This window comes from Hyla sarda, chromosome 7 (assembly GCF_029499605.1).
Source record: "Hyla sarda isolate aHylSar1 chromosome 7, aHylSar1.hap1, whole genome shotgun sequence".
Classification (NCBI taxonomy): domain Eukaryota; kingdom Metazoa; phylum Chordata; class Amphibia; order Anura; family Hylidae; genus Hyla; species Hyla sarda.
Window position 1 is genome coordinate 5775680 of NC_079195.1, and position 72089 is coordinate 5847768.

At 41.5% G+C, this 72089-nt stretch overlaps 2 protein-coding genes across 4 annotated transcripts; one reads left to right on the forward strand and one right to left on the reverse strand.

Annotated features, from left to right (window-relative positions):
* Positions 1-5144: 5144 nt before the first annotated feature.
* LOC130282519 (uncharacterized) lies at positions 5145-7652 on the reverse strand. 3 transcript variants are annotated; one of them, XM_056530816.1, is made up of 4 exons: positions 7114-7652; positions 6825-7030; positions 6123-6284; positions 5145-5733 (listed from the first exon to the last, which is right to left on the reverse strand). In XM_056530816.1, exons 1-4 carry the CDS (start codon positions 7260-7262, stop codon positions 5675-5677), a joined length of 576 nt encoding a protein of 191 aa, XP_056386791.1. In that variant the 5' UTR covers positions 7263-7652; the 3' UTR covers positions 5145-5674. The 3 variants fall into 3 exon arrangements, with proteins under 3 accessions (XP_056386791.1, XP_056386790.1, XP_056386789.1); XM_056530815.1 differs by having other exon boundaries at positions 6372-7030; XM_056530814.1 differs by having other exon boundaries at positions 6123-7030.
* Positions 7653-43679: 36027 nt separating this feature from the next.
* Positions 43680-48381, forward strand: LOC130282253 (uncharacterized). The gene is made up of 3 exons (XM_056530295.1): positions 43680-44387; positions 46728-46786; positions 47908-48381. Exons 1-2 carry the CDS (start codon positions 43680-43682, stop codon positions 46734-46736), a joined length of 717 nt encoding a protein of 238 aa, XP_056386270.1. The 3' UTR covers positions 46737-46786; positions 47908-48381.
* Positions 48382-72089: the final 23708 nt, after the last annotated feature.

Sequence of the window (72089 nt, forward strand, 5' to 3'; positions counted from 1 at the left end):
TATGTTTACTTTATATTTGCATCATAAAATTGACGAGTTTTTACTTTTGGAAGACATCAGAGGACTTCAAAGTTCAGCAGCAATTTTCCAATTTTTCACAAAATTTCCAAAATCACAATTTTTCAGGGACCAGTTCAGGTTTGAAGTGGATTTGAAGGGTCTTCATCTAAGAAATACCCCACAAATGACCCCATTATAAAAACTGCACCCCCCAAAATATTCAAAATGACATTCAGTCAGCATTTTAACCCTTTAGGTGTTTCACAGGAATAGCAGCAAAGTGAAGGAGAAAATTCACAATCTTCATTTTCTATACTCTCATGTTCTTGTAGACCCAATTTTTTAATTTTTACAAGGGGTAAAAGGAGAAAATGTATACTTATATTTGTAGCCCAATTTCTCTCGAGTAAGCACATACCTCATATGTCTATGTAAAGTGTTCGGCGGGCACAGTAGTGGGCTCAGAAGGGAAGGAGCGACAAGGGGATTTTGGAGCGTACGTTTTTCTGAAATGGTTTTTGGGGGGCATGTTGCATTTAGGAAGCCCCTATGGTGCCAGAACAGGAACGTAACAAGGAATAAAGTGAGCCTTAATACCCCACAGGTGTTTCACGACTTTTGCATATGTAAAAAGAAAATTCAATAAAATGTGTGTTTCCCCCCAAATTTCACATTTTTGCAAGGGTTAATAGCAGAAAATACCCCCCAAAATTTGTAACCCCATCTCTTCTGAGTATGGAGGTACCCCATAAGTTGACATGAAGTGCACTATGGGCGAACTACAATGCTCAGAAAAGAAGGAGTCATATTTGGCTTTTTGAGAGCAAATTTTGCTTGGGGGCATGTCGCATTTAGGAAGCCCCTATGGTGCCAGGACAGCAAAAAATACCCACATGCCATACCATTTTGGAAACTAGACCCATTGAGGAACGTAACAAGAAATAAAGTGAGCCTTAATACCCCACAGGGGTTTCACGACTTTTGCATACGTTAAAAAAAAAAATTTCACTAAAATGTGTGTTTCCCCCCCCAAATTTCACATTTTTGCAAGGGTTAATAGCAGAAAATACCCCCCAAAATTTGTAACCCCATCTCTTCCGAGTATGGAGGTACCCCATAAGTTGACCTGAAGCGCACTACGGGCGAACTACAATGCTCAGAAGAGAAGGAGTCATATTTGGCTTTTTGAGAGCAAATATTGCTCTGGGGGCTTGTCGCATTTAGGAAGCCCCAATGTGCCAGAACAGCAAAATAACCCCCACATGGCATACCATTTTGGAAACTAGACCCCTTGAGGAACGTTACAAGGGGTACAGTGAGCATTTACCCCCCACTGGTGTCTGTCAGATCTTTGGAACAGTGGGCTGTACAAAATTTTTTATTTGCGCAGCCCACTGTCCCAGACACCAGTGGGGGCGTAAGATCTGTCAGACACCAGTGGGGTGTAAATTCTCACTGCACACCTCATTAAATTCCGTGAGGGGTGTAGTTTCAGAAATGGGGTCACATGTGTTTTTTGTTTTTTTTTGCGTTTGTCAAAACCGCTGTAACAATCAGCCACCCCTGTGCAAATCACCTCAAATGTACAAGGTGCACTCTCCCTTCTGAGCCTTGTTGTGCGCCCCCAGAGCACTTTGCGCCCACATATGGGGTATTTCCGTAGTCGGGAGAAGTTGCATTACAAATTTTGGGGGGCTTTTTTCCCTTTTACCTCTTGTCAAAATGAAAAGTATAGGGCAACACCAGCATGTTAGTGTAAAAAATTTATTTGGTTGGTGTAGACCCCAACTTCACCTTTTCATAAGGGGTGAAAGGAGAAAAAGCCCCCCAAAATTTGTAAGGCAATTTCTCCCGAGTATGGCGATACCCCATATTTGACCCTAAACTGTTGCCTTGAAATACGACAGGGCTCTGAAGTGAGAGCGCCATGCGCATTTGAGGCCTGAATTAGGGATTTGCATAGGGGTGGACATAGGGGTATTCTACGCCAGTGATTCCCAAACAGGGTGCCTCCAGCTGTTGCAAAACTCCCAGCATGCTTGGACAGTCAACGGCTTTCCGGCAATACTGGGAGTTGTTATTTTGCAACAGCTGGAGGCTCCATTTTGAAAACAGTGGCGTACCACACGTTTTTCATTTTTATTGGGGAGGGGAGGGGGGCTGTGTAGGGGTATGTGTATATGTAGTGTTTTTTACTTTTTATTTTATTTTGTGTTAGTGTAGTGTAGTGTAATGTCTTTAGGGTACAGTCACACAGGCGGGGGTTACAGCGATTTTCCCGCTGCGAGTTTGAGCTGCCGTGCAAAATTTGCTGCATCGCAAACTTGCAGCCTGATACTCACTGTAAGCCCCCTGCCCATGTGAATGTACCCTGTACATTCACAAGGGGGGGACCTCCAGCTGTTGCAAAACTACAACTCCCAGCATGCACAGTCTATCAGTGCATGCTGGTAGTTATAGTTTTGCAACAGCTGGAGGCACACGGGTTGGGAAACACTGAGTTAGGAAACAGACAATGTTTCCCAACCAGTGTGCCTCCTGTTGTTGCAAAACCACAACTCCCAAACAATCTCAGGCATGCTGGGAGTAGTAGTTCGGCAACATCTTTAGAGCCAGATGTTGCCCAACTACAACTCCCAGCATGCTTGGAGTTTTAGTTTGCAACACCTGGAGGACTACAGTTTGCAGACCACTAATACATCACCAAAGGTACATATAACCCTACATATATAGTAGGTAAAGGTATGTGATTGTAATTATAACACCGAAAAGAGAACCATACCACAGAATAAACAGCAAGATAATAGAATATACAAGATCAATCTTTATTAATACAATTTAGTGATAAAAAATATATTAAAATTTGAAAAAAAGAGAATAAATAGGCACTGGTGGACATACAAAGATATAGGACAATGGTAGGACACAAATACATCAAAATATGCAAATATAAGGAATAAATGCCACAATAGCTGGTAGGATACAAGGGTGATGCCTGCCAAAAATATGCAATAAAGGGTGCCAAACCATACCTACACCTGAACCCCAACGATCGTTTCGCTGTTATGCCGCTTCTTCAGGGGGCGTGACTAACCTGAGAGAGTCTGTAACCTTTATATCCTGCCCTAACCAATGGGATCCTCAGTATTATGATCGGCATCTATATACTCCAATTGTAGCATAGCCCGTAGTTAACACACAGGTGCTACCACTAACCTCACTTCCTATTGTGCATGTGAGCACATATCTCCGTGGCGTGCTTTCCAGCGTGGAACGCAGGAATCCCTATAGTGCGCAGGCGCAACCGGAAGTCTCCAGTGCGTCCGTGATGGTGACATGTCACGTGACCGCATTCTGCGGTCACATGACCTGTCAGCACGAGATCTCTGGAAACACAAACCAGGTGGGCGTAGCCAGAAATCTCCAACACGGCTGCATTGACAGCATATCACGTGACCGCTAAGTGTAGTCACATGATAGGGTCTCAGCCGAAAAAAATTGTAACTTTATTGATAGCGAACAGTAGTCGCAAGCGCAGAAAACCTAACACCAACAATACAGCAAACCACCAGGTGAGTAATCAAATAAACTGGTGAATAAATAAAGGTGACAAGAAGTGACAAGTGATAGTGAATACATAGTAAAGCATACGAATATAATAAATAAAAGACCAACAACCAAAAATAAATTTAAAAGGGAAAAAAAATAATGATTATACCTAAAAATAATAAAGAAGAAAAATTGTTATTAAACATAATCAAATTGTTAAAAATTGTAAAAAATTAATAATAGATGAATTAAATGTGTGGTGGAAAAAAAAATATATATATATATAATAAAACAATCATGATATATATATATATATGTTATGTATATATATATATATATATATATATATATATAAAAAGAATGTAGTGAAAGAAAACAAAGAATTAATTCAATAGCAGATGGGGAACAGTAAAACCCCATAGTATGTGTAATTAATATCTTATAGTACAAATAAATGTATAGAATAAATAGATTAGTGACCAAATTCATGGGGTATATAAATTATAATAAAACAGATTGATTTATAAAGAAATTGATAAAAGGACAGTGAAATAAATAATTAGAGGATGTGTATTTAGTTGTATGAATAAGCAGCTAATAAGTGTGTGAAAATATAGGTATGTGTGGAAATAGTATACATGAGTAATGTGCACAAAGGCATATGTGAATGATACAAGTGGATCATGACATAGAGTATATCACTCGTGTGTATGTAAACATACGCGTACATGCGTATATAGTAGAGATGAATAAAGTGCAAAACGTGCAAATATATGCATATGTGGACAATATATGCAAAGAAAAACATACGTAATATTTTTAATACACAATGAATATAAGAATAAAAATTATTAAAAAGTTATATTTTTTAGAAGTAAGGTTATGGTCTGGCACCCTTCAGAGATATTATAAAACAATGTTCAAAAAGAGGGGGGGGGGGAAAGGGGGAGAAAAGGGGGGATGGAAGAACGGGAAGGGGGAAGGGGAAAAAATGGATGTATGCGATCATGATGGACAAAACATGAACAGGATTCTCAAAGAACGGTTATTCAAGACAGGCTTCCAACTCTCAAAACTAAACAAAAGAGGAAAGGAAAGAAAAATTAAAAACAGATAATATAAATTAAAAAGTGAACAACCTGACGGTTAGTCACAACACTGGAGGTATCCGATCAAGAGAAATATAAGAGTAATAAATTCAACAAGCGCATGAAGGAGGATGGAATCAGGTATTATAAAAATGGAGCAAAGGACAAATTCTCATTCAAACCAAGTGGATGTAAAGTTTTCAAGCGGTGGATCCACTGTGTTTCTCTTTGGGCTAGAAGTTTTTTCCAGTTTCCTCCACGAGGGCTTAGAAAAATCCTGTCTATGCCTCTTACCTGTAGATTTGTGGGATCACATGAATGCTGAAGTTTGAAATGGCGTGGAATTGTAGTAAGTCTAGATAGATCTTCTTCTTCTTTGGCTGATATAATCCCCAAGACATGCTCACGCACCCTTCTCTTCAATTCTCTTGATGTGAGGCCTATGTAAACCAAATTACAGGGACAGGTAGCATAATATATGACACCGACTGTACTGCATGTGATTGCATGTGTGATCTTATATTCTTTTATCCCACTAGAATCAAGGAAGCTATTGCTTAGGAGAATATTCGGGCATGCCACACAGGATCCACATGGTTTACATCCCCACTGTGGACCTTTGGATCCAAATAGTTTTGGTGGTTGTTTGCCCCCATAATGGCTATGGACGAGCATATCCCTGAGGTTCGGTGCCCTCTTATACGTAATGGAGGGATGTGGTTGCAGATACAGTGACAGTGTGGGGTCTAAGCATAGGATGTCCCAGTGCTTTGCCAAGATGTTGCGAACTTGGTCTGATTGTGAGTGATACATAGTAATGAACCTCACCTGGTTGTCCCGTCCTTTTGGGGGTTTGGTCTGGAGGAGAAGGTCACGATTCGTATATTTGGCCCGTTTGTATGCCTTCCTGATGCATCTTTCGTTGTAGCCTCGCTCTCTAAATCTCATACTTAATTCTTTGGCTCTACATTCAAATGTTTCCATGGTGGAGCAGATCCAGCGAATTCGTAGGAACTGCCCGGTCGGAATACTCTGTATTAGTTTGGTTGGATGGGAAGAGTTGGCATGAAGGAGGGCATTTGTAGAAGTTGGTTTTCTGTAGAGATCAGAATGGAGAACGCCTTGGTCATCAACATGGAATAAGATATCCAAAAATTCCATGTTTTGCCTGCCAAATTTGTATGTGAGTTTGATATTACGCTCATTAATATTTAGAGCATCAATGAATGTCTGAAGTTCATCAGCTGATCCCTTCCACACAAAAATGATGTCGTCAATGTACCTTGCCCACAGGTGGACCTTGTCCACCTGTGGGTAGGTTTGTGAGAGAAAAATGTCCCTTTCCCATGCCCCCAAAAACAGGTTGGCGTATGAGGGCGCACAAGCTGCCCCCATCGCAGTTCCCTGTGATTGGAGGTATATGGACTGCCGGAAAAAGAAATAATTGTGTCAATGAGAACCACAGAACATCCAAGTTAAACTCACCTATAGATTCCTCAAATTCTGACATCTGAAAGAACCTCTTCACTGCCTCCATTCCATCTGTGTGTCGAATCGACGTATATAGAGATTCTACGTCACAGGTCACCACCATCATGTCCGGATCCATGTGAATCCCCTCTAGTCTGCGAAGTGCGTCCGTCGTATCTTTGAGGTAAGAGGGCAAAGTTTCAACCATTTGTCTTAAAACATGGTCAACCAGTTTACAGATCTTCTCACAAATGTTATTACAACCTGAAACTATTGGCCGCCCAGGGGGGACACTGGGGTGCTTATGTATCTTCGGAAGTAGATAAAACGTTGCTACTGTGGGATCCTTCACCAATAAATAATCAACCTCCTTAGGGGAAATGATTCCTTTTTCTTGAGCATTGAGCAAAATATCCTTGAGTTCAGCCTGAAATTTCAGAGTAGGGTTAAATGTAAGTTTTTTATAGCAGTTTTGGTCCCTTAACTGCCTAAGTGCCTCTTTTTCATAAAGAGTGGAGGGCCAAACCACAACGTTTCCCCCTTTGTCAGAGGGCTTAAACAATACATCTTTCATTTGTTTCAGCTCCTGAATGGCTCTATTTTGGGCCACAGTACAATTTTTTACTTCAGTGGTGGGTTTTAACTTTTCAATATCTCTAGAGACTAGCTGGACAAATAGATCGATGTTTGAACAAAATGAAAGAGGGGGAAACTTACATGATCTTGGAGTCAGGGTGGATGGAAACCATTTCTTGTCATTAGAGATGTTACTTTCCGCAGCCAGCTCCTCCAGCATCTGTAAGGTATGAAGATCTTCTCTTGTAGAGCAAACAGCAGATGATGATTGGGAATGAAACATTTTCTTAAAAATAAGTTTTCTCGCAAAAAGATGTAGGTCCTTTATAGTATCAAATGTATTAATGCTGCAAGATGGAGAAAAGGACAAACCCAAACTCAGTACTTCACACTGTGTATTTGTAAGCGTTATATCCGACAGATTAATTACCTTAAGAACAGATTTAGATGTTTCTGCTTGACTTGTATTTTGAAACCGTCTACGTCTATCAGATCCTCCATGTTGGTCCTTCTTTCTTTTCTGCGATTGAGAGACAAATCTCTGGATACCAGAGGCTGATGAATCAGATTCACCTCCATATGAATTTGTAGAAGACATAGAGTAGGATCTATTACGTGTGGTTTTAGTTATGTATTTCCATCTATAAACCCTTTGATTTTCATAGTCAGTCTGATCCCTCAGAAATTTTTTACATTTCTGTACTTGGATTTGTTTTTCCCATGAATCCTGCATATCATCCATTTCCTTTTTATAGGTTTCTAGATCCGATGGAGTCAATACATCATAGATAGCTTTCGTGGTAGAGTCAATTTGTAATGAGATTTCAGAGAGACTTCTAGTATTCAACTCAATGATCAGTTGCATATACATCAGGGAACTTTTGGTACTAACCTCCTCCCATTTTGTACAAAATTCTTCGTCGTCACGACCATAGGAAGGAAACGTTTGAATCCGTAGGCCACGTGGGATAAAATTCTTTGTAAGGTATTGCTCCAAAGTAGAGCGATTCCACCAAATTTTCATGCGCTTGTGTAAAAGATTTTTTAAAATGATTTTGTTTGATCTCAGAGCATCTTGATCGGAAATTGATGTATGCCCAGTGCCAAACAGGTTAACCGCCTGTGCCTTCCAGGCAGTTTCTCGTACTGAGAAATCCATAGAGGAAAGAAGTATCTGTAAACACAGAAGAATATGTCACCAAAGGTACATATAACCCTACATATATAGTAGGTAAAGGTATGTGATTGTAATTATAACACCGAAAAGAGAACCATACCACAGAATAAACAGCAAGATAATAGAATATACAAGATCAATCTTTATCAATACAATTTAGTGATAAAAAATATATTAAAATTTGAAAAAAAGAGAATAAATAGGCACTGGTGGACATACAAAGATATAGGACAATGGTAGGACACAAATACATCAAAATATGCAAATATAAGGAATAAATGCCACAATAGCTGGTAGGATACAAGGGTGATGCCTGCCAAAAATATGCAATAAAGGGTGCCAAACCATACCTACATCTGAACCCCAACGATCGTTTCGCTGTTATGCCGCTTCTTCAGGGGGCGTGACTAACCTGAGAGAGTCTGTAACCTTTATATCCTGCCCTAACCAATGGGATCCTCAGTATTATGATCGGCATCTATATACTCCAATTGTAGCATAGCCCGTAGTTAACACACAGGTGCTACCACTAACCTCACTTCCTATTGTGCACGTGAGCACATATCTCCGTGACGTGCTTTCCAGCGTGGAACGCAGGAATCCCTATAGTGCGCAGGCGCAACCGGAAGTCTCCAGTGCGTCCGTGATGGTGACATGTCACATGACCGCATTCTGCGGTCACATGACCTGTCAGCACGAGATCTCTGGAAACACAAACCAGGTGGGCGTAGCCAGAAATCTCCAACACGGCTGCATTGACAGCATATCACGTGACCGCTAAGTGTAGTCACATGATAGGGTCTCAGCCGAAAAAAATTGTAACTTTATTGATAGCGAACAGTAGTCGCAAGCGCAGAAAACCTAACACCAACAATACAGCAAACCACCAGGTGAGTAATCAAATTAACTAGTGAATAAATAAAGGTGAAGAAGCGGCATAACAGCGAAACGATCGTTGGGGTTCAGGTGTAGGTATGGTTTGGCACCCTTTATTGCATATTTTTGGCAGGCATCACCCTTGTATCCTACCAGCTATTGTGGCATTTATTCCTTATATTTGCATATTTTGATGTATTTGTGTCCTACCATTGTCCTATATCTTTGTATGTCCACCAGTGCCTATTTATTCTCTTTTTTTCAAATTTTAATATATTTTTTATCACTAAATTGTATTAATAAAGATTGATCTTGTATATTCTATTATCTTGCTGTTTATTCTGTGGTATGGTTCTCTTTTCGGTGTTATAATATATCTATTATATTATATACCATGATGAGGAGATAAGTGTCATCAATAATCTGTATATTATATATCTATTATAATATATACCGTGATGAGGCGATAAGTGTCACCAATAATCTGTATATTATACATCTATGATATTATACTCCATGATGAGGAGATAAGTGTCACCAATAATCTGTATATTATACATCTATTATATTATACACCATGATGAGGAGATAAGTGTAATCAATAATCGGTATATTATACATCTATTATATTATACACCATGATGAGGAGATAAGTGTCACCAATAATCTGTATATTATACAGTTATTATATTATATACCATGATGAGGAGATAAGTGTCACCAATAATCTGTATATTATACAGTTATTATATTATACACCATGATGAGGAGATAAGTGTCATCAATAATCTGTATATTATACATCTATTATATTATATACCATGATGAGGAGATAAGTTTCATCAATAATCTGTATATTATACATCTATTATATCATACACCATGATGAGGAGATAAGTGTCATCAATAATCTGTATATTATACAGTTATTATATTATACACCATGATGAGGATAAGTGTCATCAATAATCGGTATATTATACATCTATTATATTATACACCATGATGAGGAGATGAGTGTCATCAATAATCTGTATATTATACATCTATTATATTATATACCATGATGAGGAGATAAGTGTCATCAATAATCTGTATATTATACATCTATTATATTAAACACTATGATGAGGAGATAAGTGTCACCAATAATCTGTATATTATACAGTTATTATATTATACACTGATAAAGGATATAGGGAAATGGATATATACCAAAGGGTATCCTAATGATAAAGGATATCGCCAATGATAAAGGGAATGTATACATATATTATACTATTCCTCCTTCCTTCCTTCCTTCCTTTTCCAAGTGTTAACAACTTACTATTGTTTCCCTTTGTAGATGTGCGGTTTAAGTAATTCCCAACACAGGGTTAATAATACAAAGGTTTATTCACTAACACACTATATAACTTTAGCTAACATATATACATATCCGTATAATATCAATGTATCTCAGTGTATACAACAATGGCAACTTCAATACATTAACATTATACTAGTCACATTACAATTTAACCCAATACAATATCTTACCCACCCACCTAATTACACACCAATACACTCACACAGGCGCTCAATCCAGAAAAGCTTTCTGTCCCTAAGGCTATAGGAGTTAGTGATAGTAATGAGAGGGTCAGTGCTTGAACAGGGAGAGAAGGGGTTTGTGAGTCTTGGGATAGGAAGGATAGGGTTAGACTGTGGAGTGGAGGTTACTAAGAGAGGGAAGTTGGGGCAAAGTTATAGGTTGCAGGGAGGAAAGAGGATGAGATTACTAAGAGAGGGAAGTTGGGGCAAAGGTAGAGGAGGAAAGAGGGTGCCCAGGATTATACTTAGCAGATTATCGGAGTGTTGGGAGATGAGGCAGGACAGCAGTCTATATTTCTTGGGCCTGGATCCTCAGTGCCTCATGGAGTTGTTCCCGTGTTGGTGGCTGCCTCTCAGGATAACTCCTTCCCTCCCATTCAGCTTGGTATATATATCTAGCGTTATACAATATCCTAAGACCCTCCTATCTGGCCAGATATCCCCAGGCACCAACACAGGTTTGGTGGGCCCATACCAGAAACAATGCCACCTGTGCTTTGGCCTCTCTATGAACTGGCCAGATATCCCAAGGCTACCATGATACATATAGGAGACAGGTTAGGCCAGAATGTTTTACAACACATCCCAAAATATGCCCCTGGTCTAATGACCATTATATTGCATTTCATGACATGCCCCAAGTCATGTAAGAAAGGTCATTTATAGGGCATAGGCTGATGTGCGATAGATTGATATAAATATGATGATATGACGCTTCCCTTCACAATCCCCCTGTTGTCGGGAACTCGACAATGCAATTTGGGAAGTGTCATATTGGGATGTATTTACCTTGTCAACCCTGTATGTTGTTGGTAATGGTCCAGGATGGAATGAAGTATAATTTTACATTAAGGTACTTAGACACCACCCATTTCCACAGGTGCACTTTTACTGCCAGTCACCATAACCCACCATCTCTATCCACAGAACACACAGTCTTTGCATTGATCTTCCTTCTTCTTTGTTGGGTCTAGATTGAAGTCCTTTTAATATGAGTCCTAACTTTGCCCGGACATTTTCTGTGTCTGTCAACAGCCTATCCTGATGTTGTCTCCATTTAAGTTTATCTGGTCAGACTCAGGAATGGCCTCATTAATTCAACAGCAGAGTCTTTGAGTCAATCTGGGCAGCTTTAACCTTGGCTTGTTACCCAGTCAACATGACAGTCCATAGTGCTGACACATGCGGCACCACCTTGGTCCTCAGGTGTCATTAGCGCAGAGTGGCATCTTTACGACTTGTTGCAGGCATGACTCTTTTTTTAAAGCTTCTCCTTGTCACTTTGATTGAAGTAGGGATTATCACCGGTTTGGTAGTCTCCATGGACAGATAAGCAGGTCTTTACCAAGGCAGATCAGAGCTCCTAAGTAGTGGGGAATGTCTCAGTACCTAAGGCCTAATTTTGGGGAGGAATACCACCTTCCATTCCCCTGTTGCTGACACTCAATCCATCCCTTATGAACCATACCATTCTGAGGGTTGAAGTGGCAATTACCTTGAATAGTGTGGGTACCTTACCTGTCCCTATGGGTCCAAACACACCTACAGTACACTCGGACATAATGGGGACTACCCACACACACACCCATATATCTTTAAAGAATATTTAAAAACAATACACCCAACCCAAGTCAAACAATGGTTATTTACTCCGGTACACATAGAGACTCATGCCAAATAGCATTTCTGGTCTACACATCCAAAAACACGTGGGTCACAAACCCTTGTGTAATTGGGCTGTAAATGTATGCACACCCATGTAGGTGGTCACCCATTTACACCTAGAGTGTCTATATGTACTCTTTAAAGTAAGAATGCAACATAGATAAAAATAATATAATTAACATTTACAATAGATTAATAGATATCTTAATATTTTGGGGCCGCAGGACTGTATCAGTATAATGTCCTTGACCCCTGTCTACGCAAAAGTTCATGATGCTGTGTCTGACCGTGCTGTAATTGGTCAGCCAGCCTCTTTGTTCTTCTGTAAATTAAGAAGAGTCCTATATACATGAGGGCAACCAGGATTAGGAGAATGATGATTGGATGAATAAACAAGTTAAAGAAAGATGTGGCTTTTGGGCTGTATCCAAAAAGGCTCTCCCACCAGGACACAGAAGAGTCTCTTTCTAAAGCATGCACAACCCCTGTAATCTTGGTTGTGTCATGTTGTAACTGGATAGTGGCTTGACTCTCCGTCTCTCTCAGCTTCTGCACAATCTTCTCTTCACTGCTAAAATCTAAAAGAAGACGCTTTAATTCTGTGCCGAAGCCGAGAGGAATCTTCTGAAGCCTCACTGGGGTGTCAGGGCGGATGTCGAGTCTCTTCTCTGGAGTTATTGGAGTTCTCCCTTTTTGATCAGCTACATCAATTCCTAGAACGGGATTAAGGGTACAATATGCTCCTGGGAGGAGTTCTCCTCTTTCGGTGCAGTTAGTGGCATAAACAGCATAAGATGCATTCCCTGTTTGGTACCAACACCAATATCCCTGACCCAGATATTTAAGGTTGGAAGAAGGGATTAAGTTTGCCTTCATCTCACAAGACCCCTCAGAATTCCAACATTGGTGTCTAAGCACCCGGTCATACCTATCTTGACAGAGGATAGCATCCACTCTCTTCCAACATCCTTCTGTATCAAACAGATAAGGATGGCCGGCCTCATAAGTTAGAATATCTGAGGAGAGTTGTGGATGAAGTACAGTTTGGTTGCTCACTACCACCCCCAGATTGATAGTATTAAACCCCATCCTGATACTACCAGAGGTGGGCACCAGGGATGATGCGGTACAAGTAAAATTATAACAACCGTGCCACTGAGTTACCCACCATTTAGTATGGTTTACAGCAAAAGAGGGGATGAGTGTGCTCACTTTTCGAAGGAGGTTAAATGGATAGTGGCCGTGGTACAAAGAAGATACAATATGTTTCAGGTTGCCTGAGAGTTCACTTTGGACCTGCGTACATGCCAGGCCGAGCTGAGCTTTGTCTTGCTCCTCTAGAAGACCCACAACTAACCTTCTAAACTTCTCTCGTAGAGCAGAAGACAGAGAGGTTGTAGCATCTATGTGCGAATGTTGTAAACCCTTCAAAATGTGGTTTACATCAAGCTGGGTCTTAAATCCTTCACTGGCATGTCCCGCCAGATCCCCAAGTTTGCTCCGCAGGACTTCCAAGTCTATTGTGTTTAAGGCCCCTATTCCCATAGCTCCTCCTCCTAGACCCATAGCAATCAAATCTCTTTTCCCCCGGTATGTCCTGTATCTGCGTACTTGCCCTGCCTCTACCCAACCTTTTAACATGTCAATTTGATTTCTAAGAAACTCCTCACAACGGTGATCCCACTGATCCACCCTAAAATCATTTACAGAAATCCTCCAGGTATACAATGTAAACTTGGCTTCTGTAAGTATCGTCCATGGTGACGATAACTGAGGAGTTATAGGATCTGCCAATCTATGGGTAGAGGCATTGCAAGGGTATGTATGTAATTCTACCGGTTGGAGATCCTCTGTGTCTGAAGGGACTCTGACTACCGTTACACATATCTGCCCCTTTCCTTTAAACCGATACCACTGATCATTGTCACCTGCCTGTAGAGCCACATCAGGAACAGGTGTGATTCCAGAGAGGTAGACCCACTGAGTGAAAGTCCAGCACCCTTCATCTGCCGCCTCACAATATGGCCATTCAAACATCCCATCTATGTTGATATTGAGGTTAATATCTTTACCGTGTGGATCCCTCCAATCTGAGGATACATATATGTTCCGGTATTCCTCAGTCATAGGGGTGCCATCCATCCATACATCGATTATAGGAGAATCTACACCATTACATACGATGTCCCACCTCCAAGGGTTGGCATCTGAAATTACCATTTGTGTATCAGGCCCCCAATGGGCATAGGTGATGAAATAATATCCTGTCACCTCTGGTACACAATTATCTCTCATAATGGTTATCATAAAAGATCGTATGGATGGTGATCCCTTCACCTGAGTATACCTGGGGCTTTTTGCATCGGTCCTGACTTTTAGGACCTTTGCACGATACAGGCCTTTGAGCTGTAAGGAGCCACCTTTATCGTTCCAAAGCACCTGTCCGGTCTTACTACAATTTAACTTCAACATCAACACACTGGTTTGCAGAAAGTCAGTGGGGACATGGCCTTGTGGATAACTTGATTCCCTAGTTATCAACATCTGAGAGTCTCTCAACATACAATATGCTTTCAGAGTACCCATGACCGGCACTGGTCTATCAAAATATGTCCTTTCCCTTAGATCCTCCCGTCTTTCCGAATGTGAAAAGACAACCTTTAGGATATACCAACCATTGTACTCTGCCCCCGTGGCATCCTCTGGACTCAGGATACCTTCCCTGGTGCATAGTACCTCAGTTGTATTCCTGACCGCATCCCCATAGGGGTGCAAATATGGGCTCTTAGAGACCCACCTAGTGGATCTAATGGGAGTTGGATCGGAGTCTATGTAGTACTTGTACTCTCTTAAGCACAGGTCATGCAAATCATATTGTAATGCTGAGGTGTTCTCTGCAGGGGAGTAATGCTGGACTACACCATCAGCAAACCCATCTCTCTGGAAACCATATACATACCAATGTCCTGGTGTAAATACAAAATTAGTGTATGGCTCTAATATTTTACCCTCTAGACATTGCACCATTAGTAAGGGGCTAGATATTGATGTATCAGTGTTCTTACCTCTGTCATCGTGTCTCTCACTGTGGGTGGTTTGGTCTGCTAGGGTCACTAATACCATAATTAGGAAAACCTTTAATGTCTGTTTCCATCTGGATCCTGTCATCTGGTAAGGGATAAGTTATTTAACATGCCTATCCTTACCACCTGAGTCTATATGTGTGTATGTAGAATTGAAAAGCTGGAACCACCTTGACTCATATATCTACTCCCCCCCTTCCCCAACTTATATTGTGTGGTATTAAGTTGGGGAGGCTTGGGTGGCTTTTGCCTGGTCGATGTGGATCCAAAAGGTTGCCTGCCTTCTATGTGATTTCTTTTTCGCAGTCATCGGTCTTTGCACTTTTAGCATTGTGTCGCCCATTGCCTCCAGGACCTGATATGGTCCCTCCCAGTTTGCATCCCAGGGTCCAGCCTTACGGAACACCTTGACCATAACCATATCACCTACAGAGGGCATGGGAGTCTCCCCCTGTAGATACGGTTTGTGCATTCTTATTGCTGCATGTGGCAGTAACTCCTTCAGGTTCTGTTGAACCTGTTGGAGAAACACATCTCTGGCAATGGCGTTTTTCATCGGTTCCGATATTTGTGGCTCATTAGGAAAGCAGAGCGGCATCTTGCGCCCTGTCATGAGCTCGAAGGGTGTTACACCGGTGGTGGATGATTCCGAGGCTCTGATTCCCATAAGCACAGCTGGGAGAGAGGCTACCCAAGAGGAACCCCTTTCCATCAATGCCTTGGATAGTCGCATTTTGATGGTACGGTTCATCCGTTCCACTATGCCTGCAGACTGGGGATGGTAAGGTACATGAAACCTCTGCTTTATGTCCAAAAGTCCACAAAGAGATTTCATTACCTTGCCTGTGAAATGGGTCCCCCGGTCAGATTCAATCACTCTGGGCATCCCCCATCGTGACAGAACCTGCTCCCAAAGGACTCGGGCAGTAGTGGTGGCTGTGTCATTCGTGGTTGGGATCACTTCTACCCATTTGGAGAAGACATCCACAACCACTAGTGCATAGCGACACTTACGACTGCCAGCTGGCAGTGGTCCTATGAAATCAATTTGTATTGACGACCACGGTCCATCAGCTGGAGGAACACGTTGCAACACTGGCTTAAGGGCTGGAGCTCTTGGATTTATCTGGGCACACACCAGGCATTGTTGGGTGACTTCCTCCACCGTTTTGGACATTCCTGACCAGTATAATTTGTCCTTTAGAAGGGACAGAAGCTTATCCCGGCCAAGGTGTCCCAACAATTGGTGGTTAAGTCTTGTCAGCTCTGCTTGCAGATGCTGTGGGACCACAGGCAGAGGGAGTTGATGGGTGCCAGTGTCATAACACAAGATTCCCTGACAGATCCTCCAGGGATCCTGTGGGTTGGTAAAATGTGCTGCCAGAAGAGGATCCTTTGACTGTTCCTCTTCAAATGACACTGGGCCCTCCTTGAGACCTTTCTTTCTCACAGCAACCTGGTATGAAGGATTGTCCTGGGCATCTGGTTCCCTCAGGACTCCTTGCACTGCAGCCAGTTTGGCCAATTCATCAGCCTGATTGTTACCCAGGACCAAGGGTCCATCCCCTCTCTGGTGTGCTGGGATTTTAATGAGTGCAGCCTCTCCAGGATGTGCCATTCCCCATTCCCACAATTCTTTCAGGACAGTCACATGAGCCAAGGGTTTGTTCTGGCTGTCGACAAACCCTCGTCTTTTCCATGTGTCCAGGTGCAGGGTGAGGGATCGAACTGCATATGAGCTGTCACTATATATAGTACGATTCCCTTGGGGCTGAAGGAGGAGGGCTTCTTTGATAGCCTCCAGCTCAGCCCGCTGCGCTGACAAGTGGCCTGGCAACCTGACAAGGCTCTGGTTACCTGTGGTCTCATCCAGCACAGCAAACCCTGTCACATAGGTGCCATCCAAACAAAAGCGAGAGCCATCAACAAAGATGATTCTGTCATCCGGATGTGATGTTGTCCTGAACAGTTGGGGAGCAGTGACGTGCATTGGTTGTCCACAGTCATGTTCAGTCCCTGTCATATTCAACAACTGGGACAAAACATACCTTGCCTTTTGTGTCACGGTCAGATTCCTTCCACTCAAGTCCATGATCCACTTCCCGAATCTCTGTTGTGAGACTCCAGGGAGGGTATCACGAAGCAAGAGGGCTAAAGGTGAATGTGGAGTCTGAACAGTGAGGGGCTTGAAGCCTACAATATGCTCAGTTGCTTTAACTGCATAATGCACGGCTGCAAGTTGCTTGGCACACTCATCAAACCCTCTTTCAACTGGTGAAAGAAGCCTGGAGAAGTATCCCAGTGGTCTATACTCTGATCCTATTTGTTGAAGCAGGACCGCCGAGATAGACTCTGCACCAGCATGGGCCTGAATTGCCATTTCTCCTTCAGGGTGAGGGGTTGCTAAGACTGGGGCCGAGGAGAGGTCTCTTTTCAGAGTTGAAAATGCCTCTTCCTGTGGTTCTGACCAGTCTTTCAAGGAAGGTTCTTCCCCTCTGAGAAGTTCATAAAGGGGCTTCGCTTTTGCAGCAAAATCCTCTATGAACTCTCTCATAAAGTTGGCTACTCCCAGGAACTTGCGCAGGTCCTGAAGAGTGCCTGGTCTGGGTAGTTTCACCATGGCTTCCACGCGGGCAGCCATGATGCCTTTGGCTCCATGGGAAATTTGGACGCCAAGGAAGGTTACTTCTGACCTAGCCAAGTTTGCCTTGTGAGGGTTCAGTTTGAGCCCTGCTTGGACCAGGAGTCCCAGCAGTTCCCTCAACAGAGCCAAGTGCTCTTCCATGGTCTCTGTGTGAAGGAGCAAATCATCTACATATTGCAGCAGACATTCTGGCCGTGAAAACACACTTAGTACGGCCGCCAATGCCTGGTGAAAATATGTAGGGCTGCTGTGAAACCCCTGAGGGAGTACACAAAACATGTACTGTTTGTCCCCCACAGTGAAAGCAAACTTGTACCTACAGCTCTCTGTCAGTTCAATGGAAAAGAACCCGTTGGCAACATCAATGGTCGAGAATACGCGACTTTTGCCACTTATTCTTGCCATTATGTCGGGAGTCTGTGCAACTACTGGGGCAGACATGGGGGTGTATTTGTTAAGGACTCTTAGGTCTACAGTCAACCTGAAAGAATTAGTGTCCTTCTTTTTCACCGGCCAGAGGGCATTGTTGCATTTAGAATTGCCCTCTATGACCATGCCCCTTTCTTTCAAATCCTGGACTGTGTCCAGTATTGACTCCATTGCCTCTGGTGGAAAACGGTATTGTCGTTGAGGCGGTGGGTCTGGCCCTTGGATGTCCACCTGAACACCTACCATTTTCCCACAGTCATTTTTACTTTGGGCCCACAAACCTGGATGCTCATACACAATGGGTTCAAGGTCTATGTTATGTGAGACCTCTGGCCATTTGTGTTCCAGCATGTTGGTAGAATTTTCAATTGCAGGCAGGGGTGGTCCCAGACACTGGCGTTGTATGACACACACCTTTGCTTGTCTGGGGCCCCTCCACACAATGCAGTTTGCCAAATCAATGATCCATCCGTTCTGTGTCATTACATCGGTACCAATGATGTTATCAGAACCTGGGTAATACCACATTGGGATCTTCAGTGTCATATGTCTGGCAATCTGGATGACAACTTCCTCTATTCTGTGGGCTCTCACCCCCCCTTGTTGGTGATCAAATCCGATCACCACACAGTGAGGGCTGTTGGGGTGTAGATCATGTTTCACATTAGTAATGGAAATTTCCGCACCAGTGTCAAGCATGATCTTAGTGTCCTGATTTTTTATTCTGGCTTCAATGTGGGGTCTCCCTGAAGAATCCAATATGATGTCACATATTGGAGCCAGATGTTTAGGGATCCCTGACCGTCAGTCAAGGTGCACCAAACTCCCAGTAGGTACTTTTGTGGTACATACTGCCACTTGAGAATGTTCAGCTGGAACATTCTCCATAGCTTCTAACCTTAACGAGTTTTCAGCTGGTTTGCTTGGGACATTTACAAGTGCAACATGTCTAGTTTGCCATTGTAAATTCTCCAAATTTTTTTCTGTCTGTACCCCATGTTGTTTGACATAATTGGGTTTCACTTTGAAACCGTTATTATTGCCAGTTTTATCGTGGGCAATTGTTTTGAAGGAACTTTGTGGACAGTTCCTTTTCATGTGCCCATATTGCAGACACAGGAAACAACGAATGTGTCCTGACTGCTTGTTTTCCAATGGTGGAGCTGTGGGGTAGACAGGTCTGTATGGCTTAGCATGGTGTCCACGTGCTTCCTGAGATCTAAAAGGGACATTCCCACGCTCCCTAATTTTTACAGACTTTCTATTTTGCAGCAGATCTCGTCTGTACTGGTCAATAATCATAGCTGCATCCGTGAGTGAAGATTCTTTCGCTGCACTTAACCGGATCGCAGTTTCCAGGTAAGGGAATCTTTCCACAAACATACGCACCATGCCCTGTGGAACTCCTCTACCTTGATCTTTTGTTACCTTCCTGTACATTGCTTCAAACCTTCCACACAGAGACAAGGGCTCATCATGTATGGTGGGTTTGAATTTAGTCAGGATATCCGGGGTAACATCCCAATGGCCAGTTGCTAATTTCATAAGTATTGAAAGGCGTTCTTCCTCATTATGAAATTTGCCATTTTTGGGGTCCATTTTCCCTGTTGCCTCATACCTCTGGATAAGGTGTGTAGGCAACCACAATTTAAACAACTCCATGCGATTTTGTGGGGCCACTGAAAACTTGTTGCAATGCCCCTCAAAAATATCGCATGAGGTAAATGGATCTACATTGGGATCATAACTAGGGATCTCTTTGCAGATCTTTAACAGGAAATTTATCCTTTCCATACTGTTGTGGTTAGGATAAAATTCCGGCACCCTTCTTGTTTGCCTTGGTAGGCTGGAAGCTGAGTTTACAGTTTCCCATCCGCTACCAAATAGCACACTTGTTCCCTCCCTATTACAGGGACTGTTATCCATATTCTCCATAGGTGTTGGAGGATATGATAACCCACGCTCCACCTGTCGCCTATCATCCAGACTTGGAGATTGAGGTAGTCGACCCCCATCAGGCACTGGAGCCATTTCTCCTGTCTCCCCCTCTGCCAACTCCGTAACACAGACGTGTTTCCTTGGCAAGGGCAACTTGCTATGTGCACTAGGCCGAGACAGATTAGTGATGATCTGCTGCAGGTTAGCAATCATCTGCGACTTTGCAGCCAGATCTTCCTTAAGTGTTGCTATCATTGTATCAGTAGATGTCATTCTATTTTTATACTGATTGATCTCAGTGTACAATTGAAGAAGTTCTTTGTCCATGTCAGAGCAATACCTCTCCTGGTCAGAGAGTTTTGATTCCAACATACAAATTTCCTTGCCTCTTTCAATTGTACACTGGGCTTCTTCTTCTAACTGGTATTCCAGTGTACACACTTGTTTAACCTTATCTAAGCAGCTATGGCAGTGATAATTATGTATATCAGCTACCGTGTCTGCCTTCCTGTTAGCAGCAATTGTTTCACTGTGTTCAGGCTTCCAAATGGTGTCCTCAAAGCAATACACTAGCTTTGCCAACATCTTAAGCCGTTTAGAAGTTTTGTTCAGAACACATCTTTTGCTAATATGCATTTTATCATATTTATATGCTTGATCTAATAAAGCGGACCATAACATTTCTGCTGATTTGTATGCGGTGGGGGGTATAGGGTCAAAACTACTATGTTGTGCTAAATCTTTTAGTGTGGAAAAGTCCATACTCACGTTTTCCTTTGCCATCTTGGTTAGTGTTGTCCTTCTCATCCCTTTCGTGCTGCTTGAAAAAGGTCCTTTTCTTCCGGAACGCCTTTTCCCGACCAGCTGGACGTCACCTTAGGAACACTACCGTCTATGGTTGAAAGTATGTGTATGGAATTCTTTTACTTAGTGAATCGTTCGCCGTTTTACCCGCAAAGGAAAAAAAAAATTGTTAACACCTTAGAAAAAAAATTAAACAAATAGGTTCGCTGTTCCTAAATATATTCCTGTGTCCTGTTTTAAATAAAACTATGCTATCTGTCCAAACTTCAAGGCCTAGACGCACAGTATAACATAACACTTCCCCGTGTACGTATGTTACCTGTCCACGCCTCTCCGCCTATCTTCGTTCACAATATAACACAATCCTACTAAAACAACAACACAAAGAAATAAATAAAAAACAGTCGGGCCGGACTCGCCAATGATAAAGGATATAGGGAAATGGATATATACCAAAGGGTATCCTAATGATAAAGGATATCGCCAATGATAAAGGGAATGTATACATATATTATACTATTCCTCCTTCCTTCCTTCCTTCCTTTTCCAAGTGTTAACAACTTACTATTGTTTCCCTTTGTAGATGTGCGGTTTAAGTAATTCCCAACACAGGGTTAATAATACAAAGGTTTATTCACTAACACACTATATAACTTTAGCTAACATATATACATATCCGTATAATATCAATGTATCTCAGTGTATACAACAATGGCAACTTCAATACATTAACATTATACTAGTCACATTACAATTTAACCCAATACAATATCTTACCCACCCACCTAATTACACACCAATACACTCACACAGGCGCTCAATCCAGAAAAGCTTTCTGTCCCTAAGGCTATAGGAGTTAGTGATAGTAATGAGAGGGTCAGTGCTTGAACAGGGAGAGAAGGGGTTTGTGAGTCTTGGGATAGGAAGGATAGGGTTAGACTGTGGAGTGGAGGTTACTAAGAGAGGGAAGTTGGGGCAAAGTTATAGGTTGCAGGGAGGAAAGAGGATGAGATTACTAAGAGAGGGAAGTTGGGGCAAAGGTAGAGGAGGAAAGAGGGTGCCCAGGATTATACTTAGCAGATTATCGGAGTGTTGGGAGATGAGGCAGGACAGCAGTCTATATTTCTTGGGCCTGGATCCTCAGTGCCTCATGGAGTTGTTCCCGTGTTGGTGGCTGCCTCTCAGGATAACTCCTTCCCTCCCATTCAGCTTGGTATATATATCTAGCGTTATACAATATCCTAAGACCCTCCTATCTGGCCAGATATCCCCAGGCACCAACACAGGTTTGGTGGGCCCATACCAGAAACAATGCCACCTGTGCTTTGGCCTCTCTATGAACTGGCCAGATATCCCAAGGCTACCATGATACATATAGGAGACAGGTTAGGCCAGAATGTTTTACAACACATCCCAAAATATGCCCCTGGTCTAATGACCATTATATTGCATTTTATGACATGCCCCAAGTCATGTAAGAAAGGTCATTTATAGGGCATAGGCTGATGTGCGATAGATTGATATAAATATGATGATATGACGCTTCCCTTCACATACACCATGATGAGGAGATAAGTGTCACCAATAATCTGTATATTATACATCTATTATATTATATACCATGATGAGGAGATAAGTTTCATCAATAATCTGTATATTATACATCTATTATATTATATACCATGATGAGGAGATAAGTGTAATCAATAATCTGTATATTATACATCTATTATATTATACACCACGATGAGGAGATAAGTGTCATCAATAATCTGTATATTATACATCTATTATATTATACACCATGATGAGGAGATAAGTGTCATCAATAATCGGTATATTATACATCTATTATATTATACACCATGATGAGGAGATGAGTGTCATCAATAATCTGTATATTATACATCTATTATATTATATACCATGATGAGGAGATAAGTGTCATCAATAATCTGTATATTATACATCTATTATATTAAACACTATGATGAGGAGATAAGTGTCACCAATAATCTGTATATTATACATCTATTATATTATACACCATGATGAGGAGATAAGTGTCATCAATAATCTGTATATTATATACATTATACACCATGATGAGGAGATAAGTGTCATCAATAATCTGTATATTATACATCTATTATATTATACACCATGATGAGGAGATAAGTGTCATCAATAATCTGTATATTATACATCTATTATATTATACACCATGATGAGGAGATAAGTGTCATCAATAATCTGTATATTATACATCTATTATATTATACACCATGATGAGGAGATAAGTGTAATCAATAATCTGTATATTATACATCTATTATATTATACACCATGATGAGGAGATAAGTGTCATCAATGATCTGTATATTATACATCTATTATATTATATACCATGATGAGGAGATAAGTGACACCAATAATCTGTATATTATACAGTTATTATATTATACACCATGATGAGGAGATAAGTGTCACCAATAATCTGTATATTATACAGTTATTATATTATATACCATGATGAGGAGATAAGTGTCATCAATAATCTGTATATTATACATCTATTATATTATACACCATGATGAGGAGATAAGTGTCATCAATAATCTGTATATTATACATCTATTATATTATATACCATGATGAGGAGATAAGTTTCATCAATAATCTGTATATTATACATCTATTATATTATATACCATGATGAGGAGATAAGTTTCATCAATAATCTGTATATTATACATCTATTATATTATATACCATGATGAGGAGATAAGTGTAATCAATAATCTGTATATTATACATCTATTATATTATATACCATGATGAGGAGATAAGTGTCATCAATAATCTGTATATTATACATCTATTATATTATACACCATGATGAGGAGATAAGTGTTATCAATATTCAGTATATTATACATCTATTATATTATATACCATGATGAGGAGATAAGTGTCATCAATAATCTGTATATTATACATCTATTATATTATACACCATGATGAGGAGATAAGTGTTATCAATATTCAGTATATTATACATCTATTATATTATACATCATGATGAGGAGATAAGTGTCATCAATAATCTGTATATTATATATCTATTATATTATACACCATGATGAGGAGATAAGTGTCATCAATAATCTGTATATTATACATCTATTATATTATACACCATGATGAGGAGATAAGTGTCATCAATAATCTGTATATTATACATCTATTATATTATATTCCATGATGAGGAGATATTATACACCATGATGAGGAGATAAGTGTCATCAATAATCTGTATATTATATATCTATTATATTATACACCATGATGAGGAGATAAGTGTCATCAATAATCTGTATATTATACATCTATTATATTATACACCATGATGAGGAGATAAGTGTTATCAATATTCAGTATATTATACATCTATTATATTATACACCATGATGAGGAGATAAGTGTCATCAATAATCTGTATATTATACATCTATTATATTATACACCATGATGAGGAGATAAGTGTCATCAATAATCTGTATATTATACATCTATTATATTATATTCCATGATGAGGAGATATTATACACCATGATGAGGAGATAAGTGTCATCAATAATCTGTATATTATATATCTATTATATTATACACCATGATGAGGAGATAAGTGTCATCAATAATCTGTATATTATACATCTATTATATTATACACCATGATGAGGAGATAAGTGTCATCAATAATCTGTATATTATACATCTATTATATTATATTCCATGATGAGGAGATAAGTGACACCAATAATCTGTATATTATACAGTTATTATATTATATACCATGATAAGGAGATAAGTGTCACCAATAATCTGTATATTATACAGTTATTATATTATACACCATGATGAGGAGATAAGTGTCATCAATAATCTGTATATTATACATCTATTATATTATATACCATGATGAGGAGATAAGTTTCATCAATAATCTGTATATTATACATCTATTATATTATATACCATGATGAGGAGATAAGTGTAATCAATAATCTGTATATTATACATCTATTATATTATATACCATGATGAGGAGATAAGTGTAATCAATAATCTGTATATTATACATGTATTGTATTATACACCATGATGAGGAGATAAGTGTCATCAATAATCTGTGTATTATACATCTATTATATTATACACCATGATGAGGAGATAAGTGTCACCAATAATCTGTATATTATACATCTATTATATTATACACCATGATGAGGAGATAAGTGTCATCAATAATCTGTATATTATACATCTATTATATTATACACCATGATGAGGAGATAAGTGTCATCAATAATCTGTATATTATACATCTATTATATTATACACCATGATGAGGAGATAAGTGTAATCAATAATCTGTATATTATACATCTATTATATTATACACCATGATGAGGAGATAAGTGTAATCAATAATCTGTATATTATACATCTATTATATTATACACCATGATGAGGAGATAAGTGTCATCAATAATCTGTATATTATACATCTATTATATTATACACCATGATGAGGAGATAAGTGTCACCAATAATCTGTATATTATACATCTATTATATTATACACCATGATGAGGAGATAAGTGTCATCAATAATCTGTATATTATACATCTATTATATTATACACCATGATGAGGAGATAAGTGTAATCAATAATCTGTATATTATACATCTATTATATTATACACCATGATGAGGAGATAAGTGTAATCAATAATCGGTATATTATACATCTATTATATTATATATCATGATGAGGAGATAAGTGTCATCAATAATCTGTATATTATACATCTATTATATTATACACTATGATGAGGAGATAAGTGACACCAATAATCTGTATATTATACAGTTATTATATTATACACCATGATGAGGAGATAAGTGTCACCAATAATCTGTATATTATACAGTTATTATATTATACACCATGATGAGGAGATAAATGTCATCAATAATCTGTATATTATACATCTATTATATTATACACCATGATGAGGAGATAAGTGTCATCAATAATCTGTATATTATACATCTATTATATTATATACCATGATGAGGAGATAAGTTTCATCAATAATCTGTATATTATACATCTATTATATTATATACCATGATGAGGAGATAAGTGTCACCAATAATCTGTGTATTATACATCTATTATATTATACACCATGATGAGGAGATAAGTGTCATCAATAATCTGTATATTATACATCTATTATATTATACACCATGATGAGGAGATGAGTTTTATCCATAATCTGTATATTATACATTTATTGTATTATACACCATGATGAGGAGATAAGTGTCATCAATAATCTGTATATTATACATCTATTATATTATATATCATGATGAGGAGATAAGTGTCATCAATAATCTGTATATTATACATCTATTATATTATACACCATGATGAGGAGATAAGTGTAATCAATAATCTGTGTATTATACATCTATTATATTATACACCATGATGAGGAGATAAGTGTAATCAATAATCTGTATATTATACATCTATTATATTATACATCATGATGAGGAGATAAGTGTCATCAATAATCTGTATATTATATATCTATTATATTATATACCATGATGAGGAGATAAGTGTCATCAATTATCTGTATATTATACATCTATTATATTATACACCATGATGAGGAGATAAGTGTCATCAATAATCTGTATATTATACATCTATTATATTATACACCATGATGAGGAGATAAGTGTAATCAATAATCTGTGTATTATACATCTATTATATTATACACCATGATGAGGAGATAAGTGTAATCAATAATCTGTATATTATACATCTATTATATTATACACCATGATGAGGAGATAAGTGTCATCAATAATCTGTATATTATACATCTATGATATTATACACCATGATGAGGAGATAAGTGTCATCAATAATCTGTATATTATACATCTATTATATTATATATCGGTATAATAATCTGTGTATTATACATCTATTATATTATATACCATGATGAGGAGATACGTGTCATCAATAATCTGTATATTATACATCTATTATATTATGTCACCAAAGGTACATATAACCCTACATATATAGTAGGTAAAGGTATGTGATTGTAATTATAACACCGAAAAGAGAACCATACCACAGAATAAACAGCAAGATAATAGAATATACAAGATCAATCTTTATTAATACAATTTAGTGATAAAAAATATATTAAAATTTGAAAAAAAGAGAATAAATAGGCACTGGTGGACATACAAAGATATAGGACAATGGTAGGACACAAATACATCAAAATATGCAAATATAAGGAATAAATGCCGCAATAGCTGGTAGGATACAAGGGTGATGCCTGCCAAAAATATGCAATAAAGGGTGCCAAACCATACCTACATCTGAACCCCAACGATCGTTTCGCTGTTATGCCGCTTCTTTAGGGGGCGTACTACAATTCCACGCCATTTCAAACTTCAGCATTCATGTGATCCCACAAATCTACAGGTAAGAGGCATAGACAGGATTTTTCTAAGCCCTCGTGGAGGAAACTGGAAAAAACTTCTAGCCCAAAGAGAAACACAGTGGATCCACCGCTTGAAAACTTTACATCCACTTGGTTTGAATGAGAATTTGTCCTTTGCTCCATTTTTATAATACCTGATTCCATCCTCCTTCATGCGCTTGTTGAATTTATTACTCTTATATTTCTCTTGATCGGATACCTCCAGTGTTGTGACTAACCGTCAGGTTGTTCACTTTTTAATTTATATTATCTGTTTTTAATTTTTCTTTCCTTTCCTCTTTTGTTTAGTTTTGAGAGTTGGAAGCCTGTCTTGAATAACCGTTCTTTGAGAATCCTGTTCATGTTTTGTCCATCATGATCGCATACATCCATTTTTTCCCCTTCCCCCTTCCCGTTCTTCCATCCCCCCTTTTCTCCCCCTTTCCCCCCCCCTCTTTTTGAACATTGTTTTATAATATCTCTGAAGGGTGCCAGACCATAACCTTACTTCTAAAAAATATAACTTTTTAATAATTTTTATTCTTATATTCATTGTGTATTAAAAATATTACGTATGTTTTTCTTTGCATATATTGTCCACATATGCATATATTTGCACGTTTTGCACTTTATTCATCTCTACTATATACGCATGTACGCGTATGTTTACATACACACGAGTGATATACTCTATGTCATGATCCACTTGTATCATTCACATATGCCTTTGTGCACATTACTCATGTATACTATTTCCACACATACCTATATTTTCACACACTTATTAGCTGCTTATTCATACAACTAAATATACATCCTCTAATTATTTATTTCACTGTCCTTTTATCAATTTCTTTATAAATCAATCTGTTTTATTATAATTTATATACCCCATGAATTTGGTCACTAATCTATTTATTCTATACATTTATTTGTACTATAAGATATTAATTACACATAATTACACATACTATGGGATGTTCCCCATCTGCTATTGAATTAATTCTTTGTTTTCTTTCACTACATTCTTTTTATATATATATATACATAACATATATATATATCATGATTGTTTTATTATATATATATTTTTTTTTTTCCACCACACATTTAATTCATCTATTATTAATTTTTTACAATTTTTAACAATTTGATTATGTTTAATAACAATTTTTCTTCTTTATTATTTTTAGGTATAATCATTATTTTTTTTCCCTTTTAAATTTATTTTTGGTTGTTGGTCTTTTATTTATTATATTCGTATGCTTTACTATGTATTCACTATCACTTGTCACTTCTTGTCACCTTTATTTATTCACTAGTTTATTTGATTACTCACCTGGTGGTTTGCTGTATTGTTGGTGTTAGGTTTTCTGCGCTTGCGACTACTGTTCGCTATCAATAAAGTTACAATTTTTTTCGGCTGAGACCCTATCATGTGACTACACTTAGCGGTCACGTGATATGCTGTCAATGCAGCCGTGTTGGAGATTTCTGGCTACGCCCACCTGGTTTGTGTTTCCAGAGATCTCGTGCTGACAGGTCATGTGACCGCAGAATGCGGTCATGTGACATGTCACCATCACGGACGCACTGGAGACTTCCGGTTGCGCCTGCGCACTATAGGGATTCCTGCGTTCCACGCTGGAAAGCACGTCACGGAGATATGTGCTCACATGCACAATAGGAAGTGAGGTTAGTGGTAGCACCTGTGTGTTAACTACGGGCTATGCTACAATTGGAGTATATAGATGCCGATCATAATACTGAGGATCCCATTGGTTAGGGCAGGATATAAAGGTTACAGACTCTCTCAGGTTAGTCACGCCCCCTGAAGAAGCGGCATAACAGCGAAACGATCGTTGGGGTTCAGGTATAGGTATGGTTTGGCACCCTTTATTGCATATTTTTGGCAGGCATCACCCTTGTATCCTACCAGCTATTGTGGCATTTATTCCTTATATTTGCATATTTTGATGTATTTGTGTCCTACCATTGTCCTATATCTTTGTATGTCCACCAGTACCTATTTATTCTCTTTTTTTCAAATTTTAATATATTTTTTATCACTAAATTGTATTAATAAAGATTGATCTTGTATATTCTATTATCTTGCTGTTTATTCTGTGGTATGGTTCTCTTTTCGGTGTTATAAGACCACTAATACAGTGGTTTCCAATCTGTGCCCTTCAAGATGTTGCAAAACTACAACTCCCAGTATGCCAAAACTGTCCAGGCATGCTGGGAGTTGTAGTTCTGCAACATCTGAAGGGCCAGATGTTACAGAACTCCCAGCATGCCTGGACAGTAAGGGCATGCTGAGGATGTGTAGTTTTGCAACATCTGGAAGGGCACAGTGGTCTCCAAACTGTGGACCTCCAGATGTTACAAAACTGCAACTCCCAGCATGCCCAGATGCCAAGGGCTGTCTGGGCATGCTGGAAGTTGTAGTATATAGGGTCCCAATACAGCAATGCATGTCGCTTTACGGCGACGTGCATTGCTGTTAAGGGCCCGACCGCGGCTGAAGATCTACTCACCTGTCGCCGCCGCCGCCATCTTCCTCGCCGGGATCCGGGTTTTCAGGGACGAGGTAAGTACCGGGGCCCGGCCCCAGCACTCCCCGTCCCCCGCCGCGTCCTCCGGTCTTCCTCCCGTCCTCTCCGGACTTCCAGGGGCCGGGCAGGATGGGAGGAAGTAACCGCCCCCCCCCCCCCCCCCGTGCGATTGGTCGGTTAACTAACCGAAGAATCGCAGGGGATCGGAGGAGGTGGCAGGCTTGCCACCTCGCTCCCATGCTTTAGCATGGTCCTGGCTGTCTGTGACAGCCGAGATCATGCAAAATTACCGGGCGGTCGGGTCCCAGAGACCCGATCAGCCCGGTATCGCCGCAGATCGCAAGGGCGATTTCCCTTGCGATTTGTGGCGATCGCCGACATGGGGGGCCTACATGGCCCCCCTCGGCTTTGCCCTGGATCCCTGCTGAAGGATTTCAGCAGGGATCCGCTTCCGATCTCCGCCGGGTGAGCGGCGGAGACCAGGAAAAGACATGACGCATGCGTACGTCATGGGTCCTTAAGACCCAGGGTGTGATGACGTATGCATACGTCATGGGTCCTGAAGAGGTTAAATTCTCGGCGCTCTGTAGTAGTAGAGACATGCGGTGTGTACAAAGGGCAGTGACTTAACCCCTTAAGGACCAGGCCATTTTACACCTTAGGACCAGAGCGTTTTTTGCACATCTGACCACTGTCACTTTAAACATTAATAACTCTGGAATGCTTTTAGTTATCATTCTGATTCCGAGATAGTTTTTTCGTGACATATTCTACTTTAACATAGTGGTAAAATTTTGTGGTAACTTGCATCCTTTCTTGGTGAAAAATCCCAAAATTTGATGAAAAATTTGAAAATTTTGCATTTTTCTAACTTTGAAGCTCTCTGCTTGTAAGGAAAATGGATATTCAAAATATTTTTTTATTTTATTCACATTTCCAATTGACGTGTTTTTACTTTTGGAAGACACCAGAGGGCTTCAAAGTTCAGCAGCAATTTTCCAATCTTTCACAAAATTTTGAACCTTGCTTCAGGTTTGAAGTGGATTTGAAGGGTCTTCCCATTAGAAATACCCCACAAATGACCCCATTATAAAAACTACACCCCCCAAAGTATTCAAAATGACAATCAGTAAGTGTTTTAACCCTTTAGGTGTTTCACAGGAATAGCAGCAAAGTGAAGGAGAAAATTCACAATCTTTATTTTTTACACTCGCATGTTCTTGTAAACCCAATTTTTGAATTTTTACAAGGGGTAAAAGGAGAAAATGTATACTTATATGTGTAGCCCAATTTCTCTCGAGTAAGCACATACCTCATATGTCTATGTAAAGTGTACGGCGGGCGCAGTAGAGGGCTCAGAAGGGAAGGAGCGACAAGGGGATTTTGGAGAGTACGTTTTTCAGAAATGGTTTTTGGGGGGCATGTTGCATTTAGGAAGCCCCTATGGTGCCAGAACAGCAAAAATAACCCACATGGCATACCATTTTGGAAACTAGACCCCTTTGGGAACGTAACAAGGAATAAAGTGAGCCTTAATACCCCACAGGTGTTTCACAACTTTTGCATATGTAAAAAAAAAAAAAATTTTTTCACTAAAATGTGTGTTTCCCCCCAAATTTCACATTTTTGCAAGGGTTAATAGCAGAAAATACCCCCCAAAATTTGTAACCCCATCTCTTCTGAGTATGGAGGTACCCCATAAGTTGGCATGAAGTGCATTACGGGCGAACTACAATGCTCCGAAGAGGAGTGATATTTGACTTTTTGAGAGCAAATTTTGCTCGGGGGGCATGTCGCATTTAGGAAGCCCCTATGGTGCCAGAACAGCAAAGAAAAACCACATGGCACACCATTTTGGAAACTAGACCCCTTGAGGAACGTAACAAGGAATAAAGTGAGCCTTAATACCCCACACGGGTTTCACGACTTTTGCATATGTAAAAAAATATATATTTTTTTTTCACTAAAATGTGTGTTTCCCCCCAAATTTCACATTTTTGCAAGGGTTAATAGCAGAAAATACCCCCAAAATTTGTAACCCCATCTCTTCTGAGTATGGAGGTACCCCATAAGTGGACCTGAAGTGCACTACGTGCGAACTACAATGCTCAGAAGAGGAGGCGCACCATTGAGCTTTTGGAAAGAGAATTAGTTTGGAATGGTAGTCAGGGGCCATGTGCATTTACAAAGCCCCCGTGGTGCCAGAACAGTGAACCCCCCCCCCCACATGTGACCCCATTTTGTAAACTACACCCCTCACAGAATTTAATAAGTGGTGCAGTGAGCATTTACACCCCACTGGCGTTTGACAGATCTTTGGGACAGTGGGCTGTGCAAATGGAAAATTACATTTTTCATTTTCACGGATCACTGTTCCAAAAATCTGTCAGACACCTGTGGGGCGTAAATGCTCACTGTGCCCCTTATTACATTACATGAGGGGTGTAGTTTCCAAAATCGGGTCACATATGGGGGGGGTCCATTGTTCTGGTACCATGGGGGCTTTGTAAACACAAGTGGCCTTCAATTCCGGACAAATTTTCTCTTCAAAATCCCAATGGCGCTCCTTCTCTTCTGAGCATTGTAGTGCACCCATAGAGCACTTTACATCCACATATGGGGTATGCTCTTACTCAAAAGAAATTGGGTTACAAATTTTGGGGGGCTTTTTTTTATTTTCCCTTGTGAAAATGAAAAATTTAGGGTGACACCAGCATTTTAGTGAAAAATTTTTTTTTTCACTTTCCCATCCAAATTTAATAAAAATTTGTCAAACACCTGTGGGGTGTTATGGCTCACTATACCCCTCCTTAAGTTCCGTGAGGGGTGTCGTTTCCAAAATGGGGTCACATGTCTGTATTTATTGTTTTGCGCTTATGTCAGAACCACTGTAAAATCAGCCACCCCTGTGCAAATCACCAATTTAGGCCTCAAATGTACATGGTGTGCTCTCACTCCTGAGCCTTGTTGTGCGTCCGCAGAGCATTTTACGCCCACATATGGGGTATCTCCGTACTCAGGAGAAATTGCGTTACAAATTTTGGGTGTCTTTTTTTTCCTTTTACCTCCCGTGAAAATAAAAAGTAAAGGACAACACCAGCATGTTAGTGTAAAAAAAATTTTTTTTTTACACTAACAGGCTGGTGTAGACCCCAACTTTTCTTTTTCATAAGGGGTAAAAGGAAAAAAAGCCCCCAAAATTAGTAACGCAATTTCTCCCGAGTTCGTAGATACCCCATATGTGGCACTAAACTGTTTCCTTGAAATACGACAGGGCTCCGAAGTGAGAGAGCGCCATGCGCATTTGAGGACTAAATTAGGGATTGCACAGGGGTGGACAAAGGGGTATTCTACGCCAGTGATTCCCAAACAGGGTGCCTCCAGCTGTTGCTAAACTCCCAGCATGCCTGGACAGTCAGTGGCTGTCCGTAAATGCTGGGAGTTGTTGTTTTGCAACAGCTGGAGGCTCTGTTTTGGAAACACTGCCGTACAATACGTTTTTTATTTTTTATTAGGGGGACAGTGTAAGGGGGTGTATATGTTGTGTTTTACTCTTTATTAGGTGTTAGTGTAGTGTTTTTAGGGTACATTCACACTGGCGGGTTTACAGTGAATTTACCGCTAGGAGTTTGCGCTGCGGTGAAAAATTTGCCACAGCCCAAACTTGAAGCAGAAAACTTACTGTAAACCCGCCAGTGTGAATGTACCCTGTACGTTCACATGGGGGGCAAACCTACAGCTGTTTCAAAACTACAACTCCCAGCATGTACTGACAGACCGTGCATGCTGGGAGTTGTACTTTTGCAACAGCTGGAGGCACACTGGTTGGAAAACCTTCAGTTAGGTTCTGTTACCTAACTCAGTATTTTCCAACCAGTGTGCCTCCAGCTGTTGCAAAACTTCAACTCCCAGCATGTACTGATCGCCGAAAGGCATGCTGGGAGATGTAGTTATGCAACAGCTGGAGGGATCGCAACTACAACTCCCAGCATGCAGAGACAGCTGTTTGCTGTTTAGGCTTGCTGGGAGTTGCAGTTTTGCAACATCTGTAGAGCTATAGTTTAGATCCCCCTTCTATTCCGGGTCACCGGGTCACCATAGACCCGCATGACCCGGAATCGGCGCAAATCGCAAGTGTGAATTCACTTGCGATTTGCGCCGATCGCCGATATGGGGGGTCTAATGACCCCCCTGGGCATTTGCGCGGGGTGCCTGCTGATAGATATCAGCAGTCACCCCGGCGCGATCCCCGCCCGGCGCGCGGCGGGGACCCAAATTCCCACGGCCGTACAGGTACGCCCTTGGTTCTTAAGTACCAGGGAGCAAAGGCGTACCTGTACGCCCTTGGTCCTTAAGGGGTTAATGAACCCGAGCTTATGACCGGCGCTTAGTTGTGATTCTTCTTTCCTGGCAAATTATTGCAATCCCTGATTCCTATCGCGAAGGGGGTTCAGCGGGTTACCCGCACCTGTCGGTGAAAGATAGACACACGCTGGTCCGTTCAGTGTAGCGCGCGTGCAGCCCCGGACATCTAAGGGCATCACAGACCTGTTATTGCTCGATCTCGCGAGTGATCGTGCAATGTAAGGGGTTATTAAAGCCTCTTGGGTACTGCTGATGCCTGCTCCTGACTGCTCCTGTGTCTTGACTCCATGATGCTTCTGGGCTTGGGCCTTTAATTTTAGGATTAGGGAAATACATACATGCATGCTTAATTTTAATTTCAACATTTATGGTGCTATGTATGGGGTTATTAAACACTCTTGGGTAGTGTTTTTTTCAAATTTTCTTATAATTATCACAGTAATAAACTTGAATTTTCCACAATAATAACCATTACACCATAGAACGATTGTTGCGTGTGATTTTTAAAGTAAAATTTAAAAAAAAAAATATGCAGAGGGATGAACTCTGCTTCTTTATTTCATAAAAAATTCTTTTATAGAAGAATGTCTTTTGGTGGTCCACCGTCCTGCATTATAGAGTCTTCTGGACTCTTGGATATGCGCTTGTTCTTAAACAAAGGTACAAAAACCAAAAATGGCAGAGCTATGGTCAGAGCTATGAAGACGTTGCGCCTACATCTTAGGCCACATGAGCCCTGTGGGTGCTTGTGAGATTAGGTCCTTTGTACCCACACGGCAGGGTCCGGGACACAAATTTTGATTTAAATTTCCAATAAAATAATCACACATTTCAATGGTCTCCTCATGCTGCAGCCAACTCCAGGCTGCGTCATTCTGGTAATATATAGAGAGCACTCGCTGTCCAAAATTTTTGTTAAAATTTTTCGTCAAAAATGTTTGTCTTTTTTATTAGGGATTGTGAAGCTTTGGTGCGTACTCATGCATCAGCCAACTCCAGGCTGTGTCATTCAGGCAATATATGGTTTACTGATGGCGCTGCTTGGCCTGGGTCTGGGAATTTCAAATTTTCTCATAAGTAGCACCCGCTATCCATAAGTCTTCTTCATAAATTTCTACAATTGTGTTTTTTTGGAGGGATTGTAAAGCCCTAGTGTGTACTCATGCATCAGCCGACTCCAGGGTGTGTCTTTCATGCAAAATATAGGTAGCACCCGCTGTCCTAAATATTCTTAAAATTATTTAAAAAATGATTGTTTTTTTCTTTGGGATTCTGAAGCCCTGGTGTGTACTCAATGCTGCTTCCTGCTACACTCTGTCAGTCCGTTGTTCCTGCGACAGTGTGCTACACCGCCTCCACATCCTCCACTGTGTCTTAAGTCCATAGGCGTGTGCAGCCTATTGCATTAGGGTGTGCACCCTAAAGCACAAACTCACGCCGTGCGCGTGCGTATATATATATATATATATATATGTATATATGGCAACAGAAGAATGCAGCAGCACACTGCCAGCACAAAGATATAGGTGCAACATGAATATGCAGTTAAAACATGGAGAGCTATACAGCTATGGTGTAATAGATGCAAATGTGAAACTATGAAATAGTGAGGCACTTAGCTCGCAAATTTGTCTCCGCCGGCGGTCAAATAGCTTGGACCGTCCCACCGCGATAAGGTGGCCTCCTTGGGACGGACCCTACACTGTGAATATGCCTTTGTGTGAACAGTTCAGTAAGCATGGCAGGGTCTGGAACAGTTCAGTAAGCATGGCAGGGTCTTGGATGTTCCAGACCCTGCCATGCTTACTGAACTGTTCACACAGAGGCATATTCACAATGTAGGGTCCGTCCCAAGGAGGCCACCTTATCGCGGTGGGACGGTCCAAGCTATTTGACCGCCGGCGGAGACAAATTTGCGAGCTAAGTGCCTCACTATTTCATAGTTTCACATTTGTATCTATTACACCATAGCTGTATAGCTCTCCATGTTTTATCTGCATATTCATGTTGCACCTATATCTTTGTGCTGGCAGTGTGCTGCTGCATTCTTCTGTTGCTGTATATCTAGCCTAGTAGCGTGCACCTGCAGGCCAGGTCCATATAATAGTTTGGTATCAACTAAAGTGCTGGCTGACTTATTCTTTGTATATATATATATATATATATATATATATATATACGCACACATACACACAGTTAGTATAGTTCCCCCACATTAGGTGCAGTATAGTTCCCCCACATTAGGTGCAGTATAGTTCCCCCACATTAGGTGCAGTATAAGTCCCCCCCACATTAAGTGCAGTATAGTTCCCCCACATTAGGTGCAGTATAGTTCCCCCACATTAGGTGCAATATACTCCCCCACATTAGGTGCAGTACAGTTCCCCCACATTAGGTTGGCAGTATAGTTCCCACATTAGGTGCAGTATAGTTCCCCCACATTAGGTGCAGTATAGTTTCTCCACATTAGGTGCAGTATAGTTCCCCACATTAGGTGCAGTATAGTTCCCACATTAGGTGCAGTATAGTTCCCCCACATTAGGTGTAGTACAGTTCCCCCACATTAGGTTGGCAGTATAGTTCCCACATTAGGTGCAGTATAGTTCCCCCACATTAGGTGCAGTATAGTTTCTCCACATTAGGTGCAGTATAGTTCCCCACATTAGGTGCAGTATAGTTCCCACATTAGGTGCAGTATAGTTCCCCCACATTAGGTGCACTATAATTCCCCACATTAGCTGTAGTACAGTTCCCTACAAAAGCAAAATAGACATGGAGGCCACCAGCATCTGGGGGTGCTACCTTCCTACTGGCAGGAAGAGGGGGTTAATTTGAGGGTACTACCTTCTTACTGGGGGGGGGGTTAATCTGGGGGTACTACCATCCTACTGGGGGGAGGGGGTTAATCTGGGGGTACTACCTGCCTACTCGGGGCCCCAGATTAACCCCCTCCCCCCCCGGTGGGCCAGTAGTACCCAAGATTAACCCCCTCCCCCCAGCAGGCAGGTAGTTCCCCCAGATTAACCCTCTCCCCTCAGCAGGCAGTATCCCCCAGATTAACCCCCTCCCTCCAGCAGGCAGGTAGTACCCCCAGATTAAAACCCACCCCCCAGTAGGATGGTAGTACCCCCAAGTTTAACCCCCTCTCCCCCCCCTGTAGGAATGCAGTACCCCCCAGATTAACCCTATCCCCCCACCCTGTTAGAATGTAGTACCCCCCTGATTAACCCCCTCCCCCCCCTGTAGGAAGACAGTACGTTGCCCCAGATTAACCCCCTCCCCCCAGACCCAGTAGGCAGGTAGAAATAACATTCACTCACTCAGCGCGGTAATCCTGCGAGCCGCGTACCGTCACGTGACACGTCACGTCACGCTCTGGGGCCGGCGTCCTTGAATACAGCATGACGTCCTGATGGTCATGTGACGGCAGTGACGCGCGGAAATACAAATCCCAGACCAACTGAAGGTGAGCCAGAGCGGAGCGGGGCGGGGCACAAAAAGGAGCAGGAGGCAGCGCTGTGCGGCGCGCCTGACGGACAGGCGCACCGCACAGTGTGAGGGGGGGGGGGAAAATGGGGGGGTCTGGGCTGGTGAAGGACGGTCGGGCACAGATGGGGGGTGCTGCGGAGCATCTTGGTGTCACCCCATTAGGTTGGTGTCACCCGGTGCGGGCCGCACCCACCGCACCCAGGTCGCAACGCCACTGGATTATGGTGTGCCTGGGCACACCCGGCACACCCCGTGCGCACGCCTATGCTTAAGCCTCCACTGCCCGGACAAGTCTCAGTGGCCCTTCAGCATACCATGTGTGCAGGTCACGGCGGTGTCACGCTGTTCTTCACATGGTTTGCCTTGGCAAGAAGTCTTGGAAACAATGGCCGGTCAGGGCAATGGAGACGTTTCACCTAAATCTCACGGCCACATGAGCCCTGTGGGGGCTTGTTGGATTTGGTCCTTCGTACCCACACGCTGGGGTCCAGGACACGCAAAGGTTGTTTTAAAATTCAATGATGGCGCTGCTGGGCCTGGGTCTGGTAATTTCAAATTTTCTCATAGGTAGCACCCGCTATCCAAAATCTTTTTAAAAAATGTCTAAAATTGTGTTTTTTTTGGGGTGGGATTGTGAAGCCTTGGTGTGTACTCGTGCATCAGCCAACTCCAGGCTGTGTCATTCAGGCAATATATGGGTTACTGATGGCGCTGCTGGGCCTGGGTCTGGTAATTTCAAATTTTCTCATAGGTAGCACCCGCTATCCAAAATCTTTTTTAAAAATTTCTAAAATTCTGGTGTTTTTTTCTTAGGGATTGTGAAGCCCTGGTGTGAACTCGTGCATCAGCCAACTCCAGGCTGTGTCATTCAGGCAATATATGGGTTACTGATGCAGCTGTGGGGCCTGGGTCTGGTAATTTCAAATTTTCTCATAGGTAGCACCCGCTTTCCAAAATCTTTTCCAAAGATTTCTAAAATTGTGTTTTTTTTGGGGGGGGGGATTGTGAAGCCCTGGTGTGTACTCGTGCATCAGCCAACTACAGGTTGTGTCATTCAGGCAATATATGGGTTACTGATGCCGCTGTTGGGCCTGGGTCTGGTAATTTCAAATTTTCTCATAGGTAGCACCCGCTATCCAAAATCTTTTTTAAAAATTTCTAAAATTCTGGTGTTTTTTTCTTAGGGATTGTGAAGCCCTGGTGTGAACTCGTGCATCAGCCAACTCCAGGCTGTGTCATTCAGTCAATATATGGGTTACTGATGCAGCTGTGGGGCCTGGGTCTGGTAATTTCAAATTTTCTCATAGGTAGCACCCGCTTTCCAAAATCTTTTCCAAAGATTTCTAAAATTGTGTTTTTTTTGGGGGGGGATTGTGAAGCCCTGGTGTGTACTCGTGCATCAGCCAACTACAGGTTGTGTCATTCAGGCAATATATGGGTTACTGATGCCGCTGTTGGGCCTGGGTCTGATAATTTCAAATTTTCTCATAGGTAGCACCCACTATCCAAAATCTTCGGTTTAAATTTCTTAATTCATCTTTTAATCTTAGGGATTGTGAAGGCCTAGTGCCTACTCATGCTGCAGGGAACTCTAGGCTGTGCCATTCATCCACTATATGGTCTCCTCATGCTGACAACACCTCCATGCTGTGTCATTCAGCCACTATATGGTGTCCTCATGCTGCCAACACCTCCATTCTGTGCCATTCAGCCACTATATGGTCTCCTCATGCATCAGCCTCGTCCAAGCTGTGTCATTCAGCCACTATATGATCTCCTCATGCTGCCAACACCTCCACGCTGTGTCATTCAGCCACTAAATGGTCTCCTCATGCTGCCAACACCTCCACGCTGTGTCATTCAGTCACTATATGGTCTCCTGACACTGATGCCACCACCAGGCTCTGTCATTGTGCTGCTGTGCGGCAGTGATTCTAAGAGCGATGCCGGTAATCTGCATGTTATTCTGAATAACAGTATTATTTCACTACCCCAGCACACTCATTATGCGTTTTAGAACACAGCAAAGTGTTCTATACCCCTATAGAGGCTATATGTAGGCTAGAAATAGCCTTTTTTAATATAGATTTGCGGCAAAAAAAATTGGATCGAAACAAACTTTTTCGGAAAATTCGGCGAATCGGCCGAATTGAATTTTTGAAAAGTTCGCTCATGTCTACTTGTAACTGTAGCCATCGGACATCAGGCGGTGGTGAGGTAGTGTTAGCTGTAGCCACCAGACGGCAGGCACTGGTCTACTAGGTATACTTCTATCCAGGATTTGTGATGCCTCTACATTTGCTGACATAGAGGCCTTATTCCTAAATTTAGACCCTGCCTGTTCCCTACTTTCTCTCTATATACGCAGTGTGCCTGCTTTCCTGCATCTGGTATCATAGTAAGGAATTTCCACACATCAGGATACTGTACGTAGCTTGGTATACCAACTTGGTATACCAACTAATACCAATCACCTGACTGTGCCCCTGTACATCACCACCCGACTGTGCCCCTGTATATCATGACTCGACTGTGGCCCTGTACATCACCACCTGACTGTGCCCCTGTACATCACCCCCCGACTGTGTTCCTGTACATCACCACCCGACTGTGCCCCTGTATATCATGACCCGACTGTGCCCCTATACATCACCACCTGACTGTGCCCCTTTACATCACCATCAAACTGTGCCCCTGTACATCACCAACAGACTGTGCCCCTGTACATCACCACCCAACTGTGTCCCTGCACATCACCACCTGGCTCTGCTCCTGTACATCACCATCCAACTGTGCCCCTGCAAATTACCACCAGACTGTACCCCTGTACATCACCACCCGACTGTATCCCTGTACATCACCACCAGACTGTGCCCATGTACATCACCACCTGACTGTGCCCCTGTACATCACCACACGACTGTGCCCCTGTGCATCACCACCTGACTGTGCCCCTTTACATCACCACCTGACTCCTGTACATTACCACATGACTGTGCCCCTGTACATCACCACCTGACTGTGCCCCTGTACATCACCTCCTGACTGTGACCCTGTACATCCCCACACGACTGTGCCCCTTTACATCACCACCTGACTGTGCCCCTTTACATCACCACACAACTGTGCCCCTTTACATCACCACCCGACTGTGCTCCTGTACATCACCACCTGACTGTGCCCCTGTACATCACAACCCGACTGTACCCCTGTACATCACCACCTGACTGTGCCCCTGTACATCACCACCTGACTGTGCCCCTGTACATCACCAACTGACTGTGCCCCTGTACATCATCACCCGACTGTGCCCCTGTACATCACCACCCGACTGTGCCCCTGTACATCACCACCTGACTGTGCCCCTGTACATCACCGCCCGACTGTGCCCCTGTACATCACTACCCGACTGTGCCCCTGTACATCACCACCCGACTGTGCCCCTGTACATCACCAACTGACTGTGCCCCTGTACATCATCACCCTACTGTGCCCCTGTACATCACCACCTGACTGTGCCCCTGTACATCACCACCTGACTGTGCCCCTGTACATCACCACCTGACTGTGCCTCTGTACATCACCACCCGACTTTGCCCCTGTACATCACCACCTGACTGTGCCCCTGTACATCACCACCAGACTGTGCCCCTGTACATCACCACCTGATTTTGCCCCTGTCCTAGAACGTTTTCTCAAGTTCTTAGCTCCAGCACCAGTGTCACTGTCACCTGCTTCTGAGCTGCTCAGACCAATAGGCCTGCAGACATCCTCCTCTCTAAACTCCTCTTCATCATCTCCACCACTCCTCTCAGTAAGAACTTCTGATGTGTGATCGTGGCCTCCTTGTTCCCCCTCAGCACATCCACCATGATGCCTAAAAGTAATCCCACCATGCCTACCACCAGTCCCACTAGTGCTATGCTCAGCCCCTGAATCCCCCTCCACCACCTCAGGAACACACTCCAAAGGCTATCTGTGACACAACTCTTCCTCGTTGCTCGTGCTATCCAGCTGCGTAGCAGTAGAGGGAGAAGCAAAGACAGAGATGAGGAAACAGAGCATCAAGGTGGAACAATTCTTTTACCAGTCCCATTTTTGGGAATTATTAAAGATTTTGTTTTATAAACCCAATAATATTCAAGAACAATCTCTTCACAGAGCAAATGAGTGTCACTTGCAGGCGATTTTTACTCCACTGCTATCACACAACTAGGAAGATATAATATGTGTTTGAAGAAACCAATAATATTCACAAAGTGTGGAGAATTTTAAGCCATTTACTCATCCACTAATAACTCTGGGAAGAGTATTATGCAAAGCAGCTGATTGATATGGCCAAATGATTTAAAATTCTCCACACTTCATGTTCTCTACAAGAAGAACACACACCCCCTCACAATGCCAAGCTAGATCAACCCTACTCTGTACTGATGAGGGGCAAAATCCCTGAAATAGGCTGTCTGCAGATTGGGTTAAATCTTTATTTTTGGAAAGGTCTAGCTTCGCAAAATCCCGGTCAGATAGTCAAACTCTGTAGTAAGTAAAAAGTCTGATTCTAAGAGAAATTCAATAGGACCGGTGGCATGTTAATGATCTGCTTTGCATATTCCTTTTCCCAGAGTGCTTAATGGAAGGCTAAATGATTAAAAATTCTCTACACTTTGTTCTCTCTGTAAGGAGAAAACACCGCCATTATTTAACAACTAGGGAGATATAATACGTGTTTCATTGAACCAGGAAAATAAACGTACAATGTATTTATCAGTCTGACGCATTTGAATTGCACCCGGTATTTAGCCCGCTGCTATGTTACAACCTGTAGGTATACCGTTTTCGTGATTAATCCCTGTAGATGTGAGTAAAGGTGCAATGATGCGTTTATGGCGCTCTCCATGTATTGCTGTCATACAGGTCTGCCACAGCTTTGCTCAGTTCAGTGCTTGTTCTGTTGTTTCTTTTGTATGAGCCGTTAAAAATGATTGATGGGCTTTGTGGTACACAATGAGGCTTGTGTAGGAATGGACAGGACATCCTCTTCTGATCAGCCCACACACAGAGGCTGGGAATTATCAATTCTTTGCTGTGGGTCCTTGTATAGTTTTTATCTGGCTTAGGGATTGTGGCTCCTGTTCACACACACTGTCCTAACTCTCCCGCTGTCTGCTGCTCAGACTAACTTGTTAGCTTTCACCTGTGTAAAACTCCCCCCCCCCCTTGCTGCCTCTTATTGGCCTTTGGGCTGACTGACACCTAAACCACTAAATAATTTGGTAACCTGGGTTATCATGTGATATCCTTATGTTGATAGAAGATACGGCACTCTCTGTCTAAGCGTGGGTGCACTGTTAGGGTCCCAACCCATGTAGATTCAAAGAAATAATAACATAGCACTCCACTTTGCGGTGAAAATAGTGGTAAATTTATTTTTGCAATCCAAAAATATATGTGACGTTTCGGTCAAACATGACCTTCCTCAGACCTATATGAAATAGTATAACAACAGTATATATAATATACATAAATAGAATCGTCCATCTGAATAGTTGGTTTAACAACAAAAGTTATTCACAGAGATCAGAACAGAACAAAATTGGGCTAATGCTACTCAGGGATGGGTGAAAGATATTGAGGCAAATCGTTTGCATACACATCATATTGCAACAAAGCGAATTCTTAGTAATCTATAGTAGCGGGTCTACAGAAATTTGCACCCACGCTTAGACAGAGAGTGCCGTATCTTCTATCAACATATGCGATACCCTACACGGGCACCTCTGAATTATGTCCAGTAATACATTCCATTACAACGCTGAAGACACACAGAGTATCATCGCCAGAACAAACTTCTCCAGCGAATTCCTACAAATACCAGCACACGATTTCAGATCCAGGGAATTTGAACGTGAGTCCAAGCACCTTGTGAATCTTGAATTACATTGCGCAACTCTAACAGAGTATCTCAAAGTACAATGGATTCCACGAGGATTAAGAGTCCGACTAAGGCCGACAGTATTCAGCGAGAAAAAAGAATTCTGTGAACTCTTTGAACAGATCCTTAATAAGTGTTCCAGTGACTTGATGACCCTGACGGTCGATTTCTTACAGAAAGAGATCACCTTGATCCAAGAGAAAATAGCCACCATAGAAACGCAGCTAAACTCCAGTTTGAGTCCAGAGGACCTCAGTAAACTCAAAGAAAAGGTTTCCACCACCCTTGAATCACATAAGAAAGAGTCTGAACGGAAGAAGCGAGACAAATTTGTCCGTGATACTGAAGACTACCTCCAGAATCGAGTGTATCGATGGCAAGAATTCTTTCCTCCCCCAAGGGGATACCATTCACGGCGAGGAATCTCCCAGGACACTTTTTCCTCCAGTTCCGAAGGCAACAACTTCTCACAGTCCCGGGGCCGTTTTTTAGCCAGACGTCGCCCAAGAAGACGAGGAGGGGAGGCCGCCGGCACAGATACCGCAGTGACCAGATCCCAGGTATGCCGACATTCATTGACCAGACACCATTGGTAGTGAACATCTCCTCCAAATCCTTGGATCCATCACAGATCCAAGTGCTACAAAAAGGTTTATCTTTTTGCCCCGCATACCAATTCAACTCTTTTCAACTGGACTTAGATCTCCAGTGTTTCTTTAGAAACATTAGACTTAAGGCACATTTTAGTAATATACCAATTAATACCGGTCCTACCTCCACACCCGCTCCAGTCAGCATTAGCACACTAGGGATAAGAACCCCCAGCAGATTCCAACCTCCTAGGGGTTCCCCTACTCTCGAAACCTTCATAGATTTGGTCAAAAAAGATGTTGTCAAAGTTAGGAGTGACATTGAGAGAGGCTTGCTCCACTACCATCAGAATTTCAGCCCTGATGAATTAGCCGCTTTACATAGTTTACAATCAGATGACAGTATTATCATCAAACCGGCAGATAAAGGGGGTGCCATAGTCATACAGAACAAGAGTGATTACTTGACAGAAATACATTCACAATTAGCGGACCATCAAGTATACAGACGTTTAGACTCTGACCCCCTTATTTCTATCACCTCCAAAATCCGGACTACTGTTGACCGTTATCTTCAGAGTGGTGTCATTGACGATAAAACACATACCTTTTTGTTAAAACAATTCCCCATCACCCCTGTACTATATACCCTCCCTAAGATTCACAAAAACCTTCATAAACCACCGGGAAGACCCATAGTAGCTTCCACAGACTCCATATTATCACCCCTTTCCATTCTCCTTGAAAAAATGCTAACTCCATTGATCTCTCCCACACCTTCATTTCTACTTGACACCTCTTCCTTTCTACAACTCATTCACGAAACCCATCATGTTACTCCAGGTACAATTCTAGTTACCTTTGACGTCAACAGTCTATATACCTCAATACAACATTCCAAGGGATTACACGCAGTTAAGAACCTTCTAATTACATCCAACTTTGACACATCCACCATTGACCTCTGCATTGATCTGTTGGAATTGGTGTTACACAACAATTACTTTCTCTTTCAGGACACGTTTTTTCTTCAGGTACAGGGTACCGCGATGGGATCCAATGTGGCGCCTCCATATGCAAATGCCTATATGTCTGACTTCGAATCTCGTTTCATCTATACGAATCCTCTGTTCCTATCACACGCGAAAGTGTGGAAACGCTATATTGATGACATATTTTGCATATGGAGCGGCACATTGGATTCTCTCTTACAATTCCACAATGACCTTAACAGTATCTGGCCAGAGTTACAGTTCACCATACACCATAGTACCAAATCAGTCAACTTCCTCGATACAACTGTACAGGTCCACAGCGATGGTCATTTATCAACAGACTTATACACCAAACCGACAGACAGGAACAACCTTTTGTTACACTCCAGTTATCACCCCAGAGCTACCATTAATTCACTACCCATCTCTCAGTTCCATCGTATCAACCGCATCGTCAGCGACCCTATAATCAAAGAGAGACGATTGGATGACATGTCAGCCAAATTCCGAGAACGCGGTTACCCCAACCATGTCCTTACCAAAGCCCGGACACCTAGGCCCCCCAGAAGTTCCAGATCCAACACCACCAATACTAGGGTCCCATTTGTCCACACTTTTCACCCATTCTCTTACAGGATCCACGGCATTATTAGAAAGCACTGGCCACTACTGCAACAAGCTTATCCCACAGTGGATGAATTTCAGAATCCATTTCTCCCTTGCTTTAGACGTCCGGTTAACCTTAGGGATAAGCTTGTGAGGGCTGACATTGGTACCACCCGTACCAATTACAGGCAGACAACCCTAAAGACCCAGAGAAAAGGGACATTTCCATGCCTACACTGCATTCACTGCAACAGTGTTATCAGGGGCGAATTTATACACCACCCCCTGTCAGGCCAATCCCTCCCCATCAAGGGTTACTACACCTGTGATTCCAATTTTGTTGTGTATTTACTTAAATGCCCCTGTGGATTAGTATATGTAGGAGAAACCACACAGCGTGTAAAAGACAGAATAGCTCAACACAATAGCACAATCAGGCGTCAGAACCTATTACTTCCGGTTCCATACCACTTCCACACACACAATCATTCCCCATCACAATTACGGTTCCAGATTCTGGAACATGTCCCAAGGAGTAGACGTGGAGGCGACCGCATCAAACAACTCAAGACACGTGAAGCTTATTGGATCCACAAACTACAGTCCTTGGAACCCAGAGGACTCAATAGATAATACGATATTACCCAATTATGATTGTTTTGCTATGATCACTTCACCATGTAACATGTTTTTCTCTCTATCTCCATAGGCCCGCTAAGGATGATGGATCCGGATCAATGCTGCGGTGGTTCTCATACACGGTGCACTGTATCCTTTTTTAACATTGAGTTTTCTTATTTTTTTGTGCTCTCTACATTCATTTCTCTATCATTCACATTACTCCTAGTTTCTCCGTACTCTGTTCATATTCGTTGCTTTGATCTGCCCCTTTCACTTGATTTCTCAGATACTTTATCAATCTTTATCACGCTTATCTTCCATTTATTCTCTGCTCCTCGATTTTTATCTACTTCCTTTTTTTTCTTTCCCTTTCTCTTCCTACCAGCATCTTCGATTATCTCAGAATTGTACCTATGATCATATTACAGACATATTACCTTTCCACCCTTTCCGAACACTCACATTTTCTCCTCCTTGTCTCTGTTCTTTCATGCTTTTTTCCTTATTTTCTATCTATCTCAGCTACTTCATTTCATACTCCATCCCGTTTCTCTATATATTGATTAACCTGTGTAACATCCTTATCTTTCCCTTTTTCTTCCCTTCCTTCCATTATATCATCCCTCCATCACTATTCCATTTTCATTCATATTCTCTCTTTTTTCCCCCCTCCCCCCCCCCCCTTTTTTTCCTCTTTTTTCCACCTCTATTTTTCTCATCTCTCCAGTTTATTCCCTTTTTCTTGTTCCACACACTCTCACTGACACATTAGCCTATTTCCATCATCCCCCATTTATTACATATTCATTTTGACTTCATTGGCCACTCTCACAGGCTCTTTTTCCCCTTCTCCTGCAGCTGATACCCACACTTCCGCCTTTGAGCGCAGTGGAACGCATAGTTGCGTTCCAAATGCCGAACTTCCGGTCATGTGACCGCAAGTATCGTCCGGAGCACAGGGAGCGGCCGCCTTTTTTCTTTTAGGTATGTACCGAATCGGCCCTTCTCTCCCATATAGCCGCTCCCTTCCTGATCCACAGATTTCATCAGCCAACATGCTCCCAGCCACACGTGATTTGGCTAATCTGATTTGACCCTAGTTACATCACTTCCGGTACTACGAACCGGAAGTGCACTACAGCTCCTCCATTTAAAGCCCACATTTAATTTCCTACTTCATCCACATGCGACTTCTGTCGCCATTTCCACTTACCTGCCACACGGTCACAGGATACCGTCTTCTCCTTAACTCCACCTCTCCTCCGCAGCAATCCGGTGAGTCACCCAGCCATCCACAGTGGTCATGCAAACTTCATCACCTAGATGTAATGTTATGTTCTTCCCCCCTTTTTTTGTACTAGGATTAGCCATCCATCTTTGATTTACGTATATTATTGACGCAATATTGATGTTATGTTATGAATTTTGATCACTTTGATACCTGCAAATTTCTGTAGACCCGCTACTATAGATTACTAAGAATTCGCTTTGTTGCAATATGATGTGTATGCAAACGATTTGCCTCAATATCTTTCACCCATCCCTGAGTAGCATTAGCCCAATTTTGTTCTGTTCTGATCTCTGTGAATAACTTTTGTTGTTAAACCAACTATTCAGATGGACGATTCTATTTATGTATATTATATATACTGTTGTTATACTATTTCATATAGGTCTGAGGAAGGTCATGTTTGACCGAAACGTCACATATATTTTTGGATTGCAAAAATAAATTTACCACTATTTTCACAGCAAAGTGGAGTGCTCTGTTATTATTTCTTTGAATCTACATGTGATATCCTTGTCACCCTCACTTCCTATCACTGCTCTCTGCTTCTCCCGCTTCCTCTGGGCACCAAAATGCTGTGCTTTCTGTTGTGTTTTCACACAGTAACCAGTAAAAGTTCTAAAGTTCCTCAAGCAAAACAAAATCTGAAATTTGGCTCATTCAACACTAATTCTCAAAGACCAAAATGTTTTAGCATAATAATAGTGTAGAATAGTGCCGAACAATTAAAGCAGATAAAAACACTTAACTTTTGGACTTTGTTGGGGCCATTCTGGGACACGTCTTACATTATGGAAGAGAATAGAAGACCAAGAAGCTGAATTCAGAATTGCATCAGATATTAAGAACATTTGCAGGATGCCAGGGAATGTTATATAATAATAACTTTATATTACAATGCAGGATGTTACTTTGTTTAATGTTTGATGAATGTTGATTCCAGCAGAAGAAGCTCCATACGTAAATACAGGAGGAACATTAAACAAAGGTTCGTGCGCTCGTCTTCTGATGTTGCAGGATGAAGATGACAAATATTGTCTTCAGGTAAATAAGCCGAAGGCATAAATTAAACTATCAGAGAAAAGAGATATATTTATTACTATAGTACATAGACATAGGATCGGATTAAAATACAACGGAATAGAATTATAAATCTAATTAAGTGCAATAAAATGACCCCAATTGTGTATATAGAGGCTTATAAACACATATATATTGATAATCACTGCCTATTAATAACAACTGCTCAGAAGGCTTCATAGTAGGGTCCAATATGTATAACAATAGAATCAGTTGTCCTGTTTTCTGTATTGAGAAATAATTTATACTCTAAGGGGAGATGAAATCCTTCTTTACAAGTTGTTATAGCTGATAAAATTCTTAGGGCATAGAATGTTGGTATTATCCAAACGTTCTGGGTCCTTAGAAAGTAGAGTGATAGGTATCTGTATATGTCAGGTTGGTTAGGATAAGTGATAGCAGATTATACAGACTGTCCTCTCATTTGTCCATAATATTCACTTGTGTCCGGACATAATGCAGTAAATATATATACAAAAAACTTTAGGAGGAGTTACCAGGTCAGCAGTTTTACCATATTTTACCGTATGCAGTTTAAGTCTACTGTACAGTATAACCGTGTTATTCTGAGATGCACTGTACATACACATCCCATCTTGGGCTGTTCAGTCTAACACTGTCAGTGTGCACCATTTTATTCCAACTTACTCCCATGTGATAACTGAATTCTCCTCTCACTTTTCTCTATCCACGTGGCATTGTGGTGTAAATTATTAGGCAGTATGAGGTATCAGCGTGCTCACTTATTCTTCCTTTAGAATAGACGTGTTTTTGTGAGGTGTCTCCCTCTTTCATCAGACCTGATAAATGATGAAGAAGATGGTTATCAGCTAGTGGAAGCGCAGGTGATGCGCGAAACAGTGCTGTCCCAATACTCCGACCCTCTTCACCCTGCCCGCTGATGTTCTACTAATGCACCGTATCCAGAAATAAAGTGACCCCTGAATGGTGAGTGCTGGCTTCTGTATTTTCTCTTTGCTCCTATTGATCAAGAAGGAAGACTCCTCAGAAAGCCTGTAATTACTCACCGTAAATTGTGTTTCCTTGAGCCATGACAGCACCAACTAAGAGAGGGACTCCTCTAAGAGAGGGACTGGTGGATAAAAGGTAGGTCCCTCCTCCCCAGCCTCAGTGAATTTCCGAGACTAGAAGGGACTGTCATTTGGTTAGGAGACATAATATAAATAACAATATAAAGAACAGAAGATAGAAAGTAACAAGGGTGAACCCCATACCAGTGCAGAAAACACTAAAATAATTCTTCCGAAGCATAGGGTGGTAATGCCCTAGTGCTGTCATGGCTTGGGATACACAGTTACCGGTAAGTAATTACCGGCTTTCCTTTTCACCATGACAGCAACAACTGAAAGAAATAAGAGAGATAAGTACTTTCCGGCCAAAGGAAACAGCAGAGGAAGAATTACCCAGGTCCACCCAATAGTGTGGCCACCGTGCAAATCTGGTCTATAGAATCTCCTCTTCTCTCGGCCCAAGAGGAGGCCACTGATCTAGTGGAATGAGGTCTAAGACCTTAAGGAGGGGGAACCCCTGAAACTACATATGCTAGAGATATAGCCTGTTTAATCCACCTGACAATAGAGCTTTTACTATCTCTCTTTCCTTTATTCGGGCCAGAAAAGTTTATAAATAAGGACGAGGACTTCCTAAAGGACTAGAGAGAGGACTTCTCTCTAGATATTCTAGAATACATCTCCTTTCATCTAAGTTATTAAAAAGCTTTTCTTTGCTATTTGAAGGATTAAAACAGAAGGATGGCAGAACAAGGTTTTGTGAGACATGGAATTTAGACCCTACTTTGGGTAGGTAAGCAGGGTCAGGATAGTAGATCATCCTATACTCTAGGATTTTTGTATAGGCTCTACACTCGAAAGGGCCGACAGGTCCCCCACTCTCCTGGCAGATGTTATTGCCACTAGTAAAACAGATTTAAGCACTAGATTTTTGAGAGGGACAGAATCTAGGGGTTTAAAGGGATCAAATATAACGACATTTAACACTAAGGAAAGATCCCAAGAAGATGGCCTAGGAAAAATCCTAGATAGTAAGTTTTCTAACCGCCCTAAAAAACCTAATGACCCAGGGGTGATCTGCTATCTTTTTATCAAACAGAGCTCCTAAGGCCGAGACCTGAACTTTAAGGGTGGCCAACTTAAGACCCTTATCTAACCCCTTCTGCAAGAAAATAAGAATACTGGCCATGTCTGGGGGAAAAGGAATCTCCCTTTTGATCATATCCTGCATGGATGACAAGAAGGAGGATCTCTCTGTTGCCCTGATATTAGCTATACAGGCTTAGCAAATAGACTTCTCATAGTGATGAGGCATCTTCCCTTTACAAGAATTACACTCCTTATACTTAGATTTTTTAAGAGACTTTTTAGGCATATCATGTCCCTAAAAATGCAGAGAACCAGACTACAATTAGGAACCCCAAAACAGAAAGAATAAACTCACTCAGGTATCCGAGATTCCTGCAGGTACCGTGGACGGGGTCTTTGCTGAGACCTCAGCTGAGTCCAGCTTGGGGACCTCCTTGGAGCACATGATGGATCTTCTCCAGGAAAACTCTGCTCACACCGGGGGAAAGGCTGGCTGACTCCTACTTTTGGAGGACAATGCAAGACCAGAGGGCCACCTAAATACTATTAGGCCACCCTTTGCACTAATCCCGGCATCTGACGTCATCTCCAGGTTCCTCACTGCAATGCCAGGCTTTCTGGACTGTGCGCGATGTCACTTCCGGCCTCCTCACTGCAGGGACGGAGCAACGTGCGGGGAGGGCTGAAAATGAAGCTAACTCCGGACCATACCGGGCAACCGCTGGTGGCCAGTAAAGACGGCACCAGGGCTCCAGCCATCCAGGTCAGTAGCGCCAGACAAGAAGGACTTCCCCAGAATAGTGGAGCCTACTAAGGACACGGAACCCTGAGACTACAGGGTCTAGCTCCGCTCCGTCAGCCTGCAGAATCCAACTGGGACAGGGACTCCTGCCCCACCAGGCTTCCCAAGGACAGAAAACCACTCAGGCTGGGGAGGAGGGACCTACCTTTTATCCTCCAGATTTCTTGTCCTTAGGTGCGGAGTCCCTCTCTCAGCTTGTGCTGTCATTCCAAAGGGAAATGTGTGATTATATATATCTCTGTGTTTATAAGCCACTACAGTATGTACATGATTGAGGTCATTTTATTGGACTTGATTATATGTATATCATATTACATTTTAATCTTATCCTATGACCTTGTTCTATTACTAATGTATAAGTTTTATCTGATTTGATTCCTGGGTTTTTAAAGATGTACCTTATGACCATTTTTTTTTTTTTTTTTTGTGTCTGGAGTGATTTATTTTATTTAGGGATTGTTTGGTTTTGAGAAATCTGTACTTATTAACCCCTTAAGGGCCCATTTTCCTTTTTGCATTCTCGTTTTTTTCCTCCTCTCCTTTTAAAATTAATAAACCCTTTTACTTTTCCACCTACAGACCCATATGAAGCTTGTTTTTTCTGACATATTGTATTTTGTAATGACATCTTTCATTTTATGATAAAATGTTCAGCTCCACTGAGCTAATGACAAGTTTCACCTTTATTTTAGATGCTGTGATCAGCATTGATTATGGTACCTAAAGGGTAAAATGATCATCAGCGGTAGGATCGCAGCTGCCTGTCATTAGCAGTGAGTGTCTGACTACTGATAGCAGCTGACACTCACTGCTCCTGCGCTCACTCCAAAGCCACTTAAAGGGGTACTCTGGTGAAAACCTTTTTTCTTTCAACTGGTGGCAGAAAGTTAAACATATTTGTAAATTACTTCTATTAAAAAATCTTAATCCTTCCAGTACTCATTAGCTGCTGAATGCTACAGAGGAAATTCCTTTCTTTTTGGAACACTGATGACATCACGAGCACAGTGCTCTCTGCTGACATCTCTGTCCATTTTTGCAACCGTGCATAGCAGATGTATGCTAAGGGCAGCATGGTTGCTCAAATCCCACTAAGGACAACAATAAATAAAGCGTTATTATTATTATAATAACGTCAGCAGAGAGAAATGTGCTCGTGATGTCATCAGAGAGCATTCCAAAAAGAAAATAATTTCCTCTGTAGTATTCAGCAGCTAATAAGTATAGGAAGGATTAAGATTTTTTTTAATAACAAATATGTTTAACTTTCTGCCACCAGTTAATTTAAAAGAAAAAAGGTTTTCACCGGAGTACCCCTGTAAGGCATCAGGGCCTATAGGTATTCCTATAGTCCTTAAGTACCAGGACACAAGGGTGGACTTTCATGCTCTATGTCCTTAACTGGTTAAAAGGATCTCACTGGATGCCATTGTACAGACATTCATGATACAAACATCTACCAAGCAATATCCTGAACTGTACCTAATAAATATACCTACAGCTTACTCCAGTTCTTTGGGCAAGGTAATCTGCACCCAGCCCAGTGAATATTAGCTGAGTAGTATGTACAGGAGCTGGGCCACCTATCTTTGACAGGAATCCCTGCTCCTGTACACCAGCATAGTGGTAAGTGGTTATGCTCTATGTATCACCTCCTAAACTCATGAGTACAGTCTGAGCTGGTTCTCTGCACATGGATCGGTACATGGCTAAATGCCAAGTGAGGGTCAAATCCAATCACTCGGTAACCAGCAAATCCTCCTTAAATTATTTAGGATCACTTATCTACAGACATGAACATTTCTGGGGACAATACTTGAGACTAGGGCGTTGATAAGGACCTAAAACTTCCAGGGCATGAACGTACACAAGTCAACATATTGTACTAAGACATCACTGTGTATTATCCCTGTACTGTGACATCACTGTGTATTATCCCTGTACTGTGACATCACTGTGTTTATTATCCCTGTACTGTGACATCACTGTGTATATTATCCCTGTACTGTGAAATCACTGTGTATTATCCCTGTACTGTAACATCACTGTGTGTATTATCCCTGTACTGTGACATCACTGTGTATTATCCCTGTACTGTGACATCACTGTGTATTATCCCTGTACTGTGACATCACTGTGTGTATTATCCCTGTACTGTGACTTCACTGTGTATTATCCCTGTACTGTGACATCACTGTGTGTATTATCCATGTACTGTGACATCACTGTGTATTATCCCTGTACTGTGACATCACTGTGTATATTATCTCTGTACTGTTACATCACTGTGTATATTATCCCTGTACTGTGACATCACTGTGTGTATTATCCCTGTACTGTGACATCACTGTGTATTATCCCTGTACTGTGACATCACTGTGTGTATTATCCCTGTACTGTGACATCACTGTGTATTATCCCTCTACTGTGACATCACTGTGTATATTATCCCTGTACTGTGACATCACTGGGTGTATTATCCCTGTACTGTGACATCACTGTGTATTATCCCTCTACTATGACATCACTGTGTATATTATCCCTGTACTGTGATACCACTGTGTATATTATCCCTGTACTGTGACATCACTGTGTATATTATCTCTGTACTGTGACATCACTGTTTGTATTATCCCTTGTCACGATCCGGACAGGTAGGCAGGTAGTGGATCCTCTGGTCAGTGAGGCGATGACGCGGGCCGTACCGGGGGACCGGTTCTAAGGAGTTACTGGTTTTCACCAGAGCCCACCACAAGGTGTGATGGTCTTGCTGCGGCGGTAACTCCCAGGTCGTATCCACCAATAGCAACTCGACCTCACTGACAGTTGAGATAGGTGTGGTACATAATGAATAGATAGAGGCGAGGTCAGACATAGCAGAAGGTCAGGGCAGGCGGCAATGGTTCATAGTCAGGGGCAACAGCAGGAGGTCTGGATACACAGGTTATGTCACACACCAAACACTTTCACAAGGCACTAGGCAACAAGATCCGGCAGGGACAGGATGGGGAAATGAGTTTATATAGTACTCACAGTAATTAGGACTGATTAGGAACAGATTGGGTCAGGCACCAATTAATGGTCCACTGGCCCTTTAAATCTGAGAGCCCCGGCGCGCACGCCCTAGAGAGCGGGACCGCGCGTGCTGGGGCTGAGATAGAGGACGGGGCAGGTAATCAGAATGGTATGCGATCCGCAAGCGGACTAATGCCGCCATGCGGATCGCATCCCCGTCGGCAGCACTGTAGCAGCGCTCCTGGTCAGAGTGAGAGACCGGGTCGCTGCAGGAGACCAGACGCCGCGAGCGCTCCAGGATGGATATGGGACTCAGAGGCATTACATCCCTGTACTGTGACATCACTGTGTATTATCCCTGTACTGTGACATCACTGTGTATTATCCCTGTACTGTGACATCACTGTGTATTATCCTTGTACTGTGACATCACCATGTGTATTATCCCTGTACTGTGACATCACTGTGTATATCTCTGTACTGTGACATCACCGTGTGTATTATCCCTGTACTGTGACATTACTGTGTGTATTATCCCTGTACTGTGACATGACTGTGTGTATTATCTCTGTTCTATGACATCACTGTGTATTATCCCTGTACTGTGACATCACTGTGTGTATTATCCCTGTACTGTGACATCACTGTGTATTATCTCTGTACTGTGACATTACTGTGTGTATTATCTCTGTTCTATGACATCACTGTGTATTATCCCTGTACTGTGACATCACTGTGTGTGTTATCCCTGTACTGTGACATCACTGTGTGTATTATCCCTGTACTGTGACATCTCTGTGTGTATTATCCCTGTACTGTGACATTACTGTGTATTATCTCTGTTCTATGACATCACTGTGTATTATCCTTGTACTGTGACAACACTTTGTATATCATCCCTGTACTGTGACATCACTGTGTATTATCCCTGTACCGTGACATCACTGTGTTTATTATCCCTATACTGTGACATCACTGTGTATTATCCCTGTACTGTGACATCACTGTGTATTATCCCTGTACTGTGACATCACTGTGTAGTATCCCTGTATTGTGACATCACTGTGTATTATCCCTATACTGTGACATCACTGTGTATTATCCCTGTACAGTGACATCACTGTGTATTATCCCTGTACTGTGACATCACTGTGTATTATCTCTGTACTGTGACATCACCATGTGTATTATCCCTGTACTGTGACATTACTGTGTGTATTATCCCTGTACTGTGACATCTATGTGTGTATTATCCCTGTACTGTGACATTACTGTGTATTATCTCTGTTCTATGACATCACTGTGTATTATCCTTGTACTGTGACAACACTGTGTATATTATCCCTGTACTGTGACATCACTGTCTATTATCCCTGTACTGTGACATCACTGTGTATTATCCCTGTACTGTGACATCACTGTGTATTATCCTTGTACTGTGACATCACTGTGTGTATTGTCTCTGTACTGTGATATCACTGTGTATTATCCTTGTATTGTGACATCACTGTGTGTACTGTCTCTGTACTGTGATATCACTGTGTATTATCCCTGTACTGTGACATCACTGTATATTATCTCAGTATTTTGACATCACTATGTGTATTATCCCTGTACTGTGACATCACTGTGTGTATTATGCCTGTACTGTGGCATCACTGTGTATTATCCCTGTACTGTGATATCACAGTATATTATCACTGTACTGTGACATCACCATGTGTATTATCTCTGTACTGTGACATCACTGTGTGTATTATTCCTGTACTGTGACATCACTGTGTGTATTATCCCTGTACTGTGACATCAATGTATATTATTTCTGTACTGTGACATCACCGTGTGTATTATCCCTGTACTGTGACATTACTGTGTGTATTATCCCTGTACTGTGACATTACTGTGTGTATTATCTCTGTTCTATGACATCACTGTGTATTATCCCTGTACTGTGACATCACTGTGTGTATTATCCCTGTACTGTGACATCACTGTGTATTATTTCTGTACTGTGACATTACTGTGTGTATTATCTCTGTTCTATGACATCACTGTGTATTATCCCTGTACTGTGACATCACTGTGTGTATTATCCCTGTACTGTGACATCACTGTGTGTGTTATCCTTGTAATGTGACATTACTGTGTATTATCTCTGTTCTATGACATCACTGTGTATTATCCTTGTACTGTGACATCACTGTGTATATTATCCCTGTACTGTGACATCACTGTGTATTATCCCTGTACTGTGACATCACTGTGTGTATTATCCCTGTACTGTGACATCACTGTGTATTATCCCTGTACTGTGACATCACTGTGTGTATTATCCCTGTACTGTGACATCACTGTGTATTATCCCTGTACTGTGACATCACTGTGTATTATCCCTGTACTGTGACATCACTGTGTGTATTATCCCTGTACTGTGACATCACTGTGTATTATGCTTGTACTGTGACATCAATGTGTGTATTGTCTCTGTACTGTGACATCACTGTGTATTATCCTTGTACTGTGACATCACTGTGTGTACTGTCTCTGTACTGTGATATCACTGTGTATTATCTCAGTATTTTGACATCACTGTGTGTATTATCCCTGTACTGTGACATCACTGTGTGTATTATCCCTGTACTGTGGCATCACTGTGTATTATCCCTGTACTGTGATATCACTGTATATTATCTCTGTACTCTGACATCACTGTGTGTATTATCCCTGTACTGTGGCATCACTGTGTATTATCCCTGTACTGTGATATCACTGTATATTATCTCTGTACTCTGACATCACTGTGTGTATTATCCCTGTACTGTGACATCACCATGTGTATTATCTCTGTACTGTGACATCACTGTGTGTATTATCCCTGTACTGTGACATCACTGTGTGTATTATCCCTGTACTGTGACATCACTGTGTGTATTATCTCTGTACTGTGACATCACTGTGTGTATTATCCCTGTACTGTGACATCACTGTGTATATTATCCCTGTACTGTGACATCACTGTCTGTATTATCCCTGTACTGTGACATCACTGTGTGTTACCCCTCTACTGTGTCATCACTGTGTATTATCCATGTACTGTGACATCATTGTGTGTATTATCCCTGTACTATGACATCACTGTGTGCATTATCCCTGTACTGTGACATCACTGTGTTTTATCCCTGTACTGTGACATCATTGTGTATTATCCCTGTACTGTGACATCACTGTGTGTATTATCCCTGTACTGTGACATCACTGTGTATATTATCCCTGTACTGTGGCATCACTGTGTATTATCTCTGTACTGTGACATCACCGTGTGTATTATCCCTGTACTGTGACATTACTGTGTGTATTATCCCTGTACTGTGACATTACTGTGTGTATTATCTCTGTTCTATGACATCACTGTGTATTATCCCTGTACTGTGACATCACTGTGTTTTATCCCTGTACTGTGACATCACGGTGTATTATCCCTATACTGTGATATCACTGTGTGTATTATCCCTGTACTGTGACATCACTGTGTATATTATTCCTGTACTGTGGCATCACTGTGTATTATCTCTGTACTGTGACATCACCGTGTGTATTATCCCTGTACTGTGACATTACTGTGTGTATTATCTCTGTTCTATGACATCACTGTGTATTATCCCTGTACTGTGACATCCCTGTGTTTATTATCCCTGTACTGTGACATCACTCTGTATTATCTCTGTACTGTGACATTACTGTGTGTATTATCTCTGTTCTTTGACATCACTGTGTATTATCCCTGTACTGTGACATCACTGTATGTATTATCCCTGTACTGTGACATCACTGTGTGTATTATCCCTGTACTGCGACATCACTGTGTGTATTATCCCTGTACTGTGACATTACTGTGTATTATCTCTGTTCTATGACATCACTGTGTATTATCCTTGTACTGTGACATCACTGTGTGTATTATCCCTGTACTGTGACATCACTGTGTATTATCCCTTTACTGTGACATCACTGTGTATTATCCCTGTACTGTGACATCACTGTGTGTATTATCCCTGTACTGTGACATCACTGTGTATTATCCTTTTACTATAACATCACTGTGTGTATTGTCTCTGTACTGTGACATCACTCTGTATTATCCTTGTACTGTGACATCACTGTGTGTACTGTCTCTGTACTGTGATATCACTGTGTATTATCCCTGTACTGTGACATCACTGTATATTATGTCAGTATTTTGACATCACTGTGTGTATTATCCCTGTACTGTGACATCACTGTGTGTATTATCCCTGTACTGTGGCATCACTGTGTATTATCCCTGTACTCTGATATCACTGTATATTATCTCTGTACTGTGACATCACTGTGTGTATTATCCCTGTACTGTGACATCACCATGTGTATTATCTCTGTACTGTGACATCACTGTGTGTATTATCCCTGTACTGTGACATCACTGTGTGTATTATCCCTGTACTGTGACATCACTGTCTGTATTATCCCTGTACTGTGACATCACTGTGTGTTACCCCTGTACTGTGACATCACTGTGTATTATCCATGTACTGTGACATCATTGTGTGTATTATCCCTGTACTATGACATCACTGTGTGTATTATCCCTGTACTGTGACATCACTGTGTTTTATCCCTGTACTGTGACATCACTGTGTATTATCCCTGTACTGTGACATCACCGTGTGTATTATCCCTGTACTGTGACATCACTTTGTATATTATCCCTGTACTGTGGCATAACTGTGTATTATCCCTGTACTGTGACATCACTGTGTGTATTATCCCTGTACTGTGACATCACTGTGTGTATTATCCCTGTACTGTGACATCACCATGTGCATTATCCCTGTATTGTGACATCACTGTGTGTATTATCCATGTACTGTGATATCACTGTATGTTATCTATGTACTGTGACATCACTGTGTGTATTTTCCCTGTTCTGTGACATCACCATGTGTATTATCTCTGTACTGTGACATCACTGTGTGTATTATCCCTGTACTCTGACATCACTGTGTATATTATCCCTGTACTGTGACATCACTTTGTATTATCTCTGTACTGTGACATCACCGTGTGTATTATGCCTGTACTGTGACATTACTGAGTGTATTATTCCTGTACTGTGACATTACTGTGTGTATTATCTCTGTTCTATGACATCACTGTGTATTATCCCTGTACTGTGACATCACTGTGTGTATTATCCCTGTACTGTGACATCACTGTGTGTATTATCCCTGTACTTTGACATCACGGTGTGTATTATCCCTGTATTGTGACATTACTGTGTATTATCTCAGTTCTATGACATCACTGTGTATTATCCTTGTACTGTGACATCACTGTGTATATTATCCCTGTACTGTGACATCACTGTGTATTATCCCTGTACTGTGACATCACTGTGTGTATTATCCCTGTACTGTGACATCACTGTGTATTATCCCTGTACTGTGACATCACTGTGTATTATCCCTGTACTGTGACATCACTGTGTATTATCCTTGTACTGTGACATCACTGTGTGTATTGTCTCTGTACTGTGACATCAATGTGTATTATCCTTGTACTGTGACATCACTGTGTGTACTGTCTCTGTACTGTGATATCACTGTGTATTATCCCTGTACTGTGACATCACTGTATATTATCTCAGTATTTTGACATCACTGTGTGTATTATCCCTGTACTGTGACATCACTGTGTGTATTATCCCTGTACTGTGGCATCACTGTGTATTATCCCTGTACTGTGATATCACTGTATATTATCTCTGTACTGTGACATCACTGTGTGTATTATCCCTGTACTGTGACATCACCATGTGTATTATCTCTGTACTGTGACATCACTGTGTGTATTATCCCTGTACTGTGACATCACTGTGTGTATTATCCCTGTACTGTGACATCACTGTGTGTATTATCCCTTTACTGTGACATCACTATGTGTATAATGCCTGTACTGTGACATCACTGTGTATATTATCCCTGTACTGTGACATCACTGTCTGTATTATCCCTGTACTCTGACATCACTGTGTGTTACCCCTGTACTGTGACATCACTGTGTATTATCCATGTACTGTGACATCATTGTGTGTATTATCCCTGTACTATGACATCACTGTGTGTATTATCCCTGCAGTGTGACATCACTGTGTTTTATCCCTGTACTGTGACATCACTGTGTATTATCCCTGTACTGTGACATCACTGTGTGTATTATCCATGTACTGTGACATCATTGTGTGTATTATCCCTGTACTATGACATCACTGTGTGTATTATCCCTGCACTGTGACATCACTGTGTTTTATCCCTGTACTGTGACATCACCATGTGCATTATCCCTGTATTGTGACATCACTGTGTGTATTATCCCTGTACTGTGACATCACTGTGTGTATTAACCCTGTACTGTGACATCATTGTATATTATACCTGTACTGTGACATCACTGTGTATTATCCCTGTACTGTGACATCACTGTGTGTATTATCCCTGTACTGGGACATCACTGTGTATTATCCCTGTACTATGACATCACTGTGTGTATTATCCCTGTACTGTGACATCACTGTGTGTATTATCCCTGTACTGTGACATCACTGTGTATTATCCCTGTACTGTGACATCACTGTGTATTATCCCTGTACTGTGACATCACTGTGTGTATTATCCCTGTACTGTGACATCACTGTGTATTATCCTTGTACTGTGACATCACTGTGTGTATTGTCTCTGTACTGTGACATCACTGTGTATTATCCTTGTACTGTGACATCACTGTGTGTACTGTCTCTGTACTGTGATATCACTGTGTATTATCCCTGTACTGTGACATCACTGTATATTATCTCAGTATTTTGACATCACTGTGTGTATTATCCCTGTACTGTGACATCACTGTGTGTATTATCCCTGTACTGTGGCATCACTGTGTATTATCCCTGTACTGTGATATCACTGTATATTATCTCTGTACTGTGACATCACTGTGTGTATTATCCCTGTACTGTGACATCACCATGTGTATTATCTTTGTACTGTGATATCACTGTGTGTATTATCCCTGTACTGTGACATCACTGTGTGTATTATCCCTGTACTGTGACATCACTGTGTGTATTATCCCTTTACTGTGACATCACTGTGTGTATAATGCCTGTACTGTGACATCACTGTGTATATTATCCCTGTACTGTGACATCACTGTCTGTATTATCCCTGTACTGTGACATCACTGTGTGTTACCCCTGTACTGTGACATCACTGTGTATTATCCATGTACTGTGACATCATTGTGTGTATTATCCCTGTACTATGACATCACTGTGTGTATTATCCCTGCACTGTGACATCACTGTGTTTTATCCCTGTACTGTGACATCACTGTGTATTATCCCTGTACTGTGACATCACTGTGTGTATTATCCCTGTACTGTGACATCACTGTGTATATTATCCCTGTACTGTGGCATCACTGTGTATTATCCCTGTACTGTGACATCACTTTGTGTATTATCCCTGTACTGTGACATCACTGTGTGTATTATCCCTGTACTGTGACATCACCATGTGCATTATCCCTGTATTGTGACATCACAGTGTGTATTATCCCTGTACTGTGACATCACTGTGTGTATTATCCCTTTACTGTGACATCATTGTATATTATACCTGTACTGTGACATCACTGTGTATTATCCCTGTACTGTGACATCACTGTGTGTATTATCCCTGTACTGGGACATCACTGTGTATTATCCCTGTACTATGACATCACTGTGTGTATTATCCCTGTACTGTGACATCACTGTGTGTATTATCCCTGTACTGTGACATCACTGTGTATTATCCCTGTACTGTGACATCACTGTGTATTATCCCTGTACTGTGACATCACTGTGTGTATTATCCCTGTACTGTGACATCACTGTGTATTATCCTTGTACTGTGACATCACTGTGTGTATTGTCTCTGTACTGTGACATTACAAGGATAATACACAGTGATGTCACAGTACAGGAATAATACACAGTGATGTCACAGTACAGGGGTAAGTACAGGGGTAATATACACAGTGATGTCACAGTATAGGGATAATACACACAGTGATGTCTCAGTACAGGGATAATACACACGGTGATGTCACAGTACAGGGATAATACACAGTGATGTCACAGTACAGGGATAATACACACAGTGATGTCACTGTACAGGGATAATATACAGTGATGTCACAGTACAGGGATAATACACACAGTGATGTCACAGTACAGGGATAATACACACAGTGATGTCAAAATACTGAGATAATATACAGTGATGTCACAGTACAGGGATAATACACAGTGATATCACAGTACAGAGACAGTACACACAGTGATGTCACAGTACAAGGATAATACACAGTGCTGTGACATCACTGTGTGTACTGTCTCTGTACTGTGATATCACTGTGTATTATCCCTGTACTGTGACATCACTGTATATTATCTCAGTATTTTGACATCACTGTGTGTATTATCCCTGTACTGTGACATCACTGTGTGTATTATCCCTGTACTGTGACATCACTGTATATTATCCCTGTACAGTGACATCACTGTGTGTATTATCCCTGTACTGTGACATCACTGTGTATTATCCCTGTACTGTGACATCACCGTGTGTATTATCCCTGTACTGAGACATCACTGTGTGTATTATCCCTATACTGTGACATCACTGTGTATATTACCCCTGTACTTACCCCTGTACTGTGACATCACTGTGTATTATTCCTGTACTGTGACATCACTGTGTATTATCCCTGTACTGTGACATCACTGTGTATTATCCCTGTACTGTGACATCACTGTGTATATTATCCCTGTACTATGACATCACTGTGTGTATTATCCCTGTACTGTGACATCACTCCGTATTATCCCTGTACTGTGACATCACTGTGTATATTATCCCTATACTTTGACATCACTGTGTATTATCCCTGTACTGTGACATCACTGTGTTTATTATCTCTGTACTGTGACATCACTGTGTATTATCCCTGTACTATGACATCACTGTGTGTATTATCCCTGTACTGTGACATCACTGTGTATTATCCATGTACTGTGACATCAATGTGTATTATCCCTGTACTGTGACATCACTGTGTGTGTTATCCCTGTACTATGACATCACTGTGTGTATTATCCCTGTACTGTGACATCACTGTGTATTATCCCTGTAATGTGACATCACTGTGTATTATCCCTGTACTCTGACATCACTGTGTATTATCCCTGTAATGTGACATCACTGTGTATTATCCCTGTAATGTGACATCACTGTGCATTATCCCTGTACTGTGACATCACTGTGTTTATTATCTCTGTACTGTGACATCACTGTGTATTATCCCTGTACTATGACATCACTGTGTGTATTATCCCTGTACTGTGACATCACTGTGTATTATCCATGTACTGTGACATCAATGTGTATTATCCCTGTACTGTGACATCACTGTGTGTGTTATCCCTGTACTATGACATCACTGTGTGTATTATCCCTGTACTGTGACATCACTGTGTATTATCCCTGTAATGTGACATCACTGTGTATTATCCCTGTACTCTGACATCACTGTGTATTATCCCTGTAATGTGACATCACTGTGTGTATTATCCCTGTAATTTGACATCACTGTGTATTATCCCTGTAATGTGACATCACTGTGTATTATCCCTGTAATGTGACATCACTGTGTATTATCCCTGTAATGTGACATCACTGTGTATTATCCCTGTACCGTGACATCACTGTGTGTATTATCCCTGTACTGTGACATCACTGTGCATTATCCCTGTACTCTGACATCACTGTGTGTATTATCCCTGTACTGTGACATCACTGTGTATTATCCCTGTACTATGACATCACTGTGTATTATCCCTGTACTGTGACATCACTGTGTATTATCCCTGTAATGTGACATCACTGTGAGTATTATCCCTGTACTGTGACATCACTGTGTGTATTATCCCTGTACTGTGACATCACTGTGTGTATTATCCCTGTACTGTGACATCACTGTGTATTATCGCTGTACTGTGACATCACTGTGTATATTATCCCTGTACTGTGACATCACTGTATGTATTATCCCTGTACTGTGACATCACTGTGTGTATTATCCCTCTACTGTGACATCACTGTGTGTATTATCCCTGTACTGTGACATCACTGTGTATTATCTGTGAATAAAATTTAGCATTTTTCTAAGCTCTTTGCTTGAAGGGAATATGAACATTCCAAATAAATCATATATTGATTCACATATACAATATGTCTGCTTTATGTTTGCATCATAAAGTTGACAGGTTTTTACTTTTAGAAGACATCAGAGGCTTCAAAGTTCTGCAGCAAAAAAAAAAAGTGAAAATCAGAATTTTTCAGGGACCAGTTCAGGTTTGAAGTGGATTTGAAGGGCCTTCCTATTAGAAATACCCCACAAATGACCCCATTATAAAAACTGCACCCCTCTAAGTATTCAAAATGACATTCAGTAAGTGTGTTTACCCTTTAGGTGTTTCACAGGAATAACAGCAAAATAAAGGAGAAAATTCAAAATCTTCATTTTTTACACTTGCATGTTCTTGTAGACCCAGTTTTTGAATTTTTACAAAGAGGTAAAAGGAGACAAATCCTCTCAAAATTTGGAACCCAATTTCTCTCGAGTAAGGAAATACCTCATATGTGTATGTCAATTGTTCGGCAGGGCGACTATGGGATTTTGGAGAGTGAGTCTTTCTGAAATGGTTTTTGGGGGCATGTCACATTTAGGAAGCCCCTATGGTGCCAGAACAGATGAAAACCAGCAACATAGTATACCCCTCAAGGCACGTAACAAGGGGTCCAGTGAGCCTTAACACCCCAACGGCGTTTGATTACTTTTTGTTCACGTCGGAAGTGTAAATGAAAAAAAAATATTTTTTCACTAAAGTACAGTTTTTTTCCCCCCAAATTCACCATTTTTATAAAGGGTAATAGGAGAAAATGCCCCCCCAAAATTTGTGACCTCATCTCTTTTGAGTATGTAAATACCACATGTTAGGATATAAAATGCAAAAGAAAAGAAAGAAGAACATTTTGCTGAAATGGTTTTTGGGGGGCATGTCGCATTTAGGAAGCCCCTATGGTGCCAGAACAGCAAAAAAAAAACAAAAAAAAAAAAACACGTCATACTATTTTGAAAACTACACACCTCAAGTAACGTATCAATGGGTACAGTGAGCCTTAACACCTCACAGGTATTTTACAACTTTTTGTTAAAGTTGGATGTGTAAATGAAAAGGAAAAAAAAATTCACTAAAATGCTGTTTTCCCCCCAAATTTTACATTACCCCCAACATTTGTAACCCCATTTCTTCTGAGTATGGAAATACCCCATGTGTGGACGTCAAGTGCTCTGCTGGCGAACTACAATGCTCAGAAGAGGAGGAGCGCCATTGAGCTTTTGGAAAGGAAAATTGTTTGAAATGAAAGTCAGGGGCCATGTGCGTTTACAAAGCTCCCCGTGGTGCCAGAACAGTGGACACCCCCACATGTGACCCCATTTTGGAAACTACACCCCTCACAGAATTTAACCCGTACAGGACCTAGGGCGTATGGATACGCCTTCTGTACCTGGGTCTTAAGGACCCAGGGCATATCTGTACGCCCGTGGGAATTTCGGTCCCCGCCGCGCGCCGGGCGGGGACCGGGCCGGGTTGACTGCTGATATCGATCGGCGGCGCTGAACGGCGTGGGCGGAATGTCGTGCAGCAGAAGAGGACGGCTCCCTGGATCCGACGGAAGCCGGTAAGTTGCCTAGCAACATCTAGAGGGCTACAGTCTGAGACTGTAGCCCTCCAGATGTTGCAAAACTACAACTCCCAGCATGCCCAGACAGCTGCTGGGCATGGTGGGAGATGCAGTTTTGCAACAGCTGGAGGTCTACAGTTTAGAGACCACTGCACAGTGATCTCTATACTTTAGCACTCTAGATCTTGCAAAACTACAACTCCTAGCATGCCCACATAGCTGTTTGCTGTCTGTGCATGCTGGGATTTGTAGTTTTGCAACATCTGGAGGTCCACAGTTTGGAGATCACAGTGCAGTGGTCTCTAACTGTAGCCCTCCAGATGTTGCAAAACTGCAAATCCCAGCATGCCGAAAAAGCTGTCTTGGCATGCTGGGAGTTGTAGTTGCGATCCCTCCAGCTGTTGCATAACTAGATCTCCCAGCCTTCTCTTCGGCGATCAGTACATGCTGGGAGTTGTAGTTTTGCAACAGCTATAGACACACTGGTTGGAAAATACTGAGTTAGGTAACAGAACCTAACTGAAGGTTTTCCAACCAGTGTGTCTCCAGCTGTTGCAAAAGTACAACTCCCAGCATGCACGGTCTGTCAGTACATGCTGGGAGTTGTAGTTTTGAAACAGCTGGAGGTTTGCCCCCCCCCCCATGTGAACGTACAGGGTACATTCACACAGGCGGGTTTACAGTAAGTTTCCTGCTTCAAGTATGAGCTGCGGCAAATTTTTCGCCGCAGCGCAAATTTCTAGCGGGAAGCTCACTGTAAACCTGCGCCCTTGTGAATGTACCCTAAAAACACTTCACTACACTAACACATAATAAAGGGTAAAACACTACATAAACACCCCCTTACACTGTCCCCCCAATAAAAATGAAAAATGTATCGTACGGCAGTGTTTCCAAAACGGAGCCTCCAGCTGTTGCAAAATAACAACTCCCAGCATTTCCGGACAGCCACTGACTGTCCAGGCATGCTGGGAGTTTAGCAACAGCTGGAGACACCCTGTTTGAGAATCACTGGCGTAGAATACCCCTATGTCCACCCCTATGCAATCCCTAATCTAGTCCTCAAATGCGCATGGCGCTCTCTCACTTCGGAGCCCTGTCGAATTTCAAGGAAACAGTTTAGGGACACATATGGGGTATTTCCATACTCGGGAGAAATTGCGTTAAAAATTTGGGGGGCTTTTTCTCCTTTTACCCCTTATGAAAAGGAAAAGTTGGGGGCTACACCAGCCTGTCAGTGTTTTTACACTGACAGGCTGGTGTAGCCCCCAAAATTTTACACTAAAATGTTGGTGTTGTCCTTTACTTTTTATTTTCACAAGTGCTAAAAGGAAAAAAAGACCCCCAAAATTTGTAACGCAATTTCTCCTGAGTACGGAAATACCCCATATGTAAGCGTAAAATGCTCTGCGGGCGCATAACAAGGCTCAAGAGTGAGAGCGCACTATGTACATTTGAGGCCTAAATTGGTGATTTGCACAGGGGTGGCTGATTTTACAGCGGTTCTGACATAAACGCAAAAAAATAAATACCCAAATGTGACCCCATTTTGGAAACTACACCCCTCACGGAAAGTAACAAATGGGTACAGTGAGCCTTTACACCCCACAGGTGTTTGACGAATTTTCATTAAAGTTGGATGGAAAAATGAAAAAAAATAAAAAATTCTCAAAAATGCTGGTGTTACCCAAAATTTTTCATTTTCACAAAGAAACATAGGAAAAAAGCCCCCCAAAATTTGTAACCCCATTTTTTCTGAGTAAGAAAATACCCCATATGTGGATGTAAAGTGCTCGACGGGCGAACTATAATGCTCAGAAGAGAAGGAGCTCCATTGGGATTTTGAAGATAAAATTTGTCCGGAATTGAAGCCCCCATAGAGCCAGAACAATGGACCCCCCCCCCACATATGACCCAATTTTGGAAACTACACCCCTCACGTAATGTAATAAGGGGTACAGTGAGCATTTACGCCCAAACGCCAGTGGGGTGTAAATGCTCATTGCACCCCTTATTAAATTCTGTGGGTGGTGTAGTTTCCAAATAGGGGTCACGTGGGGGGGGGGGGGGTCCACTGTTCTGGCACCACGGGGGGGCTTTGTAAGCGCACATGGCCCCTGACTTCTAGTCCAACCAAATTCTGTCTTCAAAAGCTCAATGGTGCTCCTTCTCTTCTGAGCATTGTAGTGCGCCAGCAGATCACTTGATGTCCACACATTGGGTATTTCCATACTCAGAAGAAATGGGGTTACAAATTTTGGGGTTCATTTTCTCCCATTACCCCTTGTAAAAATATAAAATGTGGGAAAAAAATCAGCAATTTAGTGAAAATTATTTTTTTCATTTACACATCCGACTTTAGCAAAAAGCCGTCAAACACCTGTGAGGTTTTAAAGCTCACTGTACCCCTTGATGTGTTCCTTGAGGGGTGTGGTTTCTAAAATAGTATGCCATGTGTTTTTTTTTTTTTTTTGCTGTTCTGGCACCATAGGGGCTTCCTAAATGCGACATGCCCTCCAAAAACCATTTCAGCAAAATTTGCTTTTCAAAAGCCAAATGTGACTCCTTCTCTTCCGAGCATTGTAGTGCGCCAGCAGAGCACTTGACGTCAATACTTGGGGTATTTCCATACTCAGAAGAGATGGGGTTACAAATTTTGGGGGGTATTTTGTCCTATTATCCCTTGTAAAAATTAAAAATTTGGGGGAAAACAAGCATTTTAGTGGAAAAAAATAAATAAATAATTTACACATCCAACTTTAACAAAAAGTCGTCAAACACCTGTGGGGTGTTAAGGCTCACTGGACCCCTTGTTACGTGCCTTGAGGGGTGTAGTATCCAAAATGGTATGCCATGTGTTTTTTTTGTTTTTTTTGCTGTTCTGGCACCATAGGGGCTTCCTAAATGCGACATGCCCAACAAAAACAATTTCAGAAAAACTCACTCTCCAAAATCCCATTGTCGCTCCTTCCCTTCTGAGCCCTCTACTGCGCCCGCCGTACACTTCACATACACATATGAGGTATTTCCTTACTCGATGAGAAATTGGGCTACACATTTTTGGAAGATTTCTCTCTTTTACCCCTTTTAAAAATTCAAAAACTGGGTCTACAAGAACATGCCAGTGTAAAAAAGAAGATTTTGAATTTTCTCCTTCAATTTGCTGCTATTCCTGTGAAACACCTAAAGGGTTAACAAACCTTTTGAATGTCATTTTGAATACTTAGAGGGGTGCAGTTTTTATAATGGGGTCATTTGTGGGGCATTTCTAATATGAAAGCCCTTCAAATCCACTTCAAAACAGAACTGGTCCCTGAAAAATTTAGATTTAGAAAATGTTGTGAAAAATTGGAAAATTGCTGCTGAACTTTGAAGCCCTCTGATGTCTTCCAAAAGTAAAAACATGTCAACGTTATGATGCAATCATAAAGTAGACATGTTGTATATGTGAATCAATATATAATTTATTTGGAATATTAATTTTCCTTATAAGCAGAGAGCTTCAAAGTAAAAAAAAATGCTACATTTTAAATTTTTTCATAAAAGTTTCGACAAAGTATCGACAAAATTTTACCACTAACGTAAAGTAGAATATGTCATGAAAAAAAAATCTCGGAATCAGAATGAAAGGTAAAAGCATTCCAGAGTTATTAATGCTTAAAGTGACAGTGGTCAGATGTGCAAAAAAATGGCCGGGTCCTACAGTGAAAATTGGCTGTGTCCTTAAGGGATTAATAAGGGGTGCAGTGAGTATTTACACTCCACTGACGTTTGACATATCTTTGGAACAGTGGGCTGTGCAAATTAAAAATAAAATTTTTCATTTTCACGGACCACTGTTCCAAAAATCTGTCAGACACCTGTGGGGCGTAAATGCTCACTACACCACTTAATACATTACATGAGGGGTGTAGTTTCCAAAATCGGGTCAAATGTAGGGGGGGTTCATTGTTCTGGCACTATGGGGGCTTTGTAAACACATGTGGCCTTCAATTCCTAACAAATTTTCTCTTCAAAATCCCAATGGCGCTCCTTCTCTTCTGAGCATTGTAGTTTTCCAGCAGAGCACTTTACATCCACATATAGGGTATTTATATACTCAAGAGAAATGGGGTTACAAATTTTGGGGGGCTTTTTTCCTATTTTTCCCTTGTGAAAATGAAAAATTTAGGGTAACACCAGCATTTTAGTGAAAAAATTTTTTATTTCCCAATAAACCTGTGGGGTGATAAGGCTCACTATACCCCTTGTTACGTTCCATGAGGGGTGTAGTTTCCAAAATCAGGTCACATGTGGGTATTTATTTGTTGGCGTTTATGTCAGAACTGCTGTAAAATCAGCCACCCCTGTGCAAATTACCAATTTAGGTCTCAAATGTACATAGTGCGCTCTCACTCCTGAGCCTTGTTGTGTGTCCGCAGAGCATTTTACGCCCACATATGGGGTATCTCCGTACTGCAATTGCATTACAAATTTTGGGGGTCTTTTTTTCCTTTTACCTCTTGTGAAAATAAAAAGTAAAGGGAACACTAGCATGTTAGTGTGAAATGTATTTATTTTTTACACTAACAGGCTGGTATAGACCCCAAATTTTCCTTTTCATAAGGGGTAAAAAGAGAAAAAGCCCCCAAAATTTGTAGTGCAATTTCTCCCAAGTACGGCGATACCCCATATGTGGTCCTAAACTGTTTCCTTGAAATACGACAGGGCTCCAAAGTGAGAGAGCGCCATGCGCATTTGAGAACTAAATTAGGGATTGCATAGGGGTGGACATAGGGGTATTCTACGCCAGTAATTCCCAAACAGGGTGCCTCCAGCTGTTGCTAAACTCCCAGCATGCCTGTACAGTCAGTGGCTGTCCGGAAATGCAGAGAGTTGTGTTTTTGCAACAGCTGGAGGCTCCGTTTTGGAAACACTGCCGTACGATACGTTTTTCATTTTTATTGTGGGGGGGCAGTGTAAGAGGGTGAAGGGGGTGTATATGTTGTGTTTTACCCTTTATTATGTGTTAGTGTAGTGTAGTGTTTTTAGGGTACATTCGCACTGGCGGAGATTTAAATTGAGCTTACCGCTAGGAGTATGCGCTGCGGCGAAAAATTTGCCGCAGCTCATACTTGAAGCAGGAAACTTACTGTAAACCTGCCTGTGTGAATGTACCCTGTATATTCACATGGGGGGGCAAACCTCCAGCTTTTTCAAAACTACAACTCCCAGCATGCACTGATAGACCATGCATGCTGGGAGTTGTACTTTTGCAACA

Coding starts and splice junctions, on each gene's coding strand:
- LOC130282519 (XM_056530814.1), bottom strand. CDS start 7,262: ATGGAGGTGAATCTGATTCATCAGCCTCTGGTATCCAGAGATTTGTCT. Junction 7,031..7,113: donor CATCTAAATCTGTTCTTAAG/GTAATTAATCTG, acceptor TCCATCTTGCAG/CATTAATACATTTGATACTA. Junction 5,734..6,122: donor AGAATTTGAGGAATCTATAG/GTGAGTTTAACT, acceptor TGATCTCTACAG/AAAACCAACTTCTACAAATG.
- LOC130282253 (XM_056530295.1), top strand. CDS start 43,680: ATGTCCAGTAATACATTCCATTACAACGCTGAAGACACACAGAGTATC.